Source organism: Mus caroli, unplaced genomic scaffold (genome assembly GCF_978045245.1).
Source record: "Mus caroli unplaced genomic scaffold, Mus_caroli_1 scaffold_11, whole genome shotgun sequence".
Lineage (NCBI taxonomy): Eukaryota > Metazoa > Chordata > Mammalia > Rodentia > Muridae > Mus > Mus caroli.
This window is the reverse complement of record NW_028227266.1, coordinates 85,872,249-85,944,337: the sequence shown is the minus strand read 5'-3', so window position 1 is coordinate 85,944,337 and position 72,089 is coordinate 85,872,249. Positions and strand designations below refer to the sequence as shown.

The 72,089-nt window shown below is 41.5% G+C and overlaps 1 protein-coding gene across 5 annotated transcripts; it reads right to left on the bottom strand.

Moving 5' to 3' along the window:
• Window positions 1-14,354: 14,354 nt before the first annotated feature.
• On the bottom strand, window positions 14,355-71,529 carry LOC110302392 (cytochrome b5 reductase 4). 5 transcript variants are annotated; one of them, XM_085827821.1, is made up of 17 exons: window positions 71,298-71,460; window positions 70,982-71,060; window positions 59,898-60,051; window positions 57,402-57,502; window positions 54,556-54,637; window positions 47,957-47,986; window positions 46,209-46,317; window positions 45,367-45,424; window positions 43,781-43,874; window positions 41,086-41,118; window positions 39,546-39,668; window positions 32,401-32,541; window positions 30,803-30,955; window positions 29,025-29,175; window positions 28,649-28,735; window positions 21,052-21,216; window positions 14,355-17,736 (listed from the first exon to the last, which is right to left on the bottom strand). In XM_085827821.1, the coding sequence occupies exons 1-17, from the start codon at window positions 71,381-71,383 to the stop codon at window positions 17,682-17,684; spliced, it is 1,701 nt and encodes a 566-aa protein (XP_085683947.1). In that variant the 5' UTR covers window positions 71,384-71,460; the 3' UTR covers window positions 14,355-17,681. The 5 variants fall into 5 exon arrangements, with proteins under 5 accessions (XP_085683947.1, XP_085683944.1, XP_085683945.1 ...); XM_085827818.1 differs by lacking the exons at window positions 70,982-71,060; window positions 71,298-71,460 and adding an exon at window positions 64,698-64,913; XM_085827819.1 differs by lacking the exons at window positions 30,803-30,955; window positions 70,982-71,060; window positions 71,298-71,460 and adding an exon at window positions 64,698-64,913.
• Between the last annotated feature and the right edge of the window lie 560 nt (window positions 71,530-72,089).

Below are 72,089 nucleotides of genomic sequence, written 5' to 3'. Positions count from 1 at the left end.
TCTCAGCAGCATGCCCCTCCATATACAAATTACTGAGTGCCTTCTGTGTACTTACTCTACCAGTAAGTCAGTAGAGAGAAGTCAGGCAGAGAGGCAGTCAGTTGCTTAGCTGTGCGGACTGCTCAGTACACCATCCATTGGCAAATGCAGTAATCCTTTCCCAGTCTTGCTAATGGTTACCCATTCTTAGTAGCTTTTGAGTCAGTGGTGCACAAAATATATTGAAAACCCACATATGAGACTTATTGATTTTTTTTTTTCGCCCCGCAGTGGCTGGACCCTATCTCTAGGGCACAATAATTCTGGCGATTCCCTGGGCTGCTGGTGCTTATATAAGATGATTGTTCCTTTATTCCCTGCTCTGAAGAAGCGCATTCTCCTCATTAACATCCCATAAGAGATTAAGCACCTCTGTACTCCAGGTTCTGTCGCTTCAAGGGGAAAGAGAAAGGTTTGCAATTAACCAAATTAGAAACGATCTGAAATGTCTGCTGAGATAATGTGACCAGCTCAAATGTGTAATGATCACCTGCATCTCTTATACAGCTGTTAGCCCAAGATTATAGACCAACAACAGACAGCCCAGTCACACAGCCCTCACAGTGCCCGAGGAGAGGGTGTAAGAGGCTGCAAGGATTCGTTTTGGTCATCTTAGGCAGGGTAAATTACCCAGCAGTACATGACTTACAGTGTAATTCAGAGATGTTTAGTCCCAGTATTACCTTGTTTTTGTTTTTGTTTAACCTTTCTCAGTTTTGTTTTTGTTAATATTGCCCTCGGGAGGATAATTTTTTTTTTAGTCTCCCAATTGCCAAATAATTGTTTGTAAGGTATTTGTTTTGTTCATGCAGGTATGGAAGACATTGTTTTCTAGGTCGGCTTACTGTGTCAAGATGCAGGCAGGCTAGACTCGGTAGGGAAGGATGAAGCTGACAGGTTGCCATTCAGTTCCAGGGGCTGCTCACTGGCATAGTCAGTTCCTGGCAGAGAGGCTACAGCCTTGGACTCCAACCTACCCTGGGTCTGAAAGGCTTCTAAAGGTCAGCCAGCTGGGCTCTGCTAATTTATCTATGAATTAAATGGACATTCATAAGGACATTGCTATGTGCAGGTACGATTCTAAGCACTGTCCTAAGACGCCCTGGCATGGTTCTCAATAATAACCCAGACAGCTTCAGACCCTTCCTTAAGTTCACCCATGTAGGGAGCAGTAGCCATGAGCCTCCTTTCTTTCTTTTACCTCATGCTACTTCCTCAAGGCATGATGGGCCATACCATGGACCAAAGCAGAGTCTGGGAAGATCAGATGTAGAAGGTCAAGATGGGCAGAACAAAAGGTATGTGGGAGGGGACCACACATAGGCTGCAGGCAACCCAGTGCCATGTCAGGAATGATGTATCTAACTAGACATGGCTCCTGACACAGTGCGTGCTGAAAGTCTCTTTTTCACTTATCATTTAACAAGTATATAGCAAAATTCGTTCCTTTAAGTAAAGAATCCAAGTGCTCACTTATTCTTCATGTATATTGCTAGCTGTTCAACATACATATCTTTTTAATTAATTTTTTCATATAATTCAGTTTGACCATGTTTCCCCTCCCAATAATAACGGTAATAATAATAATAATGATAATAATAATTGGCCATAACATATTTAAAATTATCTGAAAATGTTTATCTGCATAAGACCCAACATGGCAAACTGCATCATCCTTTGCCGTCGTCTTATAATCTTAAAAGTGGGAACATGGCTTCTACTACTTCTTCGTCTCATTTGTATTTTGGTGAGGATTTTTTTTCTTCTTGTAAGTTAGAAAATGCTGTTTTGCCAGTTATCATGCACTTCAGCATTCATGAGAAATCAAACTGTGGGGAGTTGTGATGTCCAGTGTATATTAGTCATGGTTCTCTAGCAGAACAGAACATATAGAACAACTCTATATATTGGGAATCTGTTAGAGTGGCTGGCAGGCTGTGGTATGACTAGCCCTGAAATGCCTGTCTCCCAAGGAAACAACCAAGAATTCAATAGTGGTTCAGTTCACAATTTTAGATGCCTCATCTGGTCTTCACTATATGTTAGAATCCCAAAGAAGAAGGGATATCTCAGAAGAAAGATTGGCCACCACTTTGCAACAAAAGGGCAGTTCCTTCAATAAGCAGAGCTGGGGGGCTCAATATTCATACACTGGGAATGAAACTGCAACCTTATTACCATCACTATATTAAAAACATTAACTCCAAATGAACTAAAGGCTTCACAGACCAGAAACCATCATCTGCTACAAGAAAACAAAGAGAAATTATGTGACATTGGTCCAAGGCAATTCTCTCTGTCTTCCTTTTCTTCTACTGTTGTTTGTTTGTTGATAGGTTTCTCTGCTGAGGAAAGGAAGCAACTGAAGTCAAATCAGAAGTTAAAAGGTAGGTTTATTTAAAGGCCGCTCTCTGGTAACTTCACTGATCTCAGAGGTGGAGGTCGGGGAAGTCACATGGCAGGGCTAAAGCCAAGGGGTTTTATGGGTCTGGGGTGCAGGGTGATGATGTATGAGCTAGGGGCTGGGATTATGCCCATATAAGGTAAAGAAGCTAAGGCCCCTTGGCAGACACTCATGGGTGGGTAATCAGAAACATGGAGAACAGGAGGAATGACATGTTAGCCTCGAGTTTTCTTTTGGGGGGGGGGAGGACGGGGAGGGAAGAGTAAACGAGTTTCTAGCTTGTGCAGGGGAGGAGCAGGGGTTCCAACCAAAAATTTGTTTTGTTTTATTTTTTGAGTTGATTCCTAAAGTATAGAAAACAAGAAAAAACTAAGCAAACGGAATTGCATCAGAATAAAAAGACTTTATTTAGCAAAGGGAGCAAGAGAGTGAAGACTGGAAGAAGTGTTTCTAAGCCATGAATCCTTATGTTAATAAGGAAGATAAACAAGGCGCCAGAGCAAGTCAATAGCAAGTGTGGTAGTCAGTGTTCTGACACTGTGACGAAGACAATCAGATGAGAAAGACAAAGGCTCATATTTCCCCTGATTTCTGAGGTTTTAATCCCTAATTAATTGGCCCTATTGCTTAGACCTGGAGTCACACAGCCTAGTTGTAGTGTGTAGTAGAGAAAAATCTCTCACACAGGGATAGGATCCAAAATAAGGGGGGGAAGGGTGTGTCCCACAAATCTTGGGGACAAGGCTTCCATGACCTGCACACCTCCCATTAGGGTGCTGTACTGGCTGGTTTTGTGTGTCAACTTTACACAAGCTGGAGTTACCACAGAGAAAGGAGCCTCCCTTGAGGAAATGTCTCCATGAGATCCAACTGTAAGACATTTTCTCAATTAGTGATCAAGGAGGAAGGGCATTGTTGGTGGTGCCATCCCTGGGCTGGTAGTCCTGGGGTTCTATAAGAAAGCAAGCTGAGCAAACCAGGGGAAGCAAGCCAGTAACCAGCACCCCTCCATGGCCTCTGCATCAGCTCCTGACTCCAAGTTCCTGCCCTGTGTGAGTTCCTGTCCTGTTTTCCTTTGGTGATGAACAGCAATGTGGAAGTGTAAACTGAATAAATCCTTTCCTTCTCAACTTGCATCTTGGTCATGATGTTTTGTACAGGCAAAAACCCCCCTAAGACAGGTGCCTAATGGGTGTCGCATACAAGTTTCACTGCCTCTAAATGGTGCTGACTTGGAGACCAAGCCTTTACTCCATGCCTTTGGGGGGACATTTAAGGACTAAACTGTTTTTTAAAAAATTAACTCAAGCTGGGCAGTGGTGCCATACACCTTTAATCCCAGCACATGGGAGGCAGAGGCGGTTGGATTTCTGAGTTCGAGCCATCCTGGTCTACAAAATAAGTTCCAGGACATCCAGGGCTATACAGAGAAACCCTGTCTTGAAAACAAAAAAACAAACAAACAAAAAATTACTTCAATGTAAAAAAAATGGACAGGACTCTCAGTAGAACATTTTCAAAAGAATATATACAAATGACCAAGAGATTTTAAAAAGTCTCCCAAAAGACAAACACACTGGAAATATGGATTAAAACTCCAAGGAATTACTGTCTCATAGCTGCCAGAGGGTGAGGATCTATACTATTAGCTGGCTGCTGACTACTTCAGCCATCGTGGAAAGTCCTCAAGACTAAAAATAAACCCACCCTAGGATCCAGCAATCCCACAGCTTAGCATGTACCTAAAAGGTTTAACATCTTGTTACTGAAGAGATTTCTTGACTCTCAGGCTCATCTCCGCATCATTCATAACTGCTGAATTACACAATCCAACTCGGTGCCCACTGTAAATAAGTGGATGCAAACAATACAGTAGTTATACACATTGGATGAAATTCTGTCACTTGTGACAAGGTGGAGAGGGGCAGAGAACATTATCATAATAGAAATAAGCCAGGCATGAACACATCTGTACTTACTTATATAGAGAATGTCAAACAAAACATAGAGCAGAGAATAGAGTGCTGATCTCCAGAGACCGGGCATGGGGAGAAGGCTCGGGTGATGGTCAGAGTGCCCAACGGCGGGTAGAATGAGTTGGTTTTTAATGTATGGACCACACAGGGTGGTGGGTAAAGTTAGCGCCAGCATCACATACATTCTGGCCTGAGTTTAGATCCCCAGCACCATGTGAAAGCTGAGTGTGGCAGTGCATGCCTAGAACCACAGCACTAGGAGAGCAGAGACGGGCAGCTCCCAGGGCTCCCTGGTCTCGCCAGAATGGCAAGTTCTCAGTTAAGTGGGGGCCACTGGATGACAAAATTGAGATGAAGAGCAATAGAGAATTACACCCACTGTTGACCTTTGGCCTTTATGAGAGTATATGTGGACATGCACATACGCCTGTGTGTACTCATACACATAGACCTCTGAACTCGCGCGCTCGCGCGCACACACACACACACACACACACACACACACATGGAAATTGTTCAGAGTAAGTTTCAACTGTTTTCAAAACAAAAATGGTAAATAGGTAAGGTGACGATACATCTATCAGTTTATTCAATTTATTTCATGTTAATAAATACAACATCACCTTCTCCTTATTCATATATACTAAAAATCACTCCTTCGTACATTTCACATTTTGTACATATGTGTGGTGAAATATCACATATGCGACTGCATACAGAGACCAGATGAGAGCATTGGGTATGTGTTCCTTGGGTATTGTCCACTCATCTTTTTAAGAGAGAGGGAGGTCTTAGAGCCTGGGACACTCCATCCAGGCTAGGCTAGATGACCGGCAAGCCTCAGGTATCTGTCTGTTTCCATTTCCCAGTGCTGGGATCACAAGAGCATAGCATCATGAATGGCTTCTTAAAAGTGATGGCAGCATGTCTTTAATCCCAGCACTTGGGATGCAGAGGCAGGCAGATTGCTGAGTTCAAGGCCAGCCTGGTCTACAGAGTGAGCTCTAGGACAGCCAGGGTTACACAGAGAAACCCTGCCTTGAAAAAAAAAAAAAAGTGGATTCTGGGGCTTGAGCTCAGGCCCTTGCCAGTGCCAAAGGGATACCTCCTCACCCCCAAATACAACGTTAGAAGTAGCAAGTTAATCTTCCAATCTACCTTTTTATGACAACAATTCCTAAATGGAAGAAGAAGAAGAAGAAGAGAGCAAGGACTCATTGCAATGAACATTTGCAACTAAAGATGAGTAGACACAGGGCATTCTGTAGGACACACCGTGACATACTACAGCTCCCACACTGAGATTTTCTTTTTCTTTTTGGGGAGGACGGAGGTTGCAAGAAGAGAGGGAGGAAATGAAGGGATGGAGAGATGAATGGGATCGGGTGAGGTACATGATGTGAAATTCACGAAGATTCAATACAAAGTTTTAAAAAATTATTTCACATTAATTCTCTAAAATAAATTTAAGTAAACATTTAAAATAGACACTTTATAAATTATAAAAGAATCATCTTATATGTTGTAACACCACATGGAGTAAATCTTGTAATATTACTGCACAAAATTAAATATATATGAGTAACTAATATAGGACATATGTTAGAAATTATCACTGTCATCTTAAACATGGTCATCTCTGAGTGAAAATTGTTTATCCATTTCTACTTCTGTGTATCGTGTGACTTTTATTTATATTGTTGATAGGATTTAAAAGCCTTTTGTTTGTTTACAGAAGGAGTAGAACCTATTCCCAAAGGTTAGCGTGCATACGGTCCTCATCCCCTAATGTCATGTCCACACAAAGACAGGTTGCACTATGGTGTGCTATAGTAAGGGTGAGCAGGAGCAGGCAGATGGGATAAGCTTGTCTGCGAGTCTTTGGGGGAGGAGGGAGAACTTACCCATACTGATCAGAACTTGCAAAGGCAGATATGAATGCCCAAGCATGACTGTTGTAATTTAATCTTCTGAAAGAACCAATAATAGTCCACTGGCATATCACTGAATTCTCTTGCAAATCACAGAGACAATTTGAGTAAAGCAATTATAGAGGAATAGAAAGGCCAGAGCTGAAGCAAGGAGAGAGATGTACTGATTCAGCCCTGTCATATCACAGACGGGAAAATCGGACTCCGGCCCTGTGGGGAGGTCTGTCCTAGGTCATGTGGAAATTAAAAACTGTGAATGTGTCTGTGTAAGTGTGTGTGAGAGAGAGACTCACACATACACACAGGAAGAGAGAGAGAGACAGAGACAAAGACAGAGACAGAGACAGAGAGACAGACAGAGAGAGACAGAGAGAGAGACAGAGAGAGACAGAGAGAGACAGAGAGAGACAGAGAGAGAAAGATATTATTTATGGGTGTGTGTGTGTGGGGGGGTGAGGGTCGTCTGGGAGACAGAGTGAGGTTGAACTTTTAAGAGTCCTGACCTTGACAGATGACAATGATGACAATGGCCATCTCTTACTCTCCACCTTTCCCTATTCCCTCACCAAACCCTGCTGTGAACATCTCACCACAGGATCCAGCCCGCTGTTACCCTGGCACGCAGCAAGATCCCTGCTTCCTTCTGAAATGCCATCTCATTCTTCCACGACACATGACTAAGTCTCAGGGCAGAGGTACATCTGTGCCTGTGCTTATTAGTGTCAATTTCAGAGGGGAAAAAAAAATCTCATTTCCGGATTCTTGTGTACCGGCGCTGCTGAATCTGTTGTTGACTCTTCTTTTCTGAAACCGATTATCTGGATGCAGCTGCTGGGTCACTGAAGATGACCTTTAAATTCTGGCCTTTCTGCTTCCACATCACAAGTGCTAGGGTCACACACATGTACTAAGGTTGAGCTCAGGACATTGTGCGTGCCGGGAAGCAGTGTGTCCACTGAGCTACACATCCCAACCTGTACTTCTAATCTCTTGATGTCCTTGCTGTAAAGTTCCCCAGTGGAAAGAAATAAACATAGATATTCTTAATTCTATTTGTTGCCCCTCCCACCCCCAAATTAAGGAATTGCTTAAGTCTACAAGATGTAAAGCAAAAGTTTCCTACGGAATGTGGTTGATTTGTTATCTCAAAGCTCTTGGAAACAGCTGGGGTCTGAATTAGGTTTATCCAGAAGAATGCAATCAGTGAAAGACTGTAGGAAGGACAGGGAGGATGAAAGGAAGGGAGAGACAGACAGGGAGGCAGGCAGAGACAGAGAGACACACAGAGAGAGACAGAGACACAGAGAGAAAGAGAAGAGAGAGGAGAGAGACAGACACAGAGAGGAGAGAGAGAAGAGAGAGAGGGGAGGGGGGGAGAGATTCTTCATTCACAGCACCAAATCGTTCACCAGACCCCTCTAGGCTCCATAGTTTTCCCGAAGCTCTGACAATCAAAACCCTTCATTCTGACAAAGGTCATCTCAAATATTAACCCTGCTAGAAATATTTCTCAATGCTCATAATCTAAACTGACCTCCCACCCCATCCCACCTTCCCCGACTCAGAGAACCATTTCCTCACTACCTTCAGAAGCCTCTCCTACCTGACAGGTGGCTCTCACAGTCACTCTCTGCCTTCCAGATGAGAACAGTTAGGACATCCTCAGAGCAGGCCAAATACACGTCCTAATGTCACACGGCCCAGGAACTGGGAAGCCAGAGGGACCGACTTCTCATAGTCATCAAACAGCTGGAGAGTAAGTTTTCATTTCAAAGGCATTTGCCCCTGACAGAGCCCATTAGTAGGTGGGGCAGACCTTAGAGGGCCAGCTTTCCTGCATCTCCTCAGTCTTCTAAGGCTTCCCTCAGTTACTCAGGAGGCACAGCCGTGGGTAGGGGAAGCAGTGTGGGCTCTCAAGTCCAAGGGTCTGCTGTGAGCTCTGACTGCTAGCCTCACCTGAGCACAGAAGCCTAGGCAGCCTCTCAAGGCACCTGCACATAGAGTGTGAATTGCATTGCTAATACAGGGCAGCTGTGGGGACTAGTGGGGCATAGGTGATAAATGGTTTGCAGCGCAGGCTTCATTCAGCTCTCCGGTGCTTTTGAGACGACATCACCTGTCTGCCACTGCAGCCAAAGTGCCTCAGAGTCACAGAGAATGAAGGAGCCGGTCTCACCATATGCATAGGGTTTTTCTTGTCCTAGGGTACTAGCCTAGAAGCTACTTTTGAAATAGGACGTTCCTTCGGTAGAATGTGTAGGCTTCCTGCTTCGAAGCACTCAGCATCTGGCAGGTCGCTGAGCTAATCAGCTAGCAAGCTTTCATGTCCTAGAGTTGTGGTTCTCAATCTCGGCTCTTGAGAGCTGAATGACGCTTTTACAGGAGTCATCTAAGACAATTCTGAAAAACACACGGATATTTACAGTAAGATTCATAACAGTAACAAAAGTACAGTTAGAAAGTAGCAATGGAAATAATTTTGTGTTTGGAGGTCACCACAACATAAGGAACTGCACTGAAGGGCTGCAGCATTGAGGAGGCTGAGAACCTCTGCCCTCAAGCCTGTCCTTTTTCTGACTCACTCAGCCCAGCTCCATCTCCAGCCTCCTGCTCTATCCCAGTTGGGGTTCCTGTCTAGAAATGATGAAGAGGAAAGGTCAGCCAAGGAAATGGTTTAGATGTGGAGAGAAATCAAAATCACTGCTTTGTGAGCACAGGTGGGCAAGAGGCCAGGCAGAGGAGAGAGCAGGTGCTACTGCTGGCAACAGGTCTGACTGAGGGATGCTAGGAGACTTTGCACGGAGGTAAGAGCTAAGAGTTGGCTGTGCATCTTTATGCTGAAGAGCACCACTGACATCTAATTAAAATACTCACCATGGCGTTCCTTCCCATCCTCTCCTGCCCCAAAGTGTTCTCACAAATGAGAACTCTGGTTCATGCATGGGCCTGGCTTCACTACCGTCACAGAAATGTAACCAGGATCTTTCCCCTCTGGCCAAGCTTCCCTCACCCATTCCAGCATGTTCTGAAAGTTTTCCATTTGCCTCATAAGCCAAGCTTCGACTCCTCCTGCAGGGGTCTTGGCAGACATGCGGAGTGCAGTTCTGTTTACCCCCACAGCCCTCTTTGTGGGTATTTATTTATTATAATATTTATTATCTTGCACCTAAACTGCTGCTCTACTTATTTATGTGCCCGGTTGACCCAGGGACTTCTTTTAAAATAGAATTGGTGTTGTACCTGGGCATGGGCTTCACAAAGACATTTTCATACAAGTGTATCACCCATTTTAACCTTATTCTTGATTAAAACAGAGAGGTTAACACAGGTATAGAGACACACAGCTCAGAGTTTGGTCACTAAAGGGACCAAATTGGTGGGTGATGGTAAAGACAAAACACTCCTAAATCCTTCCAGTCTGCTTGTGCTTTGCAGACGCTGGAGACCGAGAAACCCTGCTCTCACTTGTGTGAGATGTGCCAATAGCACATAATGGCTTGTTAGGGAACAGTTAAGGAGGGTGGTAGATGCAAAACGAGCCCCTCTACCTTCCAAAAGTGATTTACTCCAGAAATGACTCAGCTTTCTTCTCTTCTCCTTCACCTGCTCTGCCGTGATGTAGCATCCACAAGGTAAGTCAGAGCATTTAAAGAAAACAGAAAGTCCTTTTCCTCTTGCCCCTGATGTTGCATAGAAATTTGCTATGCAATAAAAAAGCAATATTTCCTTAAGACATTCCCCTAGAACATAGTTTATAGGGCTTTCCAAACAGCACAAAAGAAAATTGAAAACCATCCTCTTGAGGGGTAGGAGAGACAGCTCAGAGGTTTAGAGCACTGGATGTTCTTCCAGAGGGCAGCTCCCAATGACCTCTAACTCCAGTCCCAGGGGATCTGACACCCTCTTCTGGCCTCTGTGGATACCATATGGACACAGCACACTGAAATGCACACAGGCAAAAAGCCCACACAGAGAAAGTAAACTAAAATGAGAAAAAAAAATCGAAAAATAACAAAACAGCTTGAGTTTAGCCCTTCTCAGAGGAAGTGACAGCCTGTTTTCCTTAGCTTAATCTTTTGTTGTTGCTGTTTTGTTTTTGTTTTTGTTTTTGTTTTTGATTTTGTTTTTCAAGACAGGGTTTCTCTGTGTAGCCCTGGCTGTCCTGGAACTCACTCTGTAGACCAGGCTGGCCTTGAATTCAGAAATCCACCTGCCTTTGCCTCCCAAGTGCTGGGATTAAAGGAGTGCGCCACCACTGGCCAGCTCCCTTAACTTAATCTTAATTCAAATATACATCCTTTCTCCGTCTCCTATCCTTCTCTGGGAGAACAGGAGTCCTTTGAGCAGCCACAGTTGGTAGAGAATAACAGCAAAGGAAAGAGAGTAAAACTGAAAAGTACTGACAAAGCCAGCGATCCAGTCTTCAAAAACCACTCACGTAGCTAAACCTTGAAAGATATCAGTGCAGATGGGAAAGAGGGCAGGTCAAATTCTTAATGGCTGAGTAGTACTCCATTGTGTAAATGCACCACATTTTCTGTACCCATTCCTCTGTTGTGGGACTTCTGGGTTGTTTCCAGCTTCTTGCTGTCACAGATAAGGCCGCTATGAACATAATGGAGCTTGTTCCCCTGTGGCATGGTGGGGTACCTTTGGGTATATGCCCATGAGTGATATAGCTGGGCCTTCTGGTAGATCTATTTCCAATTTTCTGAGGAACCTCCAGATTGATTTCCAGAGTGGTTGTACCAGTTTGCAATCCCACCAGCAATGGAGGAGTGTTCCTCCTTCTCCACATTCTGGACAACACATGCTGTCACCTGAGTTTTTGATCTTAGCCATTCTGATTGGTGTACGGTAGAATCTCAGAGTCATTTTGATTTGCATTTCCCTGATGACTAAGGACTTTGCACATTTCTTTAAGTGCTTCTCGGCCATTGTTTGTTCTTTTTGAATGTTAGCTTCTTAAAGCTAAATTGGGATCCAGCTCAAGGGGAGGCTCTAAGGCCTGACACTATCACTGACGTTATGGTGTGCTTACAGACAGGAGCTGAGCATGGTGGCCCTCCAAGAGGCCAAACAAGCAGCAGAAAGAGCCAGATGCAGATACTTACACCCAATCAATGGACAGAAGCTGGGGACTCCTGTAGTTGAATTAGGGAAAGACTGGAAGAAGCTGAGGAGGAGGGCGACCCCATAGGAAGACCAGCAGTCTCAACTAACAGCATCTAAAATCAGAGCACAACTCTGTCTATGATGGGGACAAAATATCTAGATCTTTCACAGGCTCACTTCCAAGTCCCCATTTATTCCAAAATAACAGACAGAGTCCAGAATTGACGTGGTCTGTTCCTCCTTCAGAGCCAAGCGCACACAAAGCTGCAGGGTTTTCATTTGCTTCGGTGCTGAGAACTATAACTTCTACTATTTTGCCTGTATTTCACTAAACCACATGAAAATGTCTACGTGTTCATAACCCTGTTTGTGTCATTAGCCACCTGCTTAACCCCTCTAAAATGTCTTTATTAAAGGATAAAGAACATATGGGATACAAATTCACAAAACTGAATCATCTGAATGCACAAAGTTTGCCATTTTGGTTCATATAAGAGTTCAATGGTTGGACTTTATGGCTTGCTATTGAGTTTGCACTATATGAGCACGAGCTATGGTTGGTATCCTGTCTACTGTATTAAAGCCACCAAGCTACCAGGAGCCATTTTAGCAAATTCATTTTAGGTCATAGATAATCAAACTGAATTTGCTATGAAGCTCTGGTTTGTGAGAAGATACACTTTCCTAATGCGATACACACCTGCAATCTCAGCCTTCTGGACATCAGGGCATGAAGATGGAGCATCTGAATGCAGCCTGGGCTACAAAGTAAGTGAGTGAAATATGCTGTCCCTTCGTGAGTGCATGCATGCATGCTCTTTTTGCACTTGTGTATCATTTTGTTGTTTAATTTGTATTGCTTCTATTTTTCTCTAAGTAACTGTTTCTGCAAAAGTTCTTATGTATTCTGCCAGAAAGTTTAAGTATGGTCTTATCTTTAAGAGCTAGATAAATCCTGAATATAGTGACTGTTGCAGCAGTTGATTAATTTGCTCTAATTTCCACAGTGGCGGCAGTACGACTCACTACCCACCCCAATGTTCTGAAGTTCTGGATTCCCCTTAAATATGCCTTAAACAGCTCAATTGTTGGGCCACTCCCAAACTTCCATGTTGCTAATGCCTTCTCTCCCATTCCCCCTGCCTTTCTAAGAACCTTTAAATTACATTCCTAAAGCTAGCCATAAGGTTTACTCCCTGCCATTTCCTCCTTGTCCCTCCGGGGCAAATACATCTCCTTTGTGCTGAGATCGATACTTTTCCTGTCAGGCAGTTACACTGGTGATTTATGAACTAAGTAATTTAGCAGAGCCGGCCTCAAGAACAGGGGAAAGAGGAGTCTGTCTGGACAGTAGAGTTTGGGTAAATTCTATATAGGGCTTTTAAGTTTATTTAGTTTTGAAAGAGGATCTATTAGCCCAGACTGGTCCTTAGGAACAGATGCAGTATGTGAACTGCTACTGTGCCTGTTCTTTATTTGAAAATTGGTCTAATGCCTTCTCAGAGTAGCACTTGGAGATCCACACGCAAGCCTCCTGACCCCATTTCCAGAACTTACTTGGTATATTAGTTGAGGTTCTTTAAAGGAACAGAACCAATGGGACGGACACACACATACACACACACACACACACACACACACACACACACACACACACACACGAGATGAAAAACTAAGTCAGTTTAAGTTAAATAACATCTGAGTTATACCTGAGAGGCCAGCAGCTGCTTGGTCCTTGAAGCTGGTCCCCAGCACTGGAGTTGTCCTACTGCAGCTGCCTGTCACTGCAGAGAAGGCCAAGTGCCTGGCAGCCACTCAGCCCATAAGGCTGAGTGTGTCAGCAGTCTCAGTCTGGCACTGAAAGCCTGGAAGGTTCCTGGAGAGCCAATGATCTTGAGTTTTGACACACTGGTTCTGACATTAGAATAAAGCCTCACTGCAGCAACAGGGCAAATAATTCAACACCAGGGACAAGCTGGACTGCTGAAAGGTGCTACCCACCCTGAGAGGGCCTTGGCCATGAGTTGAAGGCATCAGGACAGGTCTTCCAGTGAGAGGTCAACTCAGGAGATTCTAATTTGTAGCAAGTTGGCATTAAAACCAACTGCAATGCTTTGGTTTTATTTAGTTCAGCACAAATCATCACTATCACCAGCACCATCGTCATCAGCAGCGGCAGCGGCAGCATCTTAGGCAAGGTCTGTGTAGCCCAGGCTGGCCTGAAACTCACTATCAATTTCAAGATGGCCTTGTACTCATGGGCCTCCCAAAGCTGGAATTATTGATGTATCCCACTTAGTTCAAATGCTTAGATTCTTTTTGAACATTTTCTCTCAGGTCTCTGACACTGGTTAAAGCTGAAGGCACATACACTGGAAGCCAGGATGCTCTGCTCCTGCCCTACAGAGCCTCTCTTAGAGACCCCTGTATATATAGAGGCTCTTTGCCCTGATAATCTCCCCTTGGTCCATACATACTTGTTTTGGGAGTTAACAATCCTTAGGTGAACAAGTGATTCTCCCCAAGAGCCAGTGTCAGGCTAGAGAGATAATCCAGTGGGTAGAGGCACTTGCCACCAAGCCTGAGTTCAAACCACAGCCCCACATGTTGAAAGGTGAGACAGACTCCTGCAAGTTATCCTCCTAGCTCCATGCACACATCTACCTGCGTGAGCATGAACGTGCACATGCACGCACGCACGCACACACACACACACACACGCACACGCACATCAAGTTTGAGTAAAGCAGTACTGTAATCCTTGATTACAGTCTTCTCAGATTCTTAATAAAAATTTGCAAAGTTGCACAATAATTTGATGGGAGAGAACTAGTTTTAATCTACTTCAATACAAAGGTATTATGGGGAATAGAGGCCGAGACTAAAAGATATTTTTAAAACCTAATTTACTTCATTCCACATGCTCAAAAATCACAGTATCAAAACAACTACCACAGGGATGGCCGGCAGTTTCTTTTTAAAGGCATCATTCCTTCCCTGTGTGACAGAATGAGATGTCTAGTCCAAACTGGCCTCCAGCTCTGTGGAGCAAAGGAGCTCGATGTTCTCAGCTGAGACCACAGATGTGTGTCACCACACATGCTGATTCTATGCCGCTGAAGACAGAACCCAGGTTCTGTATCTGCCAGGCTGGCACTCTACCAATGGAACTACATCCCTAGCTCCAGGCCCCCACACTCATCGTTAGGCTACCCTGCCTTGGCTGGAGTCTCTCTTCTTTCACCGGTCTCATCTGTCCTCCAGGGCTGATGCACTCACCCCTGTGTATGGATGTCTTAGTCTTATCTGATGCTGTCCTCTGGGAGATGCCGTAGGGGAGGCTTCAGGAAACAGGGTTAAGTCATGCTTCCCTCACTTCAGCTTCTCCAGCAAAAAGTGTTTTCCGGTGGTTCTGACAGGTACATTCTCCTTCTTCAAAAGCTGTTTTCTGTGGCTGTCTTCCTGTGTGGGTGTGTGGTGCTGGGATCAAACCCAAGCGATGTCTGTCCGGGCTAGGTGAACACTCTTCCACAGAGCTCCAGCTACGGAAAAGCCTGACAATGATCCTGTTTCTTTTGCCTCGAGTCACAGCTTTCGGTTTAGTTTTATTTCCCCAGATGAGTAAAGCTTTCCAGGTTTCGTCATTCTACTGAAGTTACCTTGATGTTGCGCCCTCAACATTCGCTGCAGTATTATGGTTGTCAATTTAAGGAAGTTTTTTTCTTGTAGTATATAGTTTTTAGTACTTATTGTTTTTAAATGACTGTCACTCTCTGGTAAACATTCTTCACTGTCTTCAGTGTTTACTTCTTTGACCTTTAGATCTTAAAGACTTTCTCCACTTTCTCTTTAAGAAAGCTTAAGTTTTGTCCACTCTTTCTTTCTAGTTTAGTGAGAAACAGTTTTTGAGACACGGTTCTCATACCATTCAATTTGTCTACTTAAAATTGAGCACATATTCACAAATATGTCAACTTTTGAAAACTTGCATCAAAACCAAAACAACCTGATACCTTTCATCTTCTGCTCCTGTACGCCATAACAGCCATAATACCCTTCCATCTCTATAAATATGCCTTCCTAAAGTTTCATGTAAGAGAATCATAAAAGTGGCAAGTTGTAAAAGTTGGGGTTTTTGGTTTTTTGTTTTTTTTTAACCCTACACTCAGCATGTTTTAAGGCTCATCTAATACTTCATTCCTTTTTATGGCTAAATATGTTTCATTATACATATATTATCTTTTTATCAGTACATCCACAGATGAATATTTGGTTTGTTTCCACCATTTGGCTTTATGAATAAATACTTCCCCCACACCTGACTATACACCCACCAAACATATTCCTTCTCCTTTATAGTTTTATAAAACAGTGAATGTCTAGAATATAATATATATATTAAAAAGCACCTGAAGAACAAATTATCCAATAAACAAGTAGGCAAAAATCTATAATAGTCATCAAAGTCTGACCCTGGACCAATTCTCAAATTAGACTACAAATTATCCAAATTAAATTAAATTAAATTAAGGGTGCTTCTGGGTTTTCTTTTGCTTTCAAATACAAAAGAGGAGCCAAGAAGAGATATAAGGATAGAGGGAAGCTTTTTGTTTGAAGTAACTGGAACAGTACTGAAGGAGAAAGAAAAAGGCTTCAAAGGACAAAAAAGAAAGCTACTCATGTAAGTTAATCAACATATTGCCAATGAATTAATGAAAATAATTAAAAAGACACACCTCTTCCCAGTGGAAAAGATGGCAGGGGAGCATGTAGCTGAAGTCCCTGTGAGCATCAGAGTGCAGCTAGAGTCCTGCCTCAGAAAAGGGAGACCCAGGAATACTGGGTGTTCAAGCAGCCCTTTGACAGCAGAGCTTCAGAAGCTGCATGCTGGTCCTTTGGGAAGTGCTAAGGCAGGGCCATTCATTCAGATGTGGCCGTTATTTACAAAACCATTCACGGACTCCTCCCCACTCTGTGTAAACACTGCTGTGGATGGATTAGGACACAGTAATCCTGTGAGTGCTCCCCGCAACCTATGCAATTAACATGTCCTTCAGAAAAGCTCAGGAAGCTCTGCTGAACTCTAGGTTTAAAGGGATTTGAAGGCTGCCAGAGCTCCCCACTGATCTGCCAGCTGCTAGGGAAGCAGCCAGCCTGGAAAGGAACCTTCAGGACAGAGTGTCCCTCTCTTCCCAGCTGGGGTGGACAGGTCTGCAGGAGGATTATTACCTCAGGCCATGGGCTGGATGCCACACTTCAATCTTTGCTAAAACACTTTGGTCTGGCGTGATAGTTGTCAGTGCTATTTTAAGCTCCTTAAACCTAGTCACACTCTGCAAGTGTGAAGAACTTCTAATATTTTTTATTGGTATCGTAAACATTTTAGAGATTATATTTCTTTACTGTCTGTGTTTGTGGGCTGGTGCACATAAAAGAATATCTTACACAGTCAGTTTTCTTCTTCCACCCTCTGGGGAGGGGAAATTGAACTCTGCTGGTGTCTTTAAAAACTCCTTTAAGCTCAAGTATGGTAGCACACACCTGTAATCACAGCCCCCAAAAGCAGAAGCAAGAATTTTAGGCCAGACTGGTATACATAGCCAATTTCAGTCCAACGAAAACTATAAAGTGAAACTCAAAAAATAGTATGTAAATAAAACTCTCTTTAAGACAACCACTGTATTTGTTACCTTCAGCCACACGTCCACCACAGGGAGTAAAAAGTATGGAAGTATAGTTTTATTCTCTCTGTCCAGTTCACGAAACTGGACTACCAATAGTTACAGCTTCCAGGTTTTAAGACTACTAAGGACATACACCATCAATTCCTGAGTGAACAGTGCAGTGGAATATTTAATACATATTGCTCAGAAGATATCTTGCAGCATAAAAAGTGACCAAAATGATTGCTTAGTTTACTATGTCATAAAATACAAGTGTTGACTGCAGAACAGTGATACAATTTCAGTGGTCAGGAAACTTGCAGTTCATAACAAAAGGCTCCCATATGCACCTGCTGCCATGACTGACCCTCCAGGTCAGGGTCAGCAGTAAGATAAGTCATGGTACAAAATTAAACCAAGAAGTTACTTGTACTGAAGACACATGACTTCATTCCAGAAAGCAAAGCCTTCCGTACGTACAAAAACTCATTTAAAAACTCCTAGGCAATCACAAATATAAACTAGTTGAATAAAAGACAATGGCAGCTTTTTCTTAAGCGGTGAATCCGTGAATCTCATCATCAGAAAAGTTAAGATCATGCAGCAACCTGAAAAACAAAACATGTATGACTTTAGGGAAAATGTTTACAAATAGAGCCATGAGGTCAAAGCTCGCCAGCACACCCTCCTCATTTCCTCAAGTCATGTTTGTTAAGAACACAATGACCACACCAGAAACTTAATGACAAAACAGCATCAGCTATGTAGTCAGTGTTCAATTTTCTTTAACAGTTTCACAAATGCCACTAATTTTAAATGATTTAAGATCCAATTATAAATTGGATAATTATAAGGAGATGCACTCCTTGTAAGTGGCAGACACTCCCTTGGTTACATCTGATTGCTAGATCCTTCTCTCCCTTTTGCTCCCACCTCTGCCATGTTCTGTAGTATATCTGCTAAAACCTGTAATGTTTTTATTGTGGACTATTCCACAATCCTCTCTGCTGAATTCCTATGGCATTCTTCAATAGCATGGCCCTGTGACCTCTATTCCTCACACACAATTCAATATATGGAGTCGAGGGCTTTATCACATATAGATTTAATTCTCTGTCTACTTCATACAGAGTGTTACTACTACATGATAATGCATGGCTGACTCTCTTATTAGATGCTAGCAACCACTGGTGAGCTATGAAATCTAAGATTCTACTTCCAACATTCTTTACTGATCAACTGAAGGACTTTATAAAGAAAGCTTGCTCTGTGGTTACATGGCTATCCAGCAACCAGCTCATACAGAAAGAAGGCAGAATAAATGCTTTATTTTCCCACCTTTATTCATCAGTGTTTAAAGTGAGGGGTAGGAAAACACACTGCTGAAATACACTTCCACTTGGCAAATCACACAAACAGAGTCTGAAACCATAGAGGTGGCTGCTGAAGATGATCATTCAGTGCTGTCTGTCCAGAGCAGAGACAGTCACAGCAAGGGCTCACGTGGCACAGCCGTAGGACACAGCAGGCACTGTGGGGACCCATCCTACTTTTGTAGACATATATACTATTTCCCCCAGGGAAGGGCTTCATTGTAACCACAGTCTACTCATCTTTAACACACCCAGTTATCTCTGCCCTTCTCCAGCTTGTTCTAACTGGATTGTGTGTGTTGTTTTGAATGAACCCAGGGTCCTATATTTGAGAAGCAGACATTCTACTACTGAGCTACATTCCTAGCTCTTCTTCTGTTTGTATATATAGCTCAGGCTGTCCTGGAACTCCCCATCTTCCTGCCTCTGTATCCAGAATACTGGGGTTACAGTGTGCACATCACAAAAAGCTCTGGAACCATGCAGTCTGCATTCATAACTTCATAGGTGCTTTATGATCACTGGTTCTGGTCTCCTCAAAACACACCCCTAGGTGACAGTACCTGACTATCTATGACACTCCAAGTTATATTTTAGTCACATCTGTCTCATCACAGGACAGCGTGAGTCTCTGAAGTTGAGTCTACTTATCCACAGAATGAGTAGATCCAAGTATCACTATCAGCCATTTGGTTGTAAAGTACAGGCTTCTAAACCTTTAGTATACAAACTGACAAGTGCTCATGCAATGAGGAGGGTACGTTTGGACTACAGCTAGTTATCTAGCTCGCACCGAGAGGGCTTGGATCTAGGCCTACCATGGACACCAAAGTCTACAGATCCTCGTGACCCTCATAGAATGGCAGTGTATGTGTCCTGTGCGTGTGCATATCCCAAGACACTTTAAATTACCTCTAGACTAGTTACAATGCATCAAGCAACATAACGGCTGTATAGCTATGCTCTGCTGCACAGAAGTGACAGCAGCTGTGCAAATGTTCAGTGCCAGGGAAATGACTTATTCTTGGTCCAGAGCTTGGTGAGGAAGGGGAAGAGATGAGAAGTGACTTGTGCAACATGCAGCAGACATGAGATTAACTCCAGAGTTCTTTGTAATGTGGGTAGCAAAAGTCTTTATTTTACAGAACAAAACTATGATAAAATAAGAGCCTTTTGTCACTTTTGATATGAAAGGCACATTAACTGGGCATGATGCCTTAACCACAGCACCCAGGAGGTAGGGGCAGACAGATCTCTAAGTCTGAGGGATACATATTGAGACCTGGTCTCGAACAGAAGGAAGACATATTCCGTTAAGATGGCAATGACAAGAAATCAAGGAAATGAGTCTGAACTGAAGCCACAAGGGAGATGCTATGAAGTGCAAATCCTGATCTGGGTCGAGTCACCTTGACAGGCAGCTCCATCAGCTTGTTCAGGGGAGGTAATCTCGGGAAGGCATGGGGAATGGTTAACAGCCCTGCTGAGTTTCCCAGTCAAGCAAGCTCAGTATTGGAAGATTAGTTTTGAGGCAAAATTGAGAAACAAGCTATAGAGATTACAGTTGCTTTACAGCATACGAAAATCCTACAGTCATGACAATCTACTATTTAATGAGCAGACTGTGTGGCTCCCATCTGCATCTGTATGGCTCAGATATGCAGAACCAAATGAATGAAAATGAAGAAGACTTGGCCCCAGCTCCAGCTGACCACCAGTCATTGGGGAGGAATGGAGTTCTGTTAGGATGGGTGTGCAGATCCCTCTGTAGCCAGTCTTTCCATGCTGAAGGTTTGAAGTTTCCACTGCCTAACAGTATCACTGCAGCCCAGAAATGTCCTGAGGCAGGTGAGCCAGCAGTGTAAAGCAGTGTGGCACGTAGCCTTGATTTCCAATAAAAGACAATTGCTTCTTTATAACTTGGAGTCGGGGTTTTTGAAAATAAATTTTACAATAAAATTAAACTCAAAATATCTGTAAAATGTAAGGTTTATACAAAACAAATTTAAGGAGTTTCTAATCTAGAAATCTAGTACGTGCTACATTTAACCAAATATTTGAAGGGATCATATCCGGTAGTTTCATTGTGTAGTCTGGCCTTGGGTCTTGCTTGCTTATGTAGCATAATCTGGCATCTTCCTTTGACGTGCTCCCTAACTTGGGGTCACTGTGTTTTACTTACCAGTCCTCTGCAGCTGCAGAGCATAAAAGCAGAGAACCTCACTGAAAGGAATATGGCTTATTCGTCATCATTCACATTGCAGGTGGTGAGCATGAGACCGAGAGCCCAACATTCCAAAAAGATTTCGGCACTGATCTTGTAATGTTCTTGACAGCCACAGGCAGATTCCTTCGCTGGCTGCAAGTAATGCTAAGCACAACCCAGGCACCTACCTCCGCCCCTCGTGTGAGACCAGCAGCTCCACTACTGCTCTGGTTTCACAGCAACCAGATTTCAGTGTGTGACAGCACAGCAGGAAGAGCCAAAGGCTGTCTAAGTGCTCTCTGTGAGCTTCCACTGCAGGGTCCCCGCTCCTCACTGCCACTCACCTTATCCCCTCGTCAGTAAATGGTGTTGGTCCGCAGATGCAAAGGAAGGCCCTAGAGTTTTCTAAACTTCTTTGTAAAAATTCAGAGAGAAGAGCTCGTGACACGTGTCCCTGTTTGCCATTCCATTCTGGAGAAGGTGCCGAGAGAACAAATTCAACATCAAATCTAGGACAAGAAAAGAGTTTTCAAAGTCTGTCATTTCAAACCTACTATTGTCCCATTTCAAGGTCAGTAAGACTCCTTTCCCAAAGGACAGCTTATGAAGACTGGATAGGTTCATGTGTGTGTAAAAAATTCACACGCACATGAATGCAAATTCACCAAGGATTGGTTTTGCTGTGGGTAAGGGCAATGCGAGGATTAGCTTGCTATGAATAGAGAAGTGATTTGATTGTTTTATGGTTTTTGTTTTGTTTTCTTGACCTCATTCGCAAGAGGACTCCATGGGATCTCAGTGGCTGTTTGATACACTGGCATTAATAACCACCTTTGAGTCTCAGGAAAGTGCAATTTCCAGAGGCAGGTATTTTAATCCCTGCTTAAATCTACACCACAAATTTCTGACCATGGGAAAATAGCTAAGAAGCCTGTGTGACTTCTTATCCCTGTAGTTCCATATCAGGGAAATCTATAGTCTCCGTGTCCAGAGCCTGGTAGTACCCCTGTGAATGGCACTCATTCACTTGGTTGTGTGAGGCAGAGCCTTAGAACCTCTCAGAAGCCTTTCCTTCCACCCTTCATATACAGCTTATGAGCGGCCCTGGGTCCACCTTCAGTCTCCACAACATGACAACCCACAAAATATAAAGTGACAAGGAGAGAAAAGAAAAGGATGGGGTAGGGACCTACACTTGCTCCTTGGGAATGTGGCGTGAAACCAAAACAGGAAGAATATCCCTGACAGGTTGAGTTCAGTTTGCAGTTAAGCATAAGTTCACGTTTGTGCTGTTGGACCCAGATGCTCTGGATGTGCCTGACCACATGTGGGCTGGAGGTACACAGGCAGGAAATAGGTCCGGATGCATGCTTGCTCCAGACTGGACCTGAGAAATGTGGTGAATTGTTGGTTTTGCCTTTATAAGCCCCTGCAAAAACATGACTTGTGGCCACTTTCTGGGAACCCAGAGATGGATCTGGTCAGAGATCCAACCTCCCAGTATTAAATTAAAGCTTGCTTCAAACTTGGCTTAAGATTGCAGTGGTGGCCGGGCGTGGTGGCGCACGCCTTTAATCCCAGCACTCGGGAGGCAGAGGCAGGCGGATTTCTGAGTTCGAGGCCAGCCTGGTCTACAAAGTGAGTGCCAGGACAGCCAGGGCTACACAGAGAAACCCTGTCTCGAAAAACCAAAAAAAAAAAAAAAAAAAAAAAAAAGATTGCAGTGGTGGTCTTTCTCTCAGCCGGTGGGATTAACATTGGACTAAAAAGTCACCAGGAGAGCCAGGTGGTGGTGGCACATGCCTTTAATCCCAGCACATGGGAGGCAGAGGCAGGTGGATTTCTGAGTCCGAGGCCAGCCTGGTCTACAAAGTGAGTTCCAGGACTGCCAGGGCTATAAAAAAAAGTCACCAGGAATAAATAAATCTATTGAAAAAATTTAAAGTACACAAACAGTGTACACTCTAACATGTACAGAATCCATCTATCTAGCAACTAATTTTTCCCTCTTGTTTTCAAAACATAACTCTTCCAGTTTCTCACAATTGTCCACAACACTTCCCTATTTTATTACCACAGCCTCAGGTGGGACTCTCAGATCTTAGATCTGTCTGATACATCACAGCCATAATAACTCTCCTAAAACCTAGGCTCTATTGCCTACAGACTAGCAATTCAAAGTCCTTGGTGTCCCAGTCTTTTGGTTTTTCTGTATGTGTTATACAGAAAAATATTCTTTTTCATTGAAGTACCAGAACATTCTGGCCTTGAAGAATCTAACTACTTTCTTTTTCTGTTCACAGAAATGCTGATTTGTTTCCTAAAATCCAGGTCATACTCCCCTTGTTCCAGGAAGCCCTGCATCCCTTCTCCTAAGAATGGGATCACTGGCCGGGTGTGCTGGAGCAGGTTTCAGACAGCACAGCAATGCAGTAAGGCTGATGCTCCTCTTCATTTGTGACCCAGTCCTGAGCTGCCAGGATTCGTTTCTTTCTCTATTCTAGTGGAAAACTAAGGGGATTACCAATATCAAATGATGTTGCTGGCTGGGCTGGGGTCCGGGGGCAGGGGGGAGGGGGTGCGGGACGACTCTTGTCAAAGTCTTCACAGCCCAAGAACACCTTCACCTGTGACTCTTCAGCACTGTTATCCTGAGGACTTAGGGGAGTACAGAAAAAATTTCCACCATGCCATACAACATGGGCTGGTTAAATAAACTATGGTATGTTCACATGACAGAACACACTGCTATTATTAAAAATCATGGTACAATACATGACTTTCCAGACCACACTTCTGGCATTTTGAGCCACTCCTGGCTGTGATGGTTTGTATATGCTTAGCCCAGAGAGAGGCACTATTTGGAGGTTTGGCCTTGTTGGAGTAGGTGTGTCACTGTGGGCTTGGGCTTTAAGATCCTTGTTCTAGCTTCCTAGAAGCCAGTCTTCCAGTAGCATCCTTCAGATGAAGATGTAGAGCTCTCAGCTCTGCCTGCATCATGCCTGCCTAGACGCTGCCCTGCTCCCACCATGACGATAATGGACTGAATCTCTGAACCTGTAAGCCAGCTCCAACTAAATGTTGTCCTTAGAAGTGCTGCCTTAGTCATGGTGTCTACTCACAGCAGTAAAACCCTAAGACACTATTCTTTAATAACTACATGTCAGTAGTCCCTACTTCTCCAATTGTGACCATCAAACAAAACAAAACAAAAACCCCAAAAACCCCAAAAACCCAACCAACCAACCAACCCTCCAGGGGCTGGAGAGATGGCCCAGCAGTTCAGAACTGCTTTCTGCTTTTACAGAGGATTCCACTCTTTTCCCAGCACCTATATCGTGCTTCACAACCATCTGTAACCCCAATCCTAGGGAATCTAGGCCTCTGGCCTTCTGGCCTCTCTGGGCTCTAGGCAATGCATGTGGAATATACAAAAGGAAAACACTCATACATATAAAATAAATAAATCTTTAAAAATGTAACAATAAAACCCATCTCCAAACAGAAGCATCCCTAAAGATGATTGACAGGGGAGACCCAGGTTGACAGAATATATTCTATGATCAGATACACCAAGCAGAAGATACAGTTACCAAAAGTAGGGTCAGGATGACTCTATTGCCTTCAAAATAAAAATAAAAAAGGGGTGTGTGTGTGCATATATATATATATATATATATATATATATATATATATATACACATATATGACAGAGTATAAAGGTCTAGGTTATAAAGTTGATTGTTCTTTGCAGAGTAGATACCTCAGCAATTTTGTTCATTATTTTCTGCTACACTTTCTATGTAAGCGTGTAGTAACTTCAAAACTGTAAGGAAAACTATCACACCAAGTGGCGTTCATAGAGTACCATTCACTCTTCTATCTACAGCACAGCTTCCCAACCTTCCTAATGCTGTGACCCTTTAATGCAGTTCCTCAAGTTGTAGTGACCCCAACCATAAATTATTTTCATTGCTACTTCATAACTATAATTTGCTACTGTTATGAACCATAATGTAAATATCTATTATGCAGGATACTCTTAGGTGATCACTTGTAAAAGGGTCATTTGACTCCCAAAGTGGTCAAGACCCACATGTTAAGAACAACTGTTCTAAAGAAGAGTATTGACATCAAAGATGACTGTTTGGAAGGGGAAGGAAATAATTGTACTATAAACACATTCCAAAGTGGTGCCCAGAAACTAACCTGCCATCAGGACTGCCTCACTCCTGATAATCTTTACACTATGGAAGTAACAGCAGAACACCCAGAGCCACTGCATTCTGCTACTGATGGGGAGGGCGGGGTCATACTACAGCAGAAACAGTAAAATTCTACTTGGATTTCAGTTCTACACAGTAATCAGCTAATTTACTTCTGTTATTTGCCTACTGTTGTTCTCTTTTTTTCCCAGAACACCACTGAGGGGGAGGGGGAGGGGGGAGGGGGAGGGGGGAGGGGGAGGGGGGAGGGGAGAGACAGAGACAGAGAATGACTATGAGATAGAAGGCCATCTTTCAGAGGAAGCTGAAGCAGCCTTGGAGAAATAAGCACCTTGGGTTGGAAGTGCAGACAGGCAGAAAAGGGACAGAGGTGGTCAAAGCAGCACGCCTGCCATACCAGCACTGTGCTGAGGATCACTCTGCCGCTGAGTAGTTATGGCAGGAAAAAACCCAAAGCTCTAATAAGACAAACCATTCTCTCCTTGGGAGGGCCTTTAACCCATTCTAAATACCCCAGAGATGGCTTCCCAGTTCCCAAAGGTTTACATAGTCTTCCCCAAACCTCTCAGCTGTTAAACAAAGTAAGCAGAATAAGCACTACTGTCTGACCCTGAATATAAAGACACTGACCTCTGGTGGTAAGCAATTTCTAAAGAAGAGTTCAAGCAATAAGCCTTTCTTTTTTAAATTAAAAAAATTAAGATTTATTTTTATTTTCTATAACTGAGTGTTTCTCCTGTGTGCACATATATCTACCATGTGCACGTCTGGTGCCTGTGAAGGTCAGCAGAAGAGACTGGATACCCTGGAACCAGAATTATGCATGAGTCCTCTGCAACAGCTACAGGGGCTCTTACTCACTGAGTCATGAGAGCTGAGGACATGGGAACGAGAGTCTGTTCTACACTGCAAAAGCTTGGAGCTGGGCCACCTGTATTTATTTTTTTCTTTTTTTTTGTTTTTTTTTCTTTTATTAGATATTTTCTTCATTTACATTTCAAATGCTATCTTGAAAGTCCCCTATACCCTCCCCCCCACTCCCACTCCCACCCCCCTCCGCCCTGCTCCCCAACCATCTCACTCCTGCTTCCCGGCCCTGGCATTCCCCTGTACTGGGGCATATAATCTTTGTAAGACCAAGGGCCTCTCCTCCCAGTGATGGCCAACTAGGCCATCCTCTGCCACACATGCAGCTAGAGACATGAGCTCTGGAGGTACTGGTTAGTTCATATTGTTGTTCTTCCTATAGGGCTGCAGACCCCTTTAGTTCCTTGGGTACTTTCTCTAGCTCCTCCATTGGGGGCCCTGTGTTCCATCCAATAGATGACTGTGATCATCCACTTCTGTATTTGCCAGGCACTGGCATAGCCTCACATGAGACAGCTATATGAGGGTACTGTCAGCAAAATCTTGCTGGCATATGCAATAATGTCTGGGTTTGGTGGACGTTTATGGGATGGATCCCTGAGGGGGGGGGGCAGTCTCTGGATGGTCTTTCCTTCCGTCTCAGCTCCAAACTTTGTCTCTGTAACTCTTTCCATGGGTGTTTTGTTCCCCATTCTAAGGAAGAACGAAGTATCCACACTTTGGTCTTCCTTCTTCTTGAGTTTCATGTGTTTTGCAGATTGTATCTTTGGTATTCCAAGTTTCTGGGCTAATATCCACTTATCAGTGAGTGCATATCATGTGTGTTCTTTTGTGATTGGGTTACCTCACTCAGGATGATATCTTCGAGATCCATCCATTTGCCTAAGAATTCCATAAATTTATTGTTTTCAATAGCCGAGTAGTACTCCACTGTGTAAATGTACCACATTTTCTGTATCCATTCCTCTGTTGAGGGGCATCTGGGTTCTTTCCAGCTTCTGGCTATTATAAATAAGGCTGCTATGAACATAGTGGAGCATATGTACTTCTTACCGGTTGGGACATCTTCTGGATATATGCCCAGGAGAGGTATTGCGGGATCTTTCGGTAGTACTATATCCAATTTTCTGAGGAACCGCCAGACTGATTTCCAGAGTGGTTGTACAAGCTTGCAATCCCACCAACAATGGAGGAGTGTTCCTCTTTCTCCACATCCTCACCAGCATCTGCTGTCACCTGAATTTTTGATCTTAGCCATTCTGACTGGTGTGAGGTGGAATCTCAGGGTTGTTTTGATTTGCATTTCCCTGATGATTAAGGATGCTAAACATTTTTTCAGGTGTTTTTTAGCCATTCGGTATTCCTCAGTTGAGAATTTTTTGTTTAGCTCTGTACTCCATTTTTTAATGGGGTTATTTGATTTTCTGGAATCCACCTTCTTGAGTTCTTTACATATATTGGATATTAGTTCCCTATCTTATTTAGGATTGGTAAAAATCCTTTCCCAATCTGTTGGTGGCCTTTTTGTTTTATTGACAGTGTCTTTTGCCTTACAGAAGCTTTGCAATTTTATGAGGTCCCATTTGTCGATTCTCCATCTTACAGCACAAGCCATTGCTGTTCTGTTCAGGAATTTTTTCCCCTGTGCCCATATCTTCGAGGCTTTTCCCCACTTTCACCTCTATAAGTTTTAGTGTCTCTAGTTTTATGTGGAGGTCCTTGATCCACTTAGACTTGAGCTTTGTACAAGGAGATAAGAATGGATCAATTTGTATTCCCCTACATGATAATAGCTGGTTGAGCCAGCACCATTTGTTGAAAATGCTGTCTTTTTCCACTGGATGGTTTCAGCTCCCTTGTCGAAGATCAAGTGACCATAGGTGTGTGGGTTCATTTCTGCGTCTTCAATTCTATTCCACTGATCTGTCTGTCGCTGTACCAGTACCATGCAGTACTCTGTCGCTGTACCAGTACCATGCAGTGCTCTGTCGCTGTACTAGTACCATGCAGTGCTCTGTCGCTGTACCAGTACCATGCAGTGCTCTGTCGCTGTACCAGTACCATGCAGTGCTCTGTAGTACAGCTTGAGTCGGAGATGGTGATTCCATCAGAGGTTCTTTTATCATTGAGAAGAGTTTTTGCTATCCTAGGTGTTTTGTTATTCCAGATGAATTTGCAAATTGCCCTTTCTAATTTGGTTTCTTTAACTCATTCTCAGCTGTCTCAGTAGAATAAATATGCCCAAGTGGAGGCTTTAGCCAGGTTAGAACAGTACTGCTTCAAGGGTAAGCATGAGCACGTCACAGCCTTGACTTATGAGCCACTCATTGAAGGAGGCAGGATGTGGGAAGAAACAGAGAGCAGAGCAGAGCCCCTTTATTACTGACAGTCCATACATAAACATAAGTAATCGCCTCAGACATTCTATGCAACTTAGAAAGTCCTGGCAATCTTAGAAATAGATGACTACAGAAATGTTCTAGAAAGTATGGTAGCCCATTTTGCTCAATACTTGTGAATCTGTACTGCTGTCAGCTGACTGCTACATTGTTGTTCTCTTTAATGACATAAGCTCTTGCTGTGTTCCTCTTTCTCCCTGAGTTCCTCTTGCCAAGATTTGTTTTCTGTTGGTCACACCAGCGTAAGAAGAAAACCAGCAGTAGGGCTATTAATACGCATTACCTCAATCAACTAAAAACGAAGCCAGTCTGCTGAACAATGGAAGACATGCCTCTCCTGGACAGCACACGGGTAGAGGACCTGAGAAGCTCCATGACATTCAAGTGTGCTTCAGCTATCCTCATTACACTATGTACAAACACTTACATTTGAGTTAACAATGCAATACCTTTTTTCTCTTAATGCCAACTTCTCTAGCTGACATCTCCAGATTATATCGTCCTCTGTTTTATTGAAGAACATCAACTTCACCTTCCTTAAAAGGAAAAAAAAAGGAAAGTTCATATTATATAAGTCACTATTACATTTAAAATATGCACCTGTGGGAATGTTCGAAATGAACCTGCTGAATGCTTTTAGGTAACGCAAATAATGAAACCCTGAAACGAGATCAAAGCACTAAGTTCTGAGTGGGCGAGGAGGTAGAAGGGCAGACAGTTGGGCAGCATGAGAAGGTACTCAACCTCAGTGAACTGCCCATGTATGACGGATGCCCAGCACTGAAAACCTCCCCAATAACAGTAACCAGAAACAAGGGAACATACCTGAGACTGGACATGTGAGACAAAGCATAATTCAGTACAGTGATCATTGGTGTGAATCCTGTTCCAGCTGCCAATAGAAAGAGATCTTCTACTTCCTGGAGTTTGGATACTTTAAAATTGCCTTCAGGACCGCTTACAGAAATAAAATCTCCTAAAGAAAGAAAGAAAAGAAAGAAAATCAGAAAATAAATGAAACAAGAAACCTAGATGGGAAACAGGGACAGAACACTGGGAGGGACAGGGTGGACCTGGGACTGCCCCATCATCTCTGTAGTAGGAGAGGGGCTGCAGAGGCAGTCATCAGATACCCAACTATGTCAGACTAGTGAGTAGTTAACACAAGGTAGGTAGAGATAGATATTACTACTTACACATTGGTTAGTAACCAGAGGGTCAAGCTTACCAGGAGAGAAACTGGAAACAAATGTATTTTAGAGTCTTACACTGGCAAGTGTCATTAACTTCTCTAGGGATATTTGAAAAGATGACCAGTGGAAACAAGATGAGCCATTGTGAGTTTAACTCCTAGGAAAGCAGCAGTTGTAAAATGCATGCCTAGTTTCTGTGGGGACTGACTGACACACCTCTTTCATAAAAACACTGCCACCAGGGCACATTCAGAAGTCTCCAATTCAACTTGGAAAATAAAAAAACAAACCTGTTCATTATTTTTAACTTATTTCAAACACTGTATTTTAATACGTTTGGGTGTTTGTAATTTCCCATGTTTTCCACCACAGGATTGTAACTAATGGTACTTTAGGGGACAATTACACTATAGGTAGATGTCTAAGTCAACTTTCAGAAGTAACATAAAGAGAGGCTGTCCTGTTGCCCCAGTGTGTGCTGATGCTGATGCAGACAGAGGAAGGATATTTCTGCCATTAGAGAGAGAGAAAAATCAAAATGAGAAAACACAGAGACAGGACTAGAAGGAAACAAGAAGGAAAGTTTCTGAATCTTCAGAGACATTATAATGTGTTACTCAGTCTTTCAAGGTCCATTTCCTGATAGCCTAGTAAGTGCCAACTGTCAGGCTAGGTCCTGGAAATAAGGCAAACAAGACAGCTTCTACCTGAATCAGTCTTACAAACAAGCTGTGTGCTTTCAACCCTTATCACAGAGCATGAGTAGCTGTTATTAGGTGACTCAGAGGAGAAGGGGGCTTCATAATTGAAGTGCAATTTCATTGGGTCTTTATAGGAAGGAATACAGCAAAAGAAAGGCTGATAGGCATTCTAGATGAGGTTCTGATAGGAACCTAAGAGTGAGGATAACAAACTAGAGTTTCAAGGAGCACAAAAGCTAGAGAGCCCACCAGGTCCTTGTAAGCCTTGTGGTGTGGGGGAAGTGGTCAGCACAGCTAAAGCAGATCTGTCAGAGCCTTCAAAACTGGAGAGTAACACAAGTAAGTCTATCTTCAGAGGAGCTTGGAGAAGTTACTGGAAAATGCAGATGAAGAGAAAGACACCAGGTAGAGCCATGTGTGAGAGACGGGTTAGAAGGCAAAACAGAAAGGATGAAGGCTTGCTTTCAGGGGATGGGAGGAAAGACGACATCAAATGTGGCTGACTGGATTCAGGGAATGAGCAAGTGTCCAGAGAAGGGCACAGATGAACAGAGATGCTGCAAATAATAAAGATGGAGGACATGGAGCACAAGACAAAAAGAGGATGACTTCCACTGTTGACATACTTAATAGACTCCCACACAGGGATAACAGAGGGTCTCTATCCAAGCTATCACACAAACAAGGCTACAAATGCAACATTACTAACCAATCTGAAGATGATCAAGCTCTGGTGTGAAGAGTCCAGCAGGATAGATTTTGATCAAAAAGTAGATGTATTTATTTGGGGAAAGAACTGGTTCTTTAAAATCTGAGAGTAAGGAATCAGACACGGGTGTATATGGCTTTACTATTTCTGCACCTGGAAAAAAGATCAAAACAAAGAAAAGTGTAACATTTATTTTATTTTATTTTTTATTTTTTTTAAAGATTTATTATATGTAAGTACACTGTAGCTGTCTTCAGACACTCCAGAAGAGGGCGCCAGATCTCGTTGCGGATGGTTGTGAGCCACCATGTGGTTGCTGGGATTTGAACTCTGGACCTTCGGAAGAGCAGTCGGGTGCTCTTACCCACTGAGCCAACTCACCAGCCCAAAGTGTAACATTTAAAAGCTCTTAAAGAAGATAAAAATACAAATCTTAGGATGCCATCAGTGTGTGCACAAAACATTAGTACATACATCTCTAATGAGATGGTCTACATCCATGTTTTATTTACCTTGCGTATATCTCAAGGCTATAATTTTAACAAACCAATGGTTAGCCATTATATAAAGTCTTTTTTATTATTTATTAAGTATGGTCTATAACAATGAATCTAGATAAGCGTATGAGGTTTGTAATGGGCTACAATAAAGTGACATCAAAAATTTTCCATGGAAATGTAATAATAAAGACAGAAAACCCCAATTATAAGCCATATATTTAGCAACAGTAAGTGGTTACCAATGTGGTCACTAGAGAAGGAAAGGAGACATCTCACCTTTAATTATACATATTTTGAATTGTTTTGATGTTCTAAAATTATTATTTTGGCAGCTGAATGAATGGAACAATTATCCTACTATGTATTATGTATGGGATGTATTATTTTTTAAGTACATGATACAGATTTTACTAGAATCCAGAGGGAAAAAGTCATCAAATATTTGAAAGACCAAAATTTTACACATGGCTCTAATTAGCTCATATGGAACTTAAACCTCATTGGATAAAAACTATGCTAAGGAAGACTGCAGTTCACGCACATGGATCTGGTAGCAGTGAAGACCAAGAGAAATAACTAACAATGCCACGACACAACACCACCTCTACCAAATCTCAGAAGGGAGTCTATAAGATGGAGCACTAAAACACAGGCTGAGGTCAAGATTCTGCAGCTTCAAGAGGCCAAGAACATGGTGGCTGCCTGTAAGAACGGGGGCAATTTAAACAAGTAGATGACATAGAATGAAATAATGGGGAAATGCCCTCACACAGCAAGGAACATAGCTCGGAGCTTCGTGTAACAGTAGCATAGGTAGGAAACTAAGTACCGTTCCCCACTTGTTCGGAATTGTACTGGTTCAGTCTCACAAACGGTGGCAGCCCCTAGGAGATGCCGAGAGCACACGTCTATGTCTAGTGTACTCTCTGGGGCCTTCCTCCTTTCCACCTGAGGCAAGCTGCTCCATGTGCTCACTCTGCAGCAGACACAGTCTGACATTCGCTCGCCTCCACAAACCCAGAAGCTTCCTGACATTAAAGCCAGGTGCCCAGAAAGGCCAGCAGCCTCCCAGCCCCACCCAGGCCTCCTTTCCCTTACCTGTGACACTGAGCTTGAGGTAAACGTGTTGTCCAACCGGCACCTGAAGGTGAGTACTTGGAGGCAGCATCAGACAGAAAAGTCTCGTGTCATGAGTGACATCTTCCTTAGAAATTAACTGGCAGCGTCTGTAGTACAAGCCTGGAAGGCAGAGCAAGTCACTAAGTGAAAGCCCACACTCCGCCTCTGCTCTTTCACAACTTCAACTTCACTAAAATACCGACATTTTACAAGGCTACTTTCTAGTTCATTTTCTAAGATATGTTACAAACATATAAACACATGTTTGAAAAAAGAACTAATAGTATTATAGTTTAATAAAATGAGTATTATTTCTTCATAACTGTTTAACAAAACATGTCTCAAGACACTTACATCCAATTTCTTCTTAAACTTACTTTGTAAGTAACTCTATTTTAGGCTTTATATTTAATTAATTTAATGTGAAAAATATTTGATAAACATTCTAAGGTTTTTTTTTTCCCAGTGAAAACAGTTTTGAAAGCTGAGTACTTGAAATTTAACAATATTATCACTGTTGAACAGGCTTAGCAACACAAGAAAAATGTGCATTATGTCTATGCTTGTATATATGAATTGTACATGTACATGAATAATAAACATCTTAACTGTGTAAATTGTTAAAAAATACGTTTTTATAAAGTGACAGCTGAAGGCAATAGGTTCATGGCATACACTGATTTTAGTAAAAGAAATCAAGTATTTTTATAAATACTGAAAATAATAACCATGCTTCTAAAATACTTTATACTGCACAAAACAATTAACATTAAAACTTGTTATCGGAATTGTAAAAGCATTGTCATTGATATGTTATCTTTTGACTATAGTTTACCCCTAAAGACTGATCATAGTTTATATCCTCTCTCAGAAAATAGTTTACAGAAATAGAACTGATCACACATTCCTCTCCCCTCCTCTCTCTCACCTAATAGCATTTAACTTGGTATGAAAGATTTAATCCAGATCATAGGAAGCAAAAGCTACCCAAACCAACAATAAATGGTTAATAGAAAACTACAATTTATATACAACTTTCAGAAATAATTTTGGCCACAATTAAATCAAGTCCTCATTTTCCTGTGGCTCCCAAAGACCCTGTCATCCAATCTTTCTACCTGTTGCCCTGGTAACTCAGGAGGTACGCATGTGTATGGTCACCTCACTGAAGCACCAGGGAATATGCTTGTGTCTGGTTACAGCTAGGACTATCACGCTAAAGTCATCCTGGAAGGCCTAACTGGTTCTGGACTAACGACAGGTTCAAATGACAAAGCTCACCAATAGGTAAACGTTCAAACTGTCACTTTAACCCTTTCTCTAGACCAGTGGCTCTCAACCTATGGGTATCAACCCCTTTGGGGTTGGAAAGACCCTTACTTCATAAGGGACACCTTAGATGATCAGAAGACAATTGTTTAGACTATTCATAATGGCAGTGAAATTACTTATGAAGTAGCAAAGAAAATAATTTTATGGTTTGGGCCACAACATAAGGAGCTGTATTGAAGGGTCACGGCATTATAAGAAGGTCCACTGCTCTAAACCTTTCTTGGACCCCAAATAGAGAATACAACCAAAGGCTCGCTCAGATGCTGTATGTCTAAATAGTCAAAAATTATACATCAGACAAAAACTGTCACATGCAGTAGACAGTTTTTATACATCTTTATAAAGTCCAGTGGGCTCCAGGTCAGCATTCTTTAACTCCTCAAAGCATGACAGAGTGAGACAGCAGAGGCCTACAGTCCAAGTCTGCCCTCTTTTATTTCTTCATCTTCACTTGTCACCAAGTAGGTTTACACAGAGATATATGCATGAACCTGCATGTTCAAGCTCATGCAAGTTCTTCCATCAATGGCCCTGGTACTCTTTGGATACAACTAGATTTGGGATGATTGGGCAGGTAATTCTGAGGTTTCAGATCCTGGGAGAATGGTGTTGAAGAACAAAAGGCAAAGTTCAGGTACCCACATGTTAGCCTTGTCCATTCCTGCCGTGTGGGAATGGTATGACTAAACGGAAGATAGCCCTATGGGCTCCCCAAGTGAGGAACCCCGGGGCAGGTGCCTTCCTTTCTTGCCCAGGCCTAAGGGACACAGTGTTTGGTGGAAACTATTCATCTTCGGCTTGCTAGTTTCTGCACTGGCCACATGGGTATACCTTTCCTCAACTGTATGGAACCCATTAGGGAATGTGGGTTACTGTGACTTCCATACTTCCATGTGAACAGCATGGATAGTGTGCTTGCCATTCAACCCTACTTAGATAATTTCCCCATTTAACCTATAAAGAGTAGGCACAGTTTCACATGAACTTCCTCGATATAGGTCCTACAACTGAAAAAAGAAATTAAGACTTTAACTTGTAGTAGTCCTGTAGGGCCTGCCAGACAGGATGAAGAGAGTGGCGATGTGGAGCAGTGAGATGCAGTGCAGAGCAAATGGTACAAACTATGTCTGTGAGGCAACAGTGTTTCTCACCCATCAAGCTCCTGGCTTCATAAGAATCGATGCTGACTTAAGAAAATGTGCAGCTGAAGCTAATATAAGATGGTAAAACAAAAGCTTCTTTCTGTTCCAAGGACCTAACTTCTTCCAGAAGGCATAGGATGTTGGCATACACAAGGCAACACTGAAGTACTACAAATAAGGTAACTGAGGATGTTTTCTGTCTAACATTGAAAATAAGTTATATTTTTCATTCTTTAAAATAGGATTTCACAAAGCTAAAACAGAAAACACCAGCAAGTCTTCAATGGAGGACAAACAGAAGCAACTTTGTCCTAAGGGTCTGCACTACCCCTTAACAAACTTTTAATCCACTAGGTCGATTTTATTTTCACTGCTGGGAACAGAGCCCAATGGAAGTTTAAAAGTTTGTCTAAAGTCACAAGGCAGTTGGCAAAGATGGGAGCCATGAGATGGAACATGAAGTTATTAGCTATTCCAACTTGACAGAGCTTCGCAAGATGCTTGCAACCAGAGCAGTAGGTTCTTAGTGACTTCCCAAGTATAACAAGGTACAGATTTACAGATTGTCCTCCAATCTGTGACCTCATCCTACCCTGACCACACTGTCCCAAAGCATTCTTTGTCCAATTACCTAAATACTTCCTCATTTCCTAACTTATAATCTTTGATCATTCATTCCTAACAAGAACTTCTTGAGCAAATGTAGGACTTCCAATTGTTACACATATAAAAATCAAGTTTATAGAAAATAACTCAAGATATACTAACACAAACTATTTAAATATAGCTAGAAATACCTAAACACGCCCATGCCCCAAACACCCATATCCCACAGCATGCAGCACAAGACACTCCTCTCAGAACGCATCCTGTTCTATAGCAGTGGTCAGGCCAGCTTCACCTTCTAGTCTGTGTCTAAGGAAGTGACCAATGAGAAGTGAGCCTGACTGCAGGGCACATCGTCCTGAACATACGAGAACAAACTATTCATGTGTCATAAAAGCTTATTAGAATTTGGAGACGAATAAAATAACTCGTTCATGAGGTTGTTAGCATGTTATTGCATACTGAAGAAGCAAAGGCTGAAGTCTTTATATACACTTTTAAAAAATTAAATTACTGAATATATTCTGCTGTTAATTATTCAGCTTTTCCACTAATTTTGAAAAGTCTTCATTTAACTTCTTATAGTAGTATAGTGTCAGCATATCACATCGAATCTCTCACAAATAATAGGAATCTAATCACAATGCATCTTTAAGCACAAAGAATGGCAAGTTTTATAGGCACATACCCTTAACACATCGGGGTAAAACATGATGAAAAAGAATGTTCAAGAGTGAAATTTTTCATATATGATTTAAAAATTAGTATTATTAAATTTATTCCTCTTTAATAGTATTGTTTAAAAAATATATACCTGTCTGGTTTTCTAAATGGCAGTGACAAACCAGGTCTTAAAAATACTCCTAAAGTCAACTAAAGTGTTTTACTACTGCAAATGGATGGATGAGAACTGACTCCTTCAGTTATGGCTTTATATTTAAATACTGGCCATAAATCAAGGAGGGAGGGTGCTTTCTTGAAGCCTTGATTTAACAGAACCTCAGAAGTAGAACTCTGTAACAAGACTGTCATGAATCTGAGTCCTTCTATGTCCTCCCATGCCAATACCACTAAAGTGTTTAAGTCCTTTCAGTCCTAACTGTTTAAAACTCTTGTTTCACACTGTAACATCATAGGGATTTCTAATTTACATATTGCCTCATTAATTTGTATTGTGCTGATTTCATATTCACGCAATTCTCATAGAAAGGGAAACAGGCTAGTAAGATACAAAAGCATATCCAAGTTACCTTGCAAAGAATAGCTTTCACCAGCTAAGCTCAACAGATAGACAGTAAAATGGGGAGAAACATGTCACAGAATTTATTCATTTCTAGTAACTATGAATGTTTCCAAGGTGGTAGAAAACCATAGCCGGGCAGTGGTGGCGCTTGCCTGTAATCCCAGCACTTTGGAGGCAGAGGCAGGTAGATTTCTGAGTTTGAGGCCAGCCTGATCTACAGAGTGAGTTCCAGGACAGCCAGGACTGCACAGAGAAACCCTGTCTCAAAGAAAAAGAAAAAGAAGAAAAAGAAAAAGAAAAAGAAAAAGAAAAAGAAAAAGAAAAAGAAGAAAAAGAAAAAGAAGAAAAAGAAAAAGAAGAAAAAGAAAAAGAAAAAGAAAAAGAAGAAAAAGAAAAAGAAAAAGAAAAAGAAGAAAAAGAAAAAGAAGAAAAAGAAAAAGAAGAAAAAGAAAAAGAAAAAGAAAAAGAAAAAGAAAAAGAAAGAAAGAAAGAAAGAGGAAGGGAAGGGAGGGGAGGGGAGGGGAGGGGAGGGGAGGGGAGGGGAGGGGAGGGGAGGGGAGGGGAGGGGGAGGGGAGGGGAGGGGAGGGGAGGGGAGGGGAGGGGAGGGGAGGGGAGGGGAGGGGAGGGGAGGGGAGGGGAGGGGAGGGGAGGGGAGGGGAGGGGAGGGGAGGGGAGGGGAGGGGAGGGGAGGGGAGGGGAGGGGGAGGGGAGGGGAGGGGAGGGGAGGGGAGGGGAGGGGAGGGGAGGGGAGGGGAGGGGAGGGGAGGGGAGGGGAGGGGAGGGGAGGGAAGGGAAGGGAAGGGAAGGGAAGGGAAGGGAAGGGAAGGGAAGGGAAGGGAAGGGAAGGGAAGGGAACCATGGATGCTTAGGCAAGGGCTGGGGGAGGAGGTCCAGGGTCCAGGCTTGAGAGAAGAGACTGCTCACCATGTTCTAGCAAGTATCTTCACAGGTGCACACTCCATGGTACATGTGTGCCAGCCATTAAGAAGCCCTGATGAAACTATATGAACTATATGAAAATGTCAGCAATTTCATATAGTTCAACCTGAATTTAAGGCATGTGTGTTTGTGCACACATGCATAGGTTAATCTAAAGGCTCATACTGCTGTTGACATGTCAAAAATATGACATGATTAAAAAATATTTTTGTTTAATACCAATTTTATGGGTTTATTGACAGATCTTTATTATAGGAAAAAAACAATAAAACTTGAGATTACATAAATAAAATTGTTCATGTGTCCATGTATATACGCTCACATACATATACATGCATACATTCATAATCTTCATTCTGAGGAATAAAATGCAGTCAGAAGTACCACAGAATTTAAACTATTAACAACTGCACTGAGTTAAAGATAAACAAGGGAATACTTTTCCTTCTGATTCCTGTGTTTGACTACATCTCCATCTTTGATGCCCATGAAGATTTGGCATGAGAACACACTGTACTATAGATTTTTAACTTACATGATTGTTTTCAGACTAAAATTCTTTTACCTAGGAAACATACTAATCTTAAAATGTCAATAAATTTAATTAACACATAACAAAAACCTAAGAACCATATGGTGGTTGCCTTGTTAGTGCAAGGTGGACTGACAGCAAGTCAGGAATACATTGGTAAGATAAGAATTCAGCTCCATTACAGTTTAGATCAGGGTTTAAGGAAAAGAAAGGCAGAAGCAGAAATTGCCTTTGCTCATTTGTCAAAGAAAATGGACACCTAAACACGAGGCTATTTCCAAAGCAGTGGATCTACTGTGCACCTTATCCGGCTCCAGTGTCATGCAAGAACATGGCTGAAGCTTTCCTGCTTGGTTTCCCTCCCCTTCCTTCCCCCACCTTCACTCGCTCTCTTCCCTTCTTCCTTTTTTAAAATTCAAGCTTTCTTTTTTAAATGGTGACTCAGGACTAAAAGAAACTTGTAGCAGGGATAAAAGAGCTCATATAATGCCTCAGAAAATTACAGGGGAAAAAAAAAAAAACAAACAGTTCAATGACAACCATTGATCTCCAGAGGCCAGCCTTCATTTTCAGTATCACTGATTTTGACTAGGCTTGTATCTGGCTGGCTAGGCCTTTTCAATCACTAGGTAGCCACTGGGCAACAGGCTTCACCCTCTTAGTAGCACTTTTCACTCTCAGTGACTGATTCTAGAGAAAGAAAAGAAATATAATACAAAACAATGAAAAACAAAATCAGGGGAAAGAGAAGGATGAGGCTAAGCCACATTTAGAGAACTGCGGCTTTCTTTGCATACAAAACTTTCAAAAGACTACGAGAGAGAATACTGTTCCCTCTAGAGGCTCACAAATCCTGGTATCAGACTTCTCCCTAGAGAAAACATTCAACTGTACAGGGAATACACAGGCAACAGCTGTTAATCAGCTGAAACATGAGCATGCACTTGAGAACCAAAAATATCAAAGACAGCATCTGGTATGAAACATCAAAACAAAGGACAAACAAGACTGTGAGACAGGCAGGTCACAGAGGGGGAAAAGAGAAACCACTGGAATTCTATCCGTTACTCTTTAAAAAGATGGACCAGTGGGGTCGCTCAATGGTTAAAGGCACTTGCAGCCAAACCTGACAACCTGAATTTGATTCCCATGACTTAAAGTCAGAAGAGAATCAGCTCCTGCAACTGTCCCTTGACTTTCACATGCAGGCCACACACACACACACACACACACACACACACAAAACACCCCTCAAATGAATGAACAAACAAACAAACAAACAAACAAAAACCTTTAAAAGAAAACACGAAGAACAAGAGTACTGCATACCTGTATCTTTCTTTGGAATGAAGGAATCATGTTTCTCAAGGTAATCACCAAGACATTTCCAAGAAACACTTTCTTTCTTTTGTAGGACAATCTCTATTTTACCAACATTTTCAATAACCCGTACTGAAATGAAGAGAAATTTTATTTGTTTCACTAACATTAAATGTGAGATTTTATTTTAAAACCAACCTTTTTCATAAGTCATACTGTATGCTATTACATAATGATGATGATAATAGAAAAATAAGATTTTGCTTACTTAATAAAATTGATTTTTATTTTATCTGATGTTAAAAATCAGTTTATTTTAGATTCAGATTAGCTTCTTCCAAACCAACTTATCAAGGTCAGATATTGTATGTGTAGCATTCAAAGGGGCACAGATAGAGTCATGGACACAGATCTAGCCAACAGCTTGGAACCCAAGTCACACTCAATGAACCCACAAAACCAAATTCAAAGTATTTCCCTTTAATATTTTTAATTAAAGCTCAGAAGTCTATATATGTGAATTCAGAACAACACTGAGCCTAAAATTATAACAACAGACTCAGAAGACTCAGCACCGAGGAAGTCCATGGGAGTCCATGAGAATCTCTGATAGCTGAAAGCCTTCTAGATGCTCTTCTTCCTTTCTCAGGGACTAGAACAGCTCCACATGTGAGGCCAATAATAAACATGGACTTCTAGGCCCTAACTTAAGTCTCATGAGGTGGATATGCTTTTAAAGTTGTAACACACAAACTGTCTGTTTGCTCAGCAGCTCGCTGTCTGTTCTGTTCTTCCACACTGTGAACCTGGCATCCACATGACTGCATGAGTCTATGAAAAGTGTTCCTGTCTGTGTGCCTATGCTGCACGTGAGGAACAGGGCAGAGTGAATCACAGAAAGGAGACAGGACTACTTCTAAGGAAGAAAAAGAGGGAAAAAAATTAAAGAGATAAGAAGACCAAGGAAGGGGCTGGAGAGATGGCTTAGTAGATAAGAGCACTGACTGCTCTTCCAAAGGTCCTGAATTCAAATCCCAGCAACCACATGGTGGCTCACAACCATCTATAATGAGATCTGACGCCCTCTTCTGGTACGACTGACGACAGCTACAGTGTACTTAGATATAATAATAAATAAATCTTTAGGCTGGAGCAAGTGGGCCGACTAGAGCAAGCGGGGCCTACCGGACCAAGCAGAGGTCCTGAATTCAAATTCCCAGTAACCACATGATGGCTCACAACCATCAGTATAGCTACAGTGTACGCACATACATAAAATAAATAAATAAATAAATAAATAAATAAATAAATAAATAAATAAATAAATAAATCTATCTTTAAAAAAGACAACAACCAAAGAAAAAGAAAATAGGAAAAAACCAGAAACCCGAGTGTACTTTAAAATTAGTGTATTTTATGACATGAAAATAAATATGTAAGAAAATAAGATAAAGGCCTCGATTTCTTTCTTTCTATGAGTGTGTGTGTGTGTTTGTCTATAAATCTATATCTATATATGCATAATTTGTTTATAATTTTTGGTACTTACCAGAAAATTTTTCTTGAACTTCATGGCTTAGCCCTGAGATTATATATAAAAAAAAAAAGTTTATCATTACCACTAAAATTCAATTCACAAAAATCAGTCTTACACACCTGTAAGATCATTTTTAATGCACTATTTCAAAATGTTTAGGACTAGAAAAATGAGAGACTAAAAGAAAATGAATGTTCCTAACTACTTAAAGTCCTTCCATTTTCCCGTATCTCTTTCTAACTGAGGAGTAAATATTTCAGCACCACAAGCTGGTGACCCACTTTCTCCACACTGACAATCCTACAGTGAGCAGAGCAGGTGAAAGACAAGGCGACCCTGGGATTCAGGCCCCACTGTGCAGTCTGTGCCCTGTTCACATGGGTCAGACAGTCAACTTAGCTGCCCTGCCTCTTTCTTATAGTTGAACATCCATTCAGTGCCCCCAAAACAATGGGGGGGGCAACCTATAAGCAACCAACCACTGTCAGGTGTTATAGACATAATGGTTAACATGGGACAGACTTTGCACTTAGTAACATCTATTCTAGAAAAGGAGAATGCAAGGTGTGGCTTTACCACTCTCTCTAAATCTCAGTGTATTAATATGATTATCTGGCATCTGAATTCTCCAGTGCTTCAGTCTTTACAATATAGCACTGGCATCCAGGAAGAGCTTACTTTTTATTAATTTTGTTATGTACATAAATGTACTCTGCTTGCTTGTAGCCCTACCTTCTCTCCCTCTCCTCTCTTCCTTGGCCACCTGTCCTCTCCCTACTCAGCTCTTTCTCACATTCACGTCTGTCTTGTTTGTGTCTCTCTGGGTTGGATCATAGTCATCTGTGTGAACTATCCACTAGAGCCTGGTGGGCTCACCAGTGTGCATGCAACTCAAGACAGTGGCTCCCTCTTGTCCAGATTCCATCAGAAACCTATAAAACCTATACTTCAGTAACAAGGGATAGGGTCCCACAGACCTCTCCCTCACCTCCATCCCCCACCCATGAATGCCTGTTGAGAAGGCCTATGTTGTGTAGATCCAAACCAAGTAACTGCAGTGGCTGTGAGTTCATAATTACATGGGTTATGTCAATTAGAGAATGGAATTTCACTCCCCTTGTTCTTAAATTTCTTCTATTCCCCCTCCCACAGGGTTCCCTGAGCCTTAGGAGGGGTAATAAAAATGACTTCTTTAGGGCTAATCCCGCATTTGTCACACTCATCATCTTGGGTAGCCAAGTGTCTCTGTATTCACTTGCTTTCTAGCTCTTTCTGGGACTCTGGCTGGCTGGTCAACTCAGCTATTCTGGCTCAAAATATCTTTCCATGCTGACTGATTCAATCTGGTTTCTCTCAGCTTTTCCTGAATTGCTCTGCTTGGCCTCAAACTAACTCTGGCAATCTGTTCTAATTTTCTTGCTCCTTTTCATTCTCTGGCTCATTGTCATCACCTTGTCTAGCTTGTTCTCTCTCTCTTCAACCTGTCTCTGTAACACTCTCCAGTGAAATGGCCTCACCCCCTGCACTGCTCCCTCATAGCTTTCATCTCACAAGAGTTGTGCATATCCTATCCTGTCAAATCTTTCTTTGATTTGTCACTTTGTCTACCACACAATTAGGCATCACTTTTAAACACAGGTGCTTCCTACTACAAATAACTTTACCTTCATTGTTTGGGATTAAAGGTGTGTGCTAAGTCTGAGCCACACCACAACTACAAACAGATTTTTCAATACACAGTCTCATAGTATGATCAAATATCCTGCAACACTCTTGGATTAAACGTGTGTGACAGAGCTGAGCCACATCATAACCAAAGACAGGTTTTCCCAGTGTTCAGTCTCGGGGGTCACAGTATGATCAGATATCCTGAAATATTGCTTGCCACACAAGCCTGACAACCTGAGCTCCCTCCTTTCCTGGAATCCATGTAAGAGTAGAAAAGAGAGGACCCAGTCCACAAAACTAACCTCCATACATGTTGTTATGGCACTTCCACATACACACCAAGCACAGATACACAATAACAATTCATTTTAAAACACAGTATATATTTGCTCTTGTTTGGGGATATTTGTGTGTGTGACATATCTATTTTCTAACTAGAAATACATCATAGTCATAAGAGAAGAAAACAAGGAAGTCCTAGACTCAAACTCATTATAAGTGAGAAACAGGATCCAACATTTGGTTCCAAACTTCAGTGCTGACTCGTTGCTTCTGACAGCCCCAAATCAACAAGGCTTATCTCTGGGCTGTGAGGAGATCAGCAACTGAGGGACACAATATGAACTTGCAGTCCGGGGTGTTTGGTCTCTGCCTTTAACATCCTGTGACAGAGCTGGCAAGGATGGGGCATCCCCAGTAAGGAATGCTCTGATGGTGACCAAAGGTTTCCAGGGACTTATTTATAGATATCAAGTACGAGAGACTTTTATGATGGATTCTGACCACATCTGATTGCTTGAAGTCAGGTATCTGTCATGCAATGGACAGCACATTAGACTTCTGATTGCCTAGACTTGGAAAGGGGGTCATGCTTTCATTTTTATTAGCATGAAGGAAAACAGTAACTATAAAAGGATCAAAAATGACAACCCAAAGCAACAATAGCAAATAAAAAACTACAGCACTCTTGACTGCAGAGCAGACTGCTGCATAATGAAAGGAAGCAAGCTATTCTCATGAATAAGAATGCAGTACTCACCAATATGTACAAGGTAAGAATGATCCTGGATGACTGCTTCTGCTCTCAAGGAGTCATTCTGGAGGTCAACGATTATTGAGTCTAAACTGATATTCTTAAAAGGAAGTAAAGACAAAAAGATTAAAGCATGAGACTGACCCCAACAACCCCATTTGTGGGGTGCTGAGTGACATTTTCATGCACTGCTTTACAGATCTCCAGCAACATAAATATTACTCCTGGTTCTCATTTCTTTCTCATCCAAGGCAACTCCTACCCTTCTCTGGACATCGTTGTAATTCTACAAAGGTAGGACTAGCACTAAGCAGACATGTGCTCTGTTCAGTATCCACCATGGCTATCTGGTTTTAGACTATCTGTAGATCTTGAGTAACTAGCATCTGCTAGTTACTCAAGAATATTATTTTTGAGAAACAATGTAGCAAAAAATAAAAATATAAGCCAGAAATCAAAATCTTTAGCTACTTTCATTTTGGTTTTCCTACTACTGTGTGATGCTGGAGAAGCACATAACCTATTAACATCAGCTATGAAAAGTTTACTCAGGGACATTTTAGACAGCTTTCATTTCTATGGAGACTTAGTGAAAGTGTGTGGTACTCACTACTTACACCATGTGTTGACTACATCATCCTTTAGTAGTCTCCCCTTTCCTTGGTCACTGCACTTCAAACCCCACAGGAATTAATGAAGAGCAGATCCCAGCTTCTCTGGGGCTGCCCTCTTAGTTTTAGACTGTGGGGTGAGGAAACAAGAGCTAGAGGGAAAAGGCACATAGGACTAGTGGCGTGTTGAGCCAACTCAACTGTTACCAGTCAAGAGGGTGGCCATTCCAACACAGTGTTCAAATCCCCACTGCAGTAGAGAGGAGGCCCCTGCTCTGATGAGGCTCTGCACTTCTATAAAAGTAGCTTGAATTCTTGAAAATTCCAGGGATTTCCTTTAGATCCACAAGGCTCAAGTGTGGAAGCTCAGCAGGCATTGGACTATGTGGCTGAAAACAGCTAATGGTGCCTTCTATAGAAGAGGTGCCATTCCAAGACCCCACAAGTGAATGAGCTCCCTAGCCTTTGTTACACAGGGGCACCTGAAGGCCAGGACAGTTCAAGCATATTAAGTCTCAGCAGTGTAAGTTCTGTAATCTCAGAAGATGTCATGTTACAGTGAAGTTAACTGGAAAGCACACACAATATTTAAGAGGCTTAAAGACTACACAGCATATCTGCCAGGTAGGAGCCAGAATACCTAAGTTCTAAACAAATTAATCCTTTGTAAAACGGAGAGAACAGTGCTTGCTGCCTTGAGGTTGTTGTGAAGAATGAATTGGTTAATATAAGAAAAGATTGTAGAGCTGGGCAGTGGTGGCGCACACCTTTAATCCTAGCACTTGGGAGGCAGAGGCAGGCGGATTTCTCAGTTCAAGGCCAGCCTGGTCTACAAAGTGAGTTCCAGGACACCCAGGGCTACACAGAGAAACCCTGTCTCGAGAAAACCAAAAAAAAAAAAAAAAAAAAAAAGATTGTAGAAAAAGGACTCATATAAATAAACTGACTAATCCTTACTATTTGTTTCCCATAGATGCTTACCTTTTGTTTGGTGTATACAACAATGGTGACTGAAGACTCTGTTTGGAACCAATCATAGCTGTAAGTAATCAAAGTTAAGGTAAAGCTGATCAAGTCAATACTGATTCTCTATGTAAAGACAGCCACATGGTGGCATTCTTAGTCCCTTAACAAAACTGTCCACAAACTTATTTAACCCTATGTATAACAAAGTGCTTTTGTTAGCACAGACCACGGGAGGGGAAAAGAATAACAAAAAAGAAGCCTGAGTGCATTTAAGGCACCATAAACAAACATTTGGTCAGGAAAATTAGTGTTTAAAACATTTTAAAGTATTTCCATTAAAATTTATTTTTTAAAAAACTCCACCAAAATAGGTATATAAAGATTGAATACTAAGATAAAGGTGGCATGGTTATGTGAGCAAATAAAAAATGCTTTCACAGAATACTAACAACAGATACTGCTCACAGGCAAGACCGGAACCGTAATTTGATTATAGTGTGGACAGGTGGTGCATAAGTCAAAAAGCACAGTATTAGGCAGCCAGGTCTATGGTTAATGGGGTTACAACTGGTTTTCCTGTTTCTATGTTTTCTAAACTTTCTACCCTGAATACATATTTTATTATCAGGAAAAAAAGGCAGTGTTTTAAAGTATTCAAAATGAATCCTACTTTGGTTACTTAAAACCTGTTTATGGAACAGTTCCCGCTGCCTCTGCATCTGATAAATGAGGTACTGCAGTTCATGCCCTAAGCAAGACTGACTGGCAGGAAGCAGTAAACCAACCCTTTGGCTCTTTCCTATGTTTGTGGGGTTGTGTAGAACTGCTATCACTTTGAAATGTTAAGAGTAGCATACCTTGGAGAACTGAGGCCTTCCCTGGGCAGTGTGTCTGTCGCATCCCTGGGCAGTGTGTCTGTCACATCTCTGGGCAGTATGTCTGTCACTTGGCTCTTAGGAAGCATGCCTTCTCAAAAAAAAAAAAAAAAACCAAACAGCAATTTATCTACATCACACTTGACCCATTTTAATAAATATACATACATACACACATACATACATACATAAAGGACATATTAATACATGCATTTTCATAAGGCAGAGAGACCCTTGTCACCAGCATTTTCTTTATGTGTTTTCCAAAAGCTTACTCTCTGCCAGTGGTAGCCATTACTGTGACTTATGACACCAGAGTAGATTTAAACTGATGGACATGTATTAATGGCACTACTTACTACATAGAGAAGGGATCATAAGACATGGTGTCCTTTGGTCTGGCTTTTTTGTCTACCCTTATACACATTACAGTTCTAATGAGAGAAACCTACCACAGCACAAAGGAGATCAATTCCAGATACCTCTTAAAAATCAAGAGAGCAGCACAGAGATACCGCTTATGAGAAGAGAGCAATGCCAAACTTAACAAATCTATCTTGATTTCAACATGTACAAGGAGAAGCCATCAAACAAATCTTACATGATAGCCTCTGGGAGCACAGGGTAAGCCAAGCTAGAGCAGCGTAAAGAAGTAAGGCAGTCCAAAAGAACACTCTCCCTCTCTACAGTGCAGCTGACAAAATGACGGCAGCTTAAGGGACCTGGGCCCTATCGCACAACACAACTCATCTATCCCTCTCAGGATTTTAATCAGCTGTTGGAATAATGGTACAAAAAGCAGGCATATTACATTTGCAAATATAAAATTATCATATAGACTTAGCTAAGTCAAATGTAGAGACAGTTACAAAATACAAATCTATACCTATGTACATAGATACATACACAAAAACAGATACAGATGCACCTCTCTGCTATACAGGATCCAAGTCACAACATGTATCAGCTCCACAATGAAGCGTGATGGTTCACATTTAAGGCTATCTTTAATTGAAACGTTAAATAGAGTGCACCAGAAGTAAAGATACAGAAGGCCACACGTGGTAGGTAAGAAGGACGACTATTTCTGTAGCATCACAGGAGAGTCAACCATCAGATGGAGCCCAAGATCAGCCCTGCATTTACTGCAGTCTTACACCATAGCAACTCCAAACATCATAAATGGCAAATTACAGACGATTTTCTCTCTTAAAAACATTGTAATTCTACTGCAAACCTAGCTTGCTAACTCTATTTCTAAAACTTGGTTTTGTAAAAAGGGAGGGAAAAAAATATCTGAATCTACAGGTACAATAACATAATTCAGAAGAGCCCCATGCATTTCATGAATCAGTATTGACCACCACAGCACACTTGGATGCTAAAAGGGCAGTGCCAACCATGAGAATGTCCGTACTGCTCAGTCAAGGAGCAGCCTAGAGTAATAAGCTACTGAAATCTGTCACATGCCTAAGAGACCACCTTAGCCCTATTTTACTCACTATAAGCAGTTATGCATTGGGCTCAGAGATTTCATGGAAGCAATTATTTTAAGAGGAAGAGGTAAAATAAGGGGCCCATAATGTTCTAGTAAATCCCTTAAGCTTGGCTAAGCAACAGCAGCTTTTGCATTTTAAAAAAGTCTGAATACCCCAGACAATTCTGTGTAGCACTATCACACATAAGCATGTAAATATGAGTAATTCTTATTATTAACTTATATGACTTACCATTTAAGACTCTCTTTCCTTCATGACAGTCTGTATTTGGAAAGGAAAAAGTCAGATAAGAATACTATAACATGAAAGAGAACATCAAGTCATTTTCATTGGTTAACTATGTTATTGTTAAACGAACAGAATAGAAATTCCAAGAATAGAAATGGGGCTTTTATACATGTTCATTATATATGAACACATATGGTCTATTTTAAACTTGATATAAACATCTTTCTGTAACTCCCATTTTGTGTAACATTTTATATATGAGGTAATTTTCTAAATAATTTTTTTGTCTAAGAATGTATAAAAAGGCCAAAGTAAAGAAATAAAGTTGTTGGTTGAGTAGTTTGGCTTGGAGAGCTCTGCCGCATCCATCCACCCATCTGTCTGTCCAAAAAAGAAAAAAAGAAAAAGAAATAGGGCCATGACATCAAAGGCCTTTCTTTCAAGTAAGTCACTCTAGTGGAGACCATCAGCCCATTGCTCCAGATAGAGGTAGGTGTGTGTGTGTGTGTGTGTGTGTGTGTGTGTGTGTGTATACACACAATCTGTGCATCTCCCTCCCAGTATTTTGGTAGATTTATTTCTTGACCTCCTACTCCCAAGTGCTGGCAATCAATCTGTGGACTCTGAGAATGCATAGCACAGGTTCTACAACTGAGCCACATACACATCCTAGAGTACTTACACCCCAAGCTTTGTCTGAGATATCATATTCTAACTTAGTATAGAGAAAATGTAATATACTGCTTATATTCTATAAAATACAAATATTAACACTGACTATTATCAGTCTGTCAGTCTGTAACTATACCTATACTATAATAAGCATAAAGTCACCAAAATGAAGCAAATATGTTAAGATTTTCATATGTACATATGATACAATTATTAGAGTTAAAAACCAGAAAACATTTTTCAGGTATATTTTTCAGGATAGCAACCAACTTATAAAAGTTTAATATATTTTAATAACCACAGAAGTGCTACACAATTATGGTCATAATAATTCCCTCAGCAAGTTGTTAGTAGCTTTAAAAAGTTTTAAAGAATAACCAACTAAAATAACATATTCAAAATGTCAAAGATGTTACAAGGTGGTGTTCCCCTTCCCACTAGCCTCAGGATCCCTAAATGCGTGGTCCTTTTGTCTAACCTCCTAAGGGCTGCAGTTACAGGTGTGTGACATATTCAGCTTTCAAATGTTTTGTCTCCTAATTTCTGATAATCCAAACTCCCATAACCACCTCTAATTCAGTCCTCCAACACACAGTGATAATAACTAAGAAAACCAGACAGTCATCTTTCCCCCTCTTAATCAAAATAATCCTATAGCTAAAAGGACTCTTACTCTTATTTACATTCCTCAAGAAGAGGCCAAGGCCTAAACTGACCCACAGCTCCTCAGCAAAGCCAAGATGTAATCTGTCTCCCCTGAAACCCCACCCTACTTTTCTTGAAAAGTTGTTTAATACTTCCTAATGCTGTTGTTTAATACTTCCTAAAACCATACAAGACTTAAAGCAGGATAAAAGATATACCTCAAATGCCTATTGCTTCTCGTTGCCTACGAACCCCATTTACCACTGTAAGGGAGCACTGACGTCCACTGCTTGGTCCTAACTGTCCCCCATCAGTGTGACCTGTGACGGCTACTGCAGCTGTGATTATCTGCTTTATCTGAAAAGAAACAGCGAGTTCACAGTGCTGCAAATTAAAGCCATCTCTGGGTACTTTAGAGCCATGGTCTAATGCATTTCATTTGTCATGAAAAAAAAAATCTGTTTTTACCCAAGGCACTCATAGATTTTGAAAATTTACTCTAGGTAATTTGTTTCTAGGAAAAAAAAATTACATCAGAGGACTATTTTGCCTAATGTGCTCTGACTTCAATCTGCCATAACTTATTGGATTTTTTTAGAAGTAACTCCCTTGCTGGCCATTTTTTAATATAAGAAAATTCCAGTATGAAGAAAGCTTCCTCTTAAATTATTTAAATTACCTTCACAATTATACCAGTCTAAGTTTTAAAAAGCTGAGTCATATAAACTCTTTTCCATGTTAAACACATTTACATTTCCATCATTTTAGTTTCCCTAAGAAGAAAGTCAGTATTTGTTGAAAACTAGTTGCATCATTTGAAAGACTCCATGAAACACAAAACTGACATCCTTTCCTAATGTTGGCTAAATGTTCCTAATGTTGGCTAAAGCCTCTCTTCTGGAAGAGCTCAGTTAGTCAGAGACTGCCCTGCCAGTCAGCTGCACTATGTTCTTCAGTATGGTGGGGGGCAAGGGGAGGGGGAAAGCTGGGGGGGTCGGATCTTAAGTGTAATTGTAATGACAGCAGCCAATTCACAAAAGTCTAATATATTTTAATAGCCACACAAGTGCTACACAATTATGATCACATTAATCCCCTCAGCAAGTTGTTTGGAGTTTTTTAAAGTCTTAAAGAATAAACTAAAATAACATCCAAATTTTCAAACTGAAAGATGACACAAGGTAGGGAGGTTCCCCTTCACACTAGCCTAAGGATCCCTCAAGCTTGTGGTACACAGACACACACACACACAGACACACACACAGACACATACAAAGACAAAGACACACACACAGATACACACACAGACACACACACAGACACAGACACACACACACACACACAGACACACACACACACACACAGACACACACACACATGTTGCTGAGATTCCAGGTGGCTGGCAAATTTTGCTTCAGTTAATTCCTCAACATCTTTACAATGCTCATCCATGAGTGTAAATGTGTGAAATATTAAAGTTGCCACGTGTGTACTTGTTGATGTGTGGTCATGGCACAAAGGTAGGTGACAGAGACAACCTTTGGGCATGGGTCTTACTGTAAAACCAGTGTATCTGGGTGCAGCTTAGTCAGCCTAGCTCTTGTCCCTCCCTGCCTGCCTCGAATCTCCTTGTAGGTTAGTCCAGTTATTAGGGATTACTGGGATTACAGATGCTGCTCTACCATGGGCAGCTTTTACTTGGGTTCTGGGAGTCTGGACTTGTGTGGCAAGCACATTTACTCATATACTATTTTCCCATTTCATTATTATGCTTCATTTTATTAATGAAAAGTATTACCATTAGGTACCATCTATGACTGGTACCTAAGAAAACAAGGTCTAAGTAGCAGAGATGAGACTTGGACCCAAATCTGTCTATAAAACTCTGCTATTTCCAAAGCTATTATCACGCTGCCTCAGTTATCAGTGTCAGGAATAAAGATGGAATAGGAAAGGAGGTTTTTATTTTGTTTCTAAAAGCTCATACCTTCTTTTCCTAAGAAAAATGCTGCCTTCCCTGAACAAGCAGAGGAAAAGAGCAGTGTTTATAATTTAGTCCTTTATGATTAGGGCTTGGGCTGAAATCTCCGTCTCCTCATCCTGGTTCTACCCTCCAGGGGAGGGGCTTTGGTCTTTTGATGGTCTAGTGTACATCTGTTTTAACTTTTCTACACAGTGATTTAAGACGACAGTTGTTTTTCCTTAACATTTTCAAAGCACAATTCATTCTGCTTTTAGCCTCTGCTGTTGGTTGGGAGTTCAGCTGCAGTAGGCAGCACCGAGCTAGCTGCTGTCTGAGAGCCGTGCTGTGTCGGTGAGTCTCCTCTGGCTAGTCTTCACCTTCTGGGTGTGTACAGTCCATGTTTTACATGTTATGCTGTTTATTGGTCTTGTCTGGGGTTTGTTGAACTTGCTAAACTTTAGATATCTGCCTTTCATTAATTCTGAAAAGTTCTAGCCTGTATCACCTTCATGCACTGCCTCTCCCTCACTCTCTCTGTGACTTCCTTCTAGAAGTCTGCTTACAAGCCTTAGGCAGGGAGATTCCATGTCTTGTGCATGTGTTCTCTATGCACCATATTTATTCTGTGTAAGCTCTGCTCTTTGATCTCGTGTTCCCTGCAGTTTCCCTGTCTCACCTACTGAGCTCTTCATATGACAAGCTTTTAATTTTATGTGCTTCTATTTTTTCCTTTCTAAAACGCAGTTCTCAGTGGTTCATTCTCAGTTCCGCATGGCTGCTTTTAATAGTGCCATTTTAAACTTAGGTATTCAATTCAATCTCATTTCTCTAAAATTCAAGACATGATTATCACAACTTTGGAGAGGTCTAACATAGCCCAACAGCACAACTGCCCTTTATTTCTGACTTACTTCCTTGGGTGTCCTAACAACCGACCTGTGTCGGTAGGAAGAGGGTTTCAGGTTGAATTCATGTTCTTCTGATACAAATCCTCATGGGCATTTGCTAGGTACACTGGGAAACAGCAGTGCGAGACTAGCTCTTGGTCTGAGGTTTCTGGGATCATGAAGGTGATATGCTTAAACTCCAACCTTGCTTCAAACTGCTAAGTGGCCTATCAGGATTCCCAGGTAGGTCAGACTGAAGTTGGTTAGGAAAGGCCTGGTAACACTGGTACATAACTAAATATGTTATTTAGTAGCTGCTTCAGGAAAAGCTATCAGCACCCATGCAAACGTGGTTCAAGGCTGGCTTCCAAGAGTGAACGTGCATAGAAGCAGCTAGTCCCACCAGTCAATGCTCTTTTAATATGAGCTCATAATCCCTGATGGATGAAATACTAACTACCCTCAAATATAACCAAGCAAGTGCTGCAGAGTGGTAATAGGATGTTTGTCTAGCATACACAAGGCCCTGGGTTCAATCCCAAGGATTGCAATGAAATAAAATAAAGGTAGCCTGCATAGGCAGGCATGGTGGCGGTGTACACTTATAACCCCAGCACTTAGGAAGCAGAGCCTAAAGGATAGCTGCAAATTTGAGGTAAGCCTGGTCTACATGGAAGCTGGAGGAGGAGGAGCAAGAGGAGGAGGAGAAGGAGGCGACCACCACCACCACCTATGTAATCTGTGAAGTGGTGCATTGCCCTCCTATACTTATATTAAGAACCCCAAACTCTCCTTTCTGACCAATCAACAACTTGCTTTTCCCATCTCTTCTTACAAATCCCCCACTATCACTTAAGGGAGACAAATCTGAGTTGAAGAGTTGCTGACCTCCTTGCTGAGCTGGAAGTACAATGAAGAGTTTCTTGTAATAAAAACCAAGTTCCACAATATTGCCTTCAGTGAGCACCAGGAAGCGCACCCTCACTACTATGAGCACTATGTCAGAAGCGCACCCTCACTACTATGAGCACTATGTCAGAAGCACACCCTCACTACTATGAGAACTATGTCAGAAGCGCACCCTCACTACTATGAGCACTATGTCAGAAGCGCACCCTCACTACTATGAGCACTATGTCAGAAGCGCACCCTCACTACTATGAGCACTATGTCAGAAGCGCACCCTCACTACTATGAGCACTATGTCAGATTCTTGCATGAAATTCTTTCTTATCCTTCATCACCTTATAAAAAAGGTTGCAAAAGACTTGAAAGTTCAGTATCTCCCTCTACTGTTACAAACCTTTCCTTTAAATACATAGTTCTACCAGTCCAGGCCATAAACAGGGGCTTGGTTCCAACTTCTTGCCTTTTATAGATCCAAGCCCCTGTTCTCTACCTCTATTGTGACCATGGACATTCTTTTGTGGACCTAAAATCCCAGGACCTACATAGCGGTTTACTGAGAGAAGCTTCCAGCAATAAAGCCTTGAATTATAAAATTCACTGAACTAAGCATCAAAGATTCTGTTTGAACAGACCTTTCATTCTGAATGAGAGCCAGAGTCAGGAATGACTGAGCAGAAATGGCTCTATCCCTTCACAGAAAGGAGCTATATGAAGTATTCTTGCTTCTGCAATTCCACTCAAACTCCAAGAGGGTGCTCTTATGAAAGAGGGTCAGGAACAGCTGTCAGATAGGGGAGCTAGCCTTTAAAGAAGCTTAACAAAGAGTAAGACTGCATCGGTGAGGAGACAAAGAAGAGTCAAGATACACGGGGGACCAAGGCAGAGGCAACACTGTACTGGATCACTTCTTACAGGTTTTGTTTTTTGGTTTTTTTTTTTTGAGTCCAGTGAAAGCAACCAAAACAGTTAAGTTATAAACTGAGCATGGCGCCATACATCTGCCACACCTGCAGTCCCAACTTTTCAGAGGCTAAGGAAAAAGAACCATGAGTTTGACTGCAGCCTGGAATAGCAGAGTGAGGTGCCTACTCTAATATTAATTTTAAAAAATTAAATGTAAAACCTCAAGACTAAAACAATTCAGGCACCATCTGTAACCAGTACTGTCACTAATTGGCTTCGTGACAGCATGTGAGATTACTAAAAACCAGGAAGCAAACAAAGGTTTCCTGTCTGTGCAATTTTTACTCCTTATAACTTTCTACAAAATACATCACTTTTTAAAAAGGGAAAGACATACAGAATTTGTTTTCTTTTCTCCATTTGTGTGTGTGTGTGTGTGTGTGTGTACACGATCTTACATCTGTAGGTAGGTATGTGCATGCATGTGGAGGCCCAAAGGTGGAATAAAACCTTTAGAACAGATACACAGAAGGCCAGTAAAATTGGGGAAAGTACTGTGGCGTATTTATGCCTACTCATTGGAATTCAATTGTATTTTCAAAAGGCACTCTTGCTTTACTCACCTTTTGGAACAGCAGGCTTCACAGCCATCCTGCCAACCAGGCATTCTTTCAGCATGGATTCATAATTGACCCAACGATGAACCTAGCATGGGAGATGAAGGGCCGACAGGCAACATGACCACAGAATGTTCTCATTTTACCATGAGTAGAGCTAAAACTTCATACACTGCTCTGAAGCAGATTCATTAGCCAGCAAGAGATAAAGACTGTTTAGAACAGTATTTTCAACATGTTGTCCACACAACTGTCAGGTGTTTATGAGGTCCCAACAATTCCAAAAGAACACTCAAATGTAATTTTTTTTTTTTTTTTAATTTTCTTTGCCAATTGCAATGCAATGAAAAGCATCACAGACTGGGAGTATGCATTAGTGTTCACAATGTCTGAAAATTACTGTCATATTCTTCCTGTATAATAAAACAGAAAATCTGAACTCAGGCTGGTCTGGAACAATGTAACCCAAGCTACCCTCTAACTCACAGACATCCTCCTGCCTCAACCTCCTGAGTGATAGGATTACAGGATTACAGGTATACATCACTATGCTAGAAGCATAACACTGCTTAAACTAGCAAAATCTTAAAAAAATTAAATTTTCAATTAGAAAAAGATTAGAAAGAACACAAAATTTAAACTCATCAGTAAAAGAAAATAAATTATATTACTCAACATCAGTCATAAGACACTGTTCAAGTATTTAAAAAAAAATGGTCAAACAATATTGTTAACAGAATCTTAATAATCCTGAGGAAATAAATAATGCTAAATAGCAAATACATTACAAAATGGGCATGTACTTATTATTAATAGAAACTGACATTTTATTTGCAGTTACTCACAATGCACCCAGTACTAAGTGAAGCCTGCCTTTGGCATGTAAGAACTTGGATTATTTAAGCAGACAGATAAAAAGACAGAGATCCAAGGAGGCAAGGGCTAGGGCTTTTGTGAACTACAGGACTCTAGACAGCAGGCAGGCACTTACTTATGTATGCTCAAAGGAGAGTATTTACTCTTCACAGGGTCTCAGAGACCAGTCAGATGACTACATTCATTTCACTGTTAGTATGACCACTTAGAGCTGAATAGCAGGATGTTGCTTAGACAATCATCCTTAAGAAGGTGAATATATTTGCTGTGTTACCTGAACAGAAAGCTATCTGGGCATGATGGGAAAAGACAAAGACTACTTAGCAGCTCAATCCCTTTCTCTGTGAACTGGCACCAGGAAACACAGAGAGCTGGTATGGCAGTGTGATCACAGGAGACTGGGTTGAAAGACCAACAGGCCATCTCAGTCCATCAGTTATGTGGAATGATAAGATAAGGGGCCAGCAGTGCAATCAAAACTGGAAACAAAGACAATAAAGACATGAACCAATACATTCTCTGTTCAACTCAAATATGGGGCAGAGGGAAAGCTTTCTAGTGAAAGACAGTTTCTAGAAGAAGTTTCTAGAACACACCAGAAGCTTCTAAAACACAAAACTATTTATAGTTAGTAATAGTCATAAATAATAAACTTTGCTGGCTCATTAAAGCCATGGAATGCAGCGATGTGTTAAGCACAGCACCACCTTCCTCACACACAGCCCATATAAACTCAGTGCTGAGGAATGTAAACTATGAGATTTTATTTTTTTATTGAGAAATCTTCTGCTGAAGAGGTACACTCAACCAGACGACACAGGGAGATTCAAGAGAAGTTAACAGCACACAAGTTAGGCATGAGCTGGCTTGGTTTGCATTGGGAACACACAGCAAAGGGAACATGTCTTAGAGAAGCAAGAAGACTCTTATTAAGAGAAGGCTAATGCAACCAATGAGCAAATGGGACTTCACATCAGCGCATCAGAGCAAACATGTCCCACTATTAAAGCAGATACAGCTAAGTATTTTAAACACAAAACAAATTACATTTTTCACAGCCTGATCAAAAAAATAACTACCTATAATCTCAGAAATAAAGAAAGAGTATTAAGAAAAAAAAAACCAACATAACAGAAAGCAGGAGAAGAAGAAATCAAATTATGTTTGATCAAACCAACCATAAAATACCCCAATCTGATTCAGGTATCTTAAATAGTAAGTAGTAAAAAGTAGGTATCTTAAATAGTAAAAATCTAGTAATATATAACATTATCATTAAAATACTAAATGAAATGTGAAACAAAGGCAAATTACTAAACTTCTAACGACTACGATGTCAGAATAACCATTAACAAAATTGATAGTAATTAACATATTCTATGGAACTTTTAAATAGTGAGGAAACTAATGTTCGTTTGCCAATTTGGAGGAAAGGGTACTGATGTAAGCATCTTTTGAAATCCATGTAGACCCTCTCCTACTAATTTAGGAAAAATAAGTTTCCTATTCATTAATCACCATTATCTAACTTTCTCCAAGATATATGGGTGCCACAGAGAATATAGATTGGATATACAACTGTCTCCCTATGAAGAAAGAATAAGAAGGCTGTATGCTAACTAAAAAAAAAATAATTTAATTTTAAAAACTACAGTAATTTGTAACAGCAGATCCACCTGTCCCTTCTCCCACTGACAGTCTTTTCTGTAAGCCAATTATCATCATTACTAAAAGAAATCAAGATGAGTTCAAGTCTTCCCAGCAGAGGAGACAGTGCATGCCATGTACTGAAACCAACTCTAGAATTTTAATAAAGTAAACTGAGAAATCTCATAAACAGCTGCCACCTGTGAACCTCTGCCTACATTTCAGAGTTCAAGCCCACCCATCTCAAATGAATGCAAGCATGTTCTTCCTACAGATGTCTCACTGCTAAATCCATGCATACAATGTTCTGATAACCTGAAGCAACTTACCTCATTAAAAAGATCTGTTCCATCCGCTCCTGCGGCTCTCATAAGTTCATCCTCCCCACCAGGATGGTACTCCATATAAGGGCTGACATTGTAAACAAGCCCTGCATCAAAGCAAGGAGAAATGATGTCCAAATGAACTTCTTACAAATTGTAAGGCTTATAAATATAAATTCTGATAATTCTCTCCCAACATTTCATTTAGGAGTTCATTTTTTCAAAGTAGTGAGAGCTGCAATGTCTAAAATTGCACTGATCTTGTGAGCTAGCTAATGAACCTGTCAGTTTTTTGGTCTCTCTTAAATAACATGGGTCTTGCTGCTTAAGACAAGAAGTTTAATACTTACATCAATACCTGCAACTAGAAAAGCAACACTCACATCAGCTCCTTGATCCTTAGTTTCCACAGAGCTATGTCAAGAGGACCCTGAGACCTGCACACTCCTATTCCTCCAGGAAAGGATCTTGGATAAAGAAACTTCCTAAATGCCAGTGAAAGTGCCAGCTCTCTGCTATAAGAGCAGCCATGGTCTTTATTAAGCTGACCCATGAGTAAACTTATTGTCTAGAACAGTGTCTCTACTCATAAAACATAAAGAAATGGAAAAGATCACACAGACCACCCACTAAATATGTCTAGATTCAGAACTGCAGCACACTCCACTGTAATTTCAAGCCCAGATCCATGTGATGGTGCCCTCAGACAGTCCCATCTTAGACCCACCATGGGTTAGTGCCAAAGACCTATGTCTGTTTGTCTATCTTCCTGGTGAAGGTGCCACAGTGTCCCAGGCTAGGTAGTTAACTATGTATGTGAACCACCATGTTCACCATACAGAATATCCCCATGTTTTGGGTCACATGTTCACTGACTAGAAAATGTTTATTTCTTTTTTATTCTATTCTATAAGTTACAGAGCCTCATGGTAGAGCCCAAGGACTCCAGAGGAAGCTCAAAAAAGACGCTTCTGGTGGTGCAAGGTGAAAATTGTTTTCCAATAAAACTAAAATACTATGTTTAAAATTCTTGTTCTTTCATAAGTGTGGGGTTTTCTAGAAGCTACATAGACATGTGATTTGACACTGGAGATAAACACACAACAATACACATGAACTGTCATCTTTCAAGCTATATATTAGAGATACTTACTAAAATCAAAAATTATGTATTCCTGAATTTTTCATTTAGAAAAGTTATTTTCATAAACATAGGTACTATGTACTACATATAGTAGTTTTAATAAATTAATTTTAAATATTTTTACATTTCTTAATTTTAATTAGTGGTAACGTTAAGAGACATCATGCAAACAAAAGCCTTCTAATGTTCTCAATAATTGTCAAAAGATTAGGAATTATTTCAAGACCCCAAAACAGTCTGAAAGCACTAAGGTGATTAAAAGTAAACATATTAAAAACTAATTTTTGGTTTTAACATTCAATCAAATATTAAAGTTCTAGACTACATTTAATAAATGAATTTAATGTCTATCATGTATGTAACAGTATTATATGCCATTATAGAACAGCATTCTTACTTACTTAAAATTTTTACCATTGTTAATGATATTAGCCCCAAAATACATAATAGGAAAAGATATATTCATAAGGTAAACACATGGAGTAAGTCACCATTTTTCAACTATACTGGAGTTTCTCTAAGCCTTAGTCTAAGGACTATGATGACTTTGCCATCTTGTGTTCAATAAAGAAACTGCACCATCAATTTCATTATGTCTATAGATGCGTATCTTGTTCTAACAACTGCTGAAAGGGATTAAAATCTACAACTCTGAATGATAATTATCTCTGTCCCTCGGTTCTTCTACTGTCTGTTATGTGCTTTGACGCTTTGTTATCACACATCAACATGGTGTTCCTAATAAACTGATTCTTTGTGTATGTGTGTGAGTGTGGGTGTATGCACGGGTGCATGTAGGTGCACATGTATGTGGACACCAGAGGTTAACTCAGCTGTCTCCTCATTATGCTTTAAGACAGTCTCTCACTGAATCTAAAGCTCAGCAACCTCTGGTCTCCACAGACACACATGCAACAGTGTTCTCATGAGTGTGCATGTGTACAAGCACATGCATGCATATACATGCATATCCATACAAATATGGATAGGTGCATACAACACACACACATGGTTCCCTTTAGAGTCTCAGAGACCTTTTTTCTAAGAGCATTCAATCACAAGGCTCTGGATGGGCAGTTATGCCATATACTGGGTGCCCCTGAACGTTTTAACTGCATCACCTTGGTGTTAAATTTCTTGGCAAACACCTGCTTCCTTCAAAGGGAATGCAACATAAGAATGCTACAAAAGACTTCCATCCCTTTAGTTCCCTGTCTTCTGCATCAAATGTAAAAGGTTATACAAGGAAAAATACAGTCCAAAGTGAGAACAACATTATTTATGATCCAGTGAGGCAATTTTTGTTACCAAGTCTGAAAGCCCAGGCGTTTCTGAGATGTTTAGTAAATGCCGCTTACCTCTTATGCATATCCAACAGTCTTCTTTCTTGTTGTGCTTCTTAAGTTCTTCTTCAGTTACTTCAATTAACCTGCCCTTCAATCCTGTTAAGTCCTTTCCACTCTTGGTCAGTCGGATCCAATCCATAAGACTCCTGCCTTGTTTTAAAGGTACCTAGAGAATGGAAAACAAAAGCTATGTCTGGTTCTAAGTTGGATGCTTCCCTCTCCTCCTCCGTCCATTTGCCTTTGGACTACTTCCGTCCTTTATTAGCCTTTAAAAAAAAAAAAATCTTACACAGTAAGATCCCATCTCTAAATAAATAAATAAAGGGTAAAATGATAAAACTACAACCCAAGAATTCTACAAATTCTCCCATCTCGTGTGTGTGAAGCTGTGAAATTGAGCTACTGCGTTAGAAGTTTACTTTATCTGCCATTTTCAACAGGGAAGTTCCTGCCATGGAGCAGCTCAGGCTGGTTACAAAACTGGCAGCCATCAATCCTCCTGAGAACTAGGATTACAGAAGTAAGCTGTTATGCCTGGCTTTTTCTTTCTTTAAAAAAACTTCTAAAATTTAATTTCCCTTTTATTTTCTTTAACTTAAAAAAAAAACTTTTAGCCAAAGTTTTTACTTTTGATTAACTTTAATTGATTTATTTTTTATTTTCATTACAGGGAGGGGACTCTTTCGTCAAGTTCAAGATGTCCAGGAAATTCAGATGCCTAGAATCTTAAAAAAAATACTATTTAAGATACTGACTATGAGATAGGACTTCACAATTCTGTCTCACAAACTTTCTTCATAATGGTAGTAAGGAATAATAGACACAGTACTGAATCCAAAGTCAGAATTTAGAATGTCCGGGTCCTAGCTCTGTTACTAATTATGTTATTGATACCATTTTGAACCAAAATTTGTGACCTTAACAATCAAGAGATTTGATAGAAGATATGCCAAAGATTGGCTAAATTATCCCTTTCTGAATTATCGATATAAACAGAAAATCAGAAATTACTGTGCAACAGTGTTTGCGACAAACCCACTGATAAAGTATATCAAGCACAGGAAAACACCATGTGGAAGGGTGTGGGGCGGACATGAGCACAGGGCAGCCACATGGAGGACTTCCAGGCCTAGGGGAGAGGGGAATTGGCCCAGCCCTCGGCTAGTCTTCAGTGTGACTGCTGACAGTGTGTGTAGAAACTATCAACCACAGCTCCCTCCCCGGGATGACCGCTCACCTACAGAGACATCCCACTAAGATAAGCTAAACGCGTCAATGCGTCTCAGACATTGCCTGAAACCACGGCCACCACCAAACACCTTCCCACATCACCCCTATACATTTTTTTTTCCCTTCACAATTCTTGGAAACTTGTTTTTACTGTGGGTATTAGTGACCTTGGCATGATTTTTTTCTTACTAAGAACTCTGACATTTCCACTCACAGGAAGCATGTCATGGCTTCTCTTTGGATAGAATTTCCACTATTGTTAGTCCGACACTTGGACCATTACTTGAAGACATGCACTTCCATTTTCAACTATCTATCTGGAAACAAAACAGATGGCTACAGGGTAGTACATGCACCTTAGACACAGGACAAGACAACTCATGCAGTTGACTGCAGATAACAGGAAAGATGGGACCTGAAGTTATGAACTGGGGAAGATTACAGTGTTTATAATGGTGCCCTTTGCAGAAAATATATACCCCGCCTACATGATTTAGTAACAGGACATTTGGAGTTCTGTTTTCTTTTACAAAATACATTTTCAAGATTTTAAGGTGAAAGATTGATGGTCAGAAAGTACTCCCCCCAAAAAACACACTTAATAAACCTGTTCTCAAGGTGGGGTATACTGGGAAGTGTTTAAGTACTGAGAATTAATGTAAATTAAAAATGGCTTTGAAACTGTTTTCAATTTACATTAACTGAAGTTCTCTTGTATTCTTTATTGTCCTGTGATGCCTTCCATCACATTCTAACAAAGCAATAAATAAGGCCTTGGCCAGATATGAACACTCCCCGTCTAATAAATAAATCTGTCCTTTATCCATATCCACTCTCGGGTATTCTCTTACAGTGGTACTAAGTGTATTAACATGGGTACACTAGCATTTTAATTTGTTAGGATGAAATTTCAAGCACCTGTATTGCAGAGGGACACTCTTGTCCAAGAAGCTCATTCCAAAGCACGAGGAGAATGGTACTACAGACACACTCACACTCGAGGAAGCTTGCGTACGCACTTTCTGGAGTCATATCTAATTTAGGCATTCATTTATCCCAAAATAAATAGGTCAGGACCTCTGGGGTACACTCCATCATCTAATTCAACCTTCTTGTTTTGACCATTGGTGAAACTCTTTTGGTGACTCCATTCCTCCCAAAGAATAAAAAGTGAGAAAAACAATTCCTATCCCAGAGAAAATCACTGGGTTCTCTCCCCATTCAGTAATCCCCAAGGCAATTAATCTTTTGGAAATGCAACTCAAATCATAAATCTTTCTTCTACAGTGGCTCCTTATTCCTCAACTGTTAATCAGATCCTCTGGTCACAGTTTGCATTACTAGCTCCATGTTTTAGCCTCAACTTTCTACAACTTTCTATCAAATGCTCTGGCCTAATGGGCACAGATTCCCCACTGGTGTCAAGCACTTGCTCATAGTATTTTCCTCTAATCTAACTCTAATTCTTTTTTGGTGCTAACACCCTACTGACATACGGAATATAATTGTCTGTTTTCTTATCTGTGCTGCCTGTGAGACTGAGTCCCTTGAAATCAGAGACCACCCTTCAACACACCATACTGTCTTAGTATCAGAGACCACCCTTCAACACACCATACTGTCTTAGTATCAGAGACCACCCTTCAACACACCATACTGTCTTAGTATCAGAGACCACCCTTCAACACACCATAACTGTCTAAGTTTCCTTTTGCTGCTATGATAAAACACCATGATCAAAGTCAACTTATAGAACAAAGAGTTTATTTTGGCTTATGGTTCCACAAGGGGATTCCATAAAGGCGAGACAGGTGTGGCATCAGGTACTCAGAGCAGGAAGCTGATTAATCATATAGCAACTGCACACAGAACAAACTGAAAATAGGGTGAGGCTGTAAACCCTCAAAGCCTGCCCAAAATGACATACTGTTTCCAGTAAAGCCAAGGTTTCATAACAACATCCCGAGACAGGACCATCAACTGGGAACCCCATGATCAAATGCCTTAGCACATGTAGGACATTACAGTTTCTCAATAAACACTGAACAGCTATTACATAAGGAATCTGTCTCTGTGTAAGATTCAAATTGGTGAGCTTTGAATAAAGGGCGCAAGGTAAGTAATATCTGCTGAGTGTGTAACAATGCTGTGCTATGGAAAAGTACCATCTCAGCCCTATGAACAAGACAACAACAACAACAACAACTGGTCATGCATACATACACCTGAGCCAGAAAGTGACTGAGATGAAGTAGTGGGTCTTGGAAAGACATCTCTTTCCTACTTCAAAGTTCTATACTTTTAACAATTTAACAGTCAGCCTATCTGGCTGAGTTCCATTTTTGAAAACTTTATCTGACTGTGTCATTGTTTTATGCAGTCCTAACTCTGCCTCTCACGGGTTCAAGATTGTCTCATTTCATAACAAAGAAATTAATCCTACCTGAGGGTCCTATTAAATTACACAAAGATCTTACTTTGCCCTCTTTTGGGACAACAAAACTCACGTCTGCTATCGCATCTAAGGAACTTGGTGTCTTTGCCTAGTTTTCTTCTTTAAATGAATGCTGAGAACATAGCCATTTTAATGAAGAAAGTCAGTTACTGACATTCTCATTCTGCAAAGGGCAACCTTAGACTATAGAGCCAAGCACTTAGCTTAAAGAGAGAGCAAGATACCCAATTGATGGCTGGTGAGCAGATGCGCACACACAGCAATGAAGGAAATGTCATAATCACAAGCTTACGTGACTGATGGCAGACTTTCATCAACCTATTTCTTTTTACCCAGAATGAAGATAGTAAACGTCCCCAGCTTCAGGGTAACTGTGAAGATTCAATGGGCAAAGGAAAAGGACTCCAGATACACATGGCCATCAGTGAGCCCACAAAACATCTTAGAACTATGTATGATTAAAGCTGGGGACAGACATTTCTGAAAAATAAATGAAAACCTCAATTCCTTTTCTGATCTAAGGGCAAAACCTCAGATCTAAGTGGAGAAGAATGGAAAGTCTTAAAGTCATATAAAATAAAACTCGAGAAAAGAATCGAGTAGCCCAAGAAGACAGAAGTCTCAAAAGAAAATATCAAGATGTGGTTACAGAATAAGGAACTAGCAAAATAACATAAGCAAACAGCATTCGCCTTGCAATGAATACACTACACAATTTGTACTGAATTTTGTAACTATATATCTGTATTTCCACCTGCTGCTGACAGTAACCATATTCAACAAATAGGCAAGAGCACGGTACCAGATTCAAAATCAACCAAGGGTGTCTACAGATGAGGCAGTGCTGGAACCATTGGCTATCGTATACACAGAGGGGTGCGACTTGGAGAGGTGGCACTAAATCTGATAGCAGGTTTGCAGACTCCAATCATCCCTAGCCACCGCCACTGCTCAGCCTGGATCTTTGACCGAAAAGAACAAAAGACTGGAGAGGACAGCTTGAGACAGAAAAGCAACCACGCCGGAAGCGGGGTGTCGAGTGGACTTACCGCGGCCAACTTCAGCAGCTCGAACACACTTAGGGCGTTTGAGTTAGTAGACGAACGAACGGCGTCGTCGCCACTTACCTTGCTGCGCCCCTGGGAGGAGACGCGCTGCTGGGAGCCGGGGGCCGGGAAAGCCTGGGAAGGGACGTTCAGCATCCTGGGCCCCCGGCTCGGGCCGCATCCGGGCTCCGCCACCGGACAGGCTCCCCTGGTGGGACCCCAGCGCCCACCAGCGTCCGTGCGGGCTCCTTGGCCCGGCCGAGGCCAAGCCCCCGACCTACTTCCGGGGTCGCCAGGGGTCAGCCGCGTCGTGACGCAACCACGCTCACGGGAGGCGGGGCAGGGGCGGAGTCAGAGGAAAGGCTCTGGCTCTTCGAGCCGGGTCGCCCGACTTGGGAGGGTGTGGCTGTGCAGGGGTTGGGGGCAGGGCAGCGCATGCTCAGTTACTCTTTGGTCCTAAACTTCAGCACCACAAGGAAATGACAGCTTTCTGCTGAAAGATCAGAGAGTGAAGCTGTTCCCTAGCCCTGGTGCTGATAGAGGCCGAGGGTTATTTCTGGTAGAACAAGAAGACCAGTGCCTGTCTCTTGATAAACAACAATTGAAATATGAAAGAAAACAACACTATCAAAACGTTCAGACTGCTGAATAGTCCTCTCCTGTAAAATACTAAGCTCTAGGAAAGAGGACTTCACAGTTTCATGAGCTAAGAAGCCGAACTCAAGCAGCCTCTGCTGCGGGTTAAGAAAACGTCACGTTTGGGGAACCAGTCTGGAAAACGAGTAAAAGACGTTTCCAGACGACGTTTCCAGAAGACCTTCTCTATCCATACACTCACACATTCTTCCTCGTCCCATAACTTGTCACTTTCTCTGAAATCTACAAGTAGCTCACTCCTAAGTAGAGTGATTTGGTTTTGGTGTCATCCTTGTATTTAATGGCCTATGCACGTTACTTTTTATTAAAGGAACATTTTGTCTGTATAGGCTTGGGTTTCTGTAAGAAATAAATGACTATATCTAAACCATATACTGTATATATTAGTAGGCATGTAACAAAAGACAAGCCAGCTTATACTATCCTGATTTGTTAACAAGAGAAATTCCTAACACTGTGGGTCCATGTTAGTGATACATTGGCCTTTTCTTTTTGCATGTCTCTAGGAAAATACACAGATCCACAGGGTGGAATCCAATAGAAAGAGAACATTTTCCCAGAGAGTACTTCTAAATAACCTTATCCATTCTCTGTGGGGTACTAATTTTTTCTGACTCTGGACACATCATTTACTCCAGCTATGTAGTTTCCAGAGTCCCTGGGAGTCAAAGTTGTGATAATGTGGTTTAATATTATGAGAGAAAGTCTGTGGATATGCTTAGTCATTCAAGCACGGGACATTTCTTAGCTAGCTAATTACCTCTCATCTCCACCTCTACCCATTTTTATTCTGGAATACTGCAGGAAAATATTTTTGGTATGTTGTCAAACAAGCATTGAACTTGCAGTTCTCCTGCCTCATCCTCACAAGTAGCTCAGATTATAGATTAATAAAAATATGTTTGTTTGCAACTGAACTGCTGAGCAGATGATTATATAAAACTAAAAGGACTTCATGAGCATAATCTACTGTGTCACCCTAACCATGCAAGTCCATTGTCCATCTCATTAAAGGATGGAATAAATTTTCTTCTGTGATGCCTATGTAAGAAAAACCAGTCACTGAGGATTTATTTTACTCCCCATAAGATGATGTTTATATGAGAATATTGTGAGTGGGAAACTAAAGCAAAAGGAAAGTGGATAGTGTTGAATTTTATGTCTTCCAAATCTTAGCTTTATCCAGGACAAAAGAAAAGAGAGCAACTTCATGTTCTCACCATTTTTAGACTCCGTACAAACCATTCAAATTTAAAGCTTTTTTTTTTTTTTAAATTATAGGAATCCTTCAACATATACAGAAAGTACTGAACACCAGATTAAAGACAACAGGAGAATATCAGAGTGAGAGTCACACTACTCCATACTTAATTACAGTCCTTAAGATTTAAGTGACCCAAGATTGTTTTTCTTTCTCAACTATAATTACTTAAAGTATTTCCCTATGAGCAAGCAAACAAATACTAATATCCGTGAGAATAGTAGCAGCACCCAGTTCTCCTCACTAACCGCCAAGATTATATCATCTGTAACTAAACATCCGATTGAGATCAGCAGAAAACACCAGACATTACAAGAGCCGGTCTTTTAAAAAACCAAATAGTTCCTTGAAAAATTATAACTAAAGATAAATTTGTGATTTAATAAAAAAAACAGAAGTATTCTTTGTGAACCACAAATATTTATAACACAATCAGGACATTTGTACATGATGTCTATCTTAAAATCCCAACATTTAATTCTAGTGTAGGGACAAAGAGGAATCCAAATACTGTAATTATTACAAAATGTTTTATTAATAATGTATATACAAATAAATTAGTTTTAAAAGTTTATGGTACACTTATATACAAAATTCAAATTGTCACCAGAAGTAACTAATTAGATTGATTTTCACAGGCCAGCCCCTCTGCTTCATCTTCACTATCAGAATCTTCATAAAACGAAATTGTAGCTTGAATTGGGAAATTTTTCAGAAGAGTTTCTGCTTCTTGATATAAGTAGTCATAACACTTGGACTTGGGCCAGAATAGTCTGAAAGAAGCAGACAACATACTAGCCATATGTTTTCACACTTGGGGTCCTAATTGTCACCAAACAATTGATTTCAACAAGCTCTCTCTGCTTAATAATTAGTTTACACATTTTGGAGACAGAGTTTAAAGCTGCTACTGTTACAGTTTCCATGGAGTCTGCTTGCCAGTGTACAAATAAATGGTTGATTTTTCGCCATCTTTAGCTAAAATAAAAATGATATTTAAAAACTGACTCACTCTATAAGCAGAAAAATCTACACTTATCTTATTTCATGTCTATTTACGTGTTCATTCTTATGAAATGTAGAAAGTTAGACTTACACTCTCTAAATTTCTTTAGAAGGCAAATAAATCCCACCATTCCATCACACACGTGGACGATAGCCAACTATACAAAGAGGTTTCAGTTGCTCACTGTCCAGCAGAAACGAAGCCCTTAGTTACAGATACAGCCCATATGCTTATATAAAATATAATATATATATATGTAAGCTTTAAGGTCTATGCCTTCACAACTTGCTAGGTGGGAAAGCTGCTCTAACACAAACCTTTATTTCCAATTCATCTCCTCTCCCATCCAATCAATCTGGGAACACTATATCAATGTATTGAGAATGAATGATACAGGTTTTATACAATTAATTTGCGTATAAGCATCATTATCTCAGAATTTTAAAATTTGACCATTGTTCATCTGGCCTAGTGACCTTATTTTGTTTATCATATAAAGAGAAAAAATAGATAAGGCGGAGTTAACAACTATCCTGAAGTCACTTTAGTATAGGGCAAAGAACTCTGTCTACACATAACTGAGTGACTCTAACCAAGGAAAGATTATATCGTGTTCAGTGTGCTCAATTTTAAAAGTGTGTTCAGAAAGTGAGGCAACAGAGTTTACATATATTTCTAGTAAAACACATTAAAAGCACATAATCTGGATACTTAAACAAGTAGCTATCAATTATGCATGCAATAGATGTGGCAGGGAGCTCTTGTGCCAACATAATCTACCGAACAAACAAAATAAACCATGCATCCTATCCACAAAGAGGTGACCACAGAACAAAATGCATAAGACACACATTACAGGTCAAGATAGAAATTAATAAAAAAATAACTTTAAAAAACCCCCACAACTAAATTATTCAGTAGTGAAAGCAATTGTTTACCAAATTACCAAGGTATTTTCTAATATGTAGTTGGAATTGCCAATCCCCTCACCCCAATGTTCAGTTGGTATCATAACGAATGGTCAGAATGTCTCACTGTGGACAGTTCTTCTTCTCTGAGTTCCCCGTTATGATTCTTTAGTCTCCTCTGAGGCCTTCCTGTATTCCATTACCAGGTGGAAGCTTGCCCTTCCTCTGGGCCTTCCTTGAGAACTCTCACCACTTCTGTCTGCACTTCCTCCGGATGACCTCACCCACTGCCTGAGATTCCCCAGCCTTTCAAACTCACAGAACTCACACCAGTGCTTTCAGTGAAGGTGTGCAGCCTGTCTCTGTGACTTACATACAGCCCTCTCCCTAATTGCACTGCTTGGATGCCCTAAAGCATAGGAAATGCAATGAATAACGATTCAGATCCTTTTCCTCATTCCCCACACCTGCATCCTCACAGAGCAGCACTCACCTGGTCAGCAGCCACACATTTGGGAGGCATTCTGGCTTTTTAGCTGTTCTTCACCCACCTTGCCAGTACATTGTAAAGCCCTGCTTTGTCTCCTAAGTATTTCCTACATCCACTAAGTCCTGCCTCCTTTTCTGACGTCCTTGAAAAGCTCTCCTTCGAATCTTATTTGTAACTACTTCCAATTTTGCTTTGAGTCTTTATTTCAGCCCCTTATTGATTTTATGAAACACTGATCTGATCAAACCATTCTCACGGCTAAAATCTATAACCATCAACACATCCTACAGAGTAAAGCCCATGGGTTTCTCGACAAAACTCTGTACCTCTGTATGGAGATGTATAAGCTCTGGCCTTTTACTACCTTGCAGACACCACTGCAGCTACACACATCCAAGTTCCCGGTCCCTGGAGCTCCATCAGGAACCACGCTGCCCCAATACCAGATATCTCTTTTCCGCATCTGACCCTTGGAGACTCATCATCAATAGTGACCATAACTAACTTATACCACACCCTTTCTAAGCTTTCCCCAACCCTTTAAAAGTAACATATTTCATGCCCTGACCTCACTTCAAAACTAATCAAAGTAAGGCTAGAGAAATGTAGTGGCTTAGTGGTTCAGAATAGTGGCTGTTCTTCCTGGGACCAGGGTTCTAGTCCCAGCATCCACATAACAGCTTATAACCATTAGCAACTCCAGTTCCAGGGGATCCTACTCCCTCTTCTAACCTCTGTGGATACAAGGCATGCACATGGTACAAACACATATGCATGCAGGCAAAATACTCAGACACGTAAAAATAAAACGTGACCTCAGTAAACTCAATTCCACTTATCATTTGCTTGCCCTGTGTCCCGCAATTACTTTAGCATAGGTAGGTAACATGTATGAACTATTGTTGCCACTTATAAACACATAGACACAGGCCAGGCTTTCTTTAACACAGTCACACAGGCCTTCTTTCAGCAGTTAATACCGCACAATCATAAATATTTTATCTCAAATAAAAGCTACAAAGAATCTTATAAGAAAGGCTGGCTTTCAGCAGAAAAAAAAACCAGTAAAATGAACAACAACAACAAGAAGAACAAACCCAGTGAAACCAAACAAAAACAGTGACCAGCTGGGCCAGCCTTGGGTATTTTAAACGTCAGGCTTGTTCTGCTACAAACCTGCCACTGTCCATCTCGTTCCTCCTTTTGGTTTGCAAGAAAGTAATGCATGCACTCTGCATGCCGAGGAGCCAGTTCTCCATTGCCCTTTTAGGATTAAAAATAATAAAATAAAAAAAACCCAAACAACTTTTCGGGCATAAGATGTCTCCCCTCTTAGAAGCCAGAACCTCCTTCAGAGCAGGTTAACACCCTGTCAGCGAGCTACAGCCTCAGCCCCAAACATCTCTTTTTTCTAATCAGTCTGCTTTCTCCCGTTTTAGCCAATTCTATTAGCATTCACTCACTATCCACCAACTGACAGTTCTTTTATGTGATGAGTCCTGTATTTTTCCAATTTTGTGAGTAAGAGAATCCTCAGAGTGGGAACACAGAGTAAGTAACGGCGCCAGCTATTAAACCAGCTGCGTGATCGTGCCCCATCTCCTTCCCCCTTAGGGCTGGAGTTGAAGGAGTCTTCTAGTAAGGCCTGTCACTCACCTGACGGGGTGTTGGTATTGCAAAAGCTTCCCGGAAGCTTCTGCCATTCCTGGGCCACTGGGCAACTAGGAAGGAAAGGAGTAATCGCAGTCACCACGCATCTCATTGTCGAAATTGGGAAGGTGTGAGACCCAGCGCCTCCCGGTTCAGGTAGGGGCTGTGACCCTGAGCCTCTCCACAACCCAGCTCTTGGCTGCAAGTGACTACATCACCGCAACGGATGTCCCAGCACGCGTTCATACCCACAGGGTCTAGGGCAGGCACAGTGTTAAGCACTGGGCAGATTGGGGGCGCAAGCCACTCAGGCCCTTACTCCCCAGGCCTGGATTGGGGGTCGGGAGTGGGGATGCTCTGCAGCCTGAACCGCAGCGGGCCACAGTCACTCACCGCCTCTGCAGCACGGGACCCCGTCCGCTTCTCTTTCTCTCCAGGAGTTCGAACCCACGGTCTCCAGAAGCCCTCGGACCTGCAGGATGGCAAGCGCAAGTCGCGCACAAAGAACGTGAGCCGGGCCACCGGACTCAACTCGGACTTAGTAAGGGCACCGGGCTCGAGCAAAGGCAAGGGCGGCGGGTAAAAGGCGAGGGCTGAGGTAGAGGGCGAACGGGGACGAGCCGGGGCCAGGCGGTCCTCGGGCTCCGTGGGCTGCGGGCACGGGGCGAGGGTGGAGAATGCGCGGGGATGGATCCCGGCTGATAGGTACCGGGGCTGCGCGGGCGGCGGGCAGCGGCTGCGCGAGGGCGGACGTGCTGGGCTGTGCGCGCTCTCCGCTCTCTCGGTGGTATCCATGGCAGGACGACCGCGTCGGTGTCGCAGCCCGGCTTTATCTAGCCCTTGCAGAGCAGACCTTCGCACCCCGGTCGCCCTCGCTGCTCCGCATAAACAAAACGGCAGCGCGTGAAGGCGCCGCGGGCCGCGCGCGGGTGTGAACGCGTGCAACATCCCAAATGGCCCGGGAACCGGCTGCTGGAGCGAGTGTTAATAGCCCCCTGACACACGGTCTGGGAGAAAAACAGCATGCGCCCAAGCAGCCAATTTCCACGTGAAGAGGTTAGGAGGGGATGGAATTAAATGATTCTACACGTTTTTGTGTATTTCTGCAAAAATGCCCAGGGCTGGTAATTGCCTGACACTTGGCTTGGCTTTTTGGCCTTCAGCAAATGTAGCTGGCTCTGCAGCAACCTGTGTTCTACAAACTGGATATGATATAAGAAAAAAGAATAGCTTTAATCACTCCCTCCCCACAACATCAAGCAAAGAAGCAAACGAAGTGTCTGTATGTGGAAATATAGATCAATAATAAATGTATGTTTAAAAAAATGTTATTGAAAAGTTATGTTCACAATCTGCCTGTTACTTGAAGGGGATAGAAAATCTTGGGCAAGAAGAAATGAACTATGAAAACCTGATTGTTACAGCCAAGAGGGGCTGAGACAGTTGTCATGTGGTTTCAGTGCCTTCCCACAGCCTCTTGACTTTCTCTCAAACTCTTGTC

Coding starts and splice junctions, on each gene's coding strand:
- LOC110302392 (XM_085827821.1), bottom strand. CDS start 71,383: ATGGATACCACCGAGAGAGCGGAGAGCGCGCACAGCCCAGCACGTCCG. Junction 57,503..59,897: donor CTGTTGGATATGCATAAGAG/GTAAGCGGCATT, acceptor GCTTTGATGCAG/GGCTTGTTTACAATGTCAGC. Junction 30,956..32,400: donor CCTCAAGCTCAGTGTCACAG/GTAAGGGAAAGG, acceptor TCTTTTTTCCAG/GTGCAGAAATAGTAAAGCCA.